We start from the raw sequence: 72,089 nt of genomic DNA, 5'->3' as shown, positions 1-72,089 counted from the left end.
GCCCTTTGACGTATTTTCATTCCGTTTGATTGGATGAAACTGAGGGATGCTAATTGGTCCTTGAGCATTCTTTCCGAAGGAGAGATAAAAATTATCTCGACAGGGAAACGGTCAAATAGATGGGTTCATGTCGAAATTAAAAAATGGAGATGAATTCTTAATGAAAAGTAAGATCACAAGGTAAGGCGGTGAATGGCACGGAGTGGGAAGAGGGCGACTCAGTGGAAAAAATTCTTATTTGCAGTAAATGACAAATTTTGACAAAACTGATTATGAAGTTATCTCAGTTTTTATTTTTGCGTTTAAAGATCAATTTTAAAAATATTTCTCAGAAGGGTATACGTTACTCGCTGGTAGGGCAGCGCTAATTCCTTTGTTCACAACGAATATTTGGAGCAGTGACTACGCATACGTGGCTTGTGAGAATCGGGAATCTAGGAGAGGGACTGAAAACATGGAAGATTGAAATCTTCCGACTCCGCAGACATCGTTTTCTTACCGAAAAGGAAAACGTAAAAAGTAGAAATTTCTTCCACAGAATTTTGAAATGTGTGAGTCTCCTATAGGCTCGATGATGTATGACCCAATTGTCACCATTCGCTCTTTTGAATCGGCCCTATCAGATCGATGGCCCTTTTAGTTTCGCCTGCTTCGAGTGGGAATGCATGCATTTATCCGCTCTCGGGGTGATTTCTAGCAGCAAAAAAAATACGTGACCAACTTTAAGAAATAATTGCCCGTTCATTCTTTGGAATGCGTTCGAAACGGTCGTTTGCCGTATTGTTTTGAAGGATGCGCCTCTTCCTTGATTACGCGAGTAGTGGGTGTCTCTCTCTCGGAATTCAAAGGCGCATTCCCTCAATCATTCGAAAGAAGTGACTGCAATGTAAAATGGACGTGATTCAGCTTGTCTCGGGGAGAGAGACTCGATCAGGGGAAATTAAATAGGATGTAAAAAGGGCGCGCTTACGTGATCACCTCAATATTTAAGGCGCGGATCGGATGCTGCACCCGGAGGCCCGAGAGGAGAAAACATTTTCCGATCGCTGCGACGGAAATGCTTCCATTTCTCGAATGAGTATTCGCCCGTTTTCAAGAAATGCAATTTTTCATTCTGATTTCCAATATCTCTCTTTGTCTGGGCTTATCCTAGAAAAGACCTCGTGGGGTGAAATTCACCTGAATATTTCAATAGACGACTGGATATCAATGTGAACGCCAATTTGGAATAGCGGGCAGATGTTTTCTAGCAGTGGATGCTTCATATACTTGCAGGTATATAGATAATATGACATTATTTAGCCAATAAATCTTGTAATCCAAATTTTAATATGCATTTCTACCTTCCCTCATGACATATTGTAGGTATTAACAAGTTTTTGTCATTGCATCGCATCAACGTTAATTGTTTATTGTTATACATATACGTACAACAACGTATTTCGTTATATTTTCCGATTTCTTAAAAGTGAAATTTCTATTTTATGAATATAATTTTAGATACTCGTCCCATATAAAAATAATTCATTTAAGTTTTTTTCAATTTTTTGGATACTTTATGTTTGGCTATAAAGATAACATTGAGGGCCTATGCTAACTGTCAATCTTCCTCTAAGTAGTTCTTGTACCCTGTGACTCTAATTAAAATATTCGGATGCTATTTGGCGTGGAATTGTGTTCGTAGCATGCAATCATCGTGCTTTCAGTTGGTGCCTGCGAATGCGAGAGCATCTCAATTTCAATACATTCGCATATAGCAGACACTAGCAACCATGACTGTGGAGAAACTAGCAAATCTAAAGGATTGGTGACAGAGATGAGGAGCTGAATTATTTTGAAATAGCATTCAACTATTTTCCCCCCTGTGGGCCGGCGCTCAGTCTATGCTTCTCTTAATTCTGAGGAACCCATTTCAAAAGTGCCGCCGAGAAACATTGGAGTGGCTATTGCGAAATTATATCCTGGACATGCAAATAGCGTCAGTATCGGGGATATTGAGAGGTAAACGTATTGTGCAAGTCGGAGATTCAACCCTTGGCTCCACCTCCTTGGCGCAAAGAGGTCTGGCGCCGAGTGCCTCCACATCGCATGGGTATAAACATAAAATAGGTATCGGGTATCCGCAGGGTCGATTAAGATAATATCGAAATTCATATATGTTTTCTCCAATTGATAAGCATGTCATTACGTTGATAGCACGACACGCTTCTAGCGGGCACTGAACACATTTGGGGGGCATTGAAATTCTCGCTCCCTAAGCCACTGCTCGTTTTGGGCGTCCGCGTATGCGGAATATCCCTCGGTTTCGATTCTGGCGGTCCATCTCCATAAGCATCAACGACATATCGAATCCCTAAAGTTTGGAGCGGAGCGGATAGATCACTGGAAAAATTAAGGAATTATTACAGATAACGTAGGCAATATTCGAAGCTATTTATTTGAAAACCTTGGCGAACATAAAGAAGTCCCTTGCACGAATGAAGAGCCCGTGAGTGGTGTATTCTTTATTCCAGGAAGGAAAAATATCTCCAAAATAAAAAAAATAAAAAAGCGGCTCTTTGAACTCCAAGAAATTCCTGGTAAAATGCTGAAACACCTTGCGAAAGTCATCGCACCTTATTTATTAACTTCTTTAAAAGTTGACGGAAGAAGTTTCGGTGCCTCACGACTGGAAACCCACTCAAATAGTTCATCCAACGCAGCGGTGCGGAGGATCTTGACTAAACGATTCATTTAAAATCGATATCCTGGTTAATGCTACGATTGGTACCATTGTCTCGACATTAGGACATACTCTGCCGTAACTAGCACAGTTTTTTCACATACAGATCACGCGAAACACTACCGCGTCTTCATATTTATGACATCCAGAACTCATGAGGGAAAAATAAGCAGCTGTATTTTTAGATACCATGAGGCCTTCATTTTAAAGTTACTCGTGAAGATTGATGCACAAATTAAGATGATGAATGAGTATAGACCAACAGGACTTGAGGCTTCGTATCGAAGCGTTTAGGAAAGTAATCGAGACGCATCGAGTTCATCAATGACAGATGCAAGTTCAGGAGTGCGTCATGGAAGTGATGTTCGGGCCCTCCTGTACTTGATATACTACCTTGATCAAAAAGTTCCCGGAATAACCACCGTGTGGCGCTCCCATCGTTCCGATTTGAGTTCTGTTTTTTTTGTTAAATTGGTACATCTGTTGTTGATATTCCCTTTAAATCTTAGTGTCATAACTTGACATTTGCAAAAGTTACGTAGCCAAGAGTACATCTATCTCTGTGTGTGTTGGCGATTTTTTACAATTTCAGAAATGGATTTAAATTTGCAACAACGAACTTGTATTAAATTTTGCGTAAAAAACGGATTTAGTGGCGCACGGACGTTGGAAATGTTGGAAAAGTGTTTCGGCAACGATTCTCTAAAAAAAACGGTCGTTTACCAGTGGCACGAGCGGTTCAGAAGTGGTCGTGAGTCAATCGAAGATGATGAACGCAGTGGCAGACCATCGACATCGAAAGTCGGTGAAAAAATTGATAAAGTAAAAGAAATGTTGGTCAATAACCGCAAATTAACCATCAGAGAAATAGCGGAGGACTTGAACATTGCCTATGGATCCGCCCAAGACATTGTGGTTAATGATTTGGGTTTCCGTCGTGTAGCAGCAAAGTTGGTGCCGAAAGACCTCAATTTCATGCAAAAAAGAGACCGTGTTGACGTCGCAAAAGACATGATTTGCGAGGCTGAATCCGATCCCACATTCATCAAAAGGATCATTACTGGAGACGAGACGTGGGTTTATGAGTACGACACGCAATCCAGACATCAGGCAAGTGAATGGCGTTCACCAAATGAGCCGAGACCAAAAAAACCACGTCGTTTTCAGTCAAAAAAGAAGGCAATGCTGACGGTTTTCATGGATTACAACGGTGTAGTGCATCATGAATTTTTGCCAGAAGGCCAGACAGTAAACAAAGAGTATTATTTGGGCGTTATGAGACGTTTGCGTGAAGCAATTCGCCGAAAGAGACCAGAAATGTGGGCAGAAAACTCGTGGATTTTGCACCATGATAACGCACCGTCGCACAGTGCTATCATTATTCGTAATTTTTTGACGAAAAATGCAACAAATACCATCCAACAGCCACCGAATTCACCTGATTTGGCTCCCTGTGACTTCTTTCTGTTCAATCGAGTTAAAAAACCATTACGGGGAACGCGTTTTAGCAGCCGAGAGGAAGTAATGGAAAAATCGCAGGAAGCACTGATGGACATACCGAAAACCGAATATAAAAAATGTTTCGAGGATTGGATCAAGCGCAGGCATAAGTGTGTTGCAGTCGATGGGGATTACTTTGAAGGGGACAATATAGATTTAGATGAATAAACTTGTATTTTTAATTTTCTGAATAAATTCTGGGAAATTTTTGATCAAGGTAGTACATTCATTGCCTAAGTTCCTACATTAGCTGTTACCATAGATTAATTGGTACATAAAGGTTTTCAGATCGGTAAGGACACGGGCAGAGTGCGAGCATCTCTCATGTGATTTAGAGCACATATCGGAGAGTTATAAGGAAATGGGGGAGAGCAAGACATGTAGAGAAATTGCGTGGGCGGCACAGAAGTTTTGGACTCCCTAAAATCACCGATTTATCGCCGTTCGGAGTCATTGTGCCCATTTTACTCGGAGGAGAGAAACAAGCGTCGGCTGAAGCCCCTGATTGGCGCCCGCCGTAAATAATGGCCCTCCAGATGATGGCTGAGGACCTTATCTTTTAAAATCATCGCTTCCACAAGCATCAAATGTGTTGGCTGGACAGGATCAGTGATGTTAGTGACCATGGAAACCTTCAAATAGCTGATGCATTAAAAGTTGAAATTGGAGGATGAGAGAATTAAAGGGTACATCGAATTAAATAAATGTATAAAACACAATTAAATTAATGGCGTAATAGCTAAGGAAGTATTAATAAACAAAATGGTTCAAAAAATAAGGAAGATTACGCGACTATTTTCTGTGAAGTGAACCAAAGGGAAAGAGCAGCTATCTTGAATGCTCATGCATGGAAAAATAAAATGAAAAATTATTAATACACTGAGGAACTAATAGTGACGATGAGATGGACTTTAGAGAGAGCAATTGTATTATGGCATATTCCCGTGCACCGCAACTTTAACGTGGTGGAAGGGCTTGTGCGTTCTAATGACCACTTGAGGGGTCAATGACGATATCTTCTGGTAGGATCGTTCATGCCATTTGGGTCAAAGGGTTGGATGTAGAGAAGACGTAGTCCGCGCAGCGTCTGCTCCTCATCGAGGTGGCTGGACAGTCGTGAGAACCCAGTGAGGTGGGAATTGGTGACATCTTCAATTAATTATCCAAAAAGGTTATGATAGGCACAGATATTCATATGACTCCTGAGAACCACAGGGCTCAGCCGAGGGAGCCGTGTATCGTGGCGGGCAGAGTGGAGAGAGTTATTTCACGAAATCCTTGCAAAACAAGATGGATAGCAGCAGCATGAAAGAAAACCAAGATGAGAACCAATCCAATTATTATAGGGACTTGCAATGTTATGACGATGGGGAGGACAACAAAGTCAATTAATATAAAGCCGGAAGCAGTAAGAAAATATAGATATTTTAGGTCTATGGGAGGTGATGTGGAAGGATAGCGGAGATAACTGGAGCGTTAGTTATTGAGTAATATGCAGAAGAAAATAAGAGACCTATCTGAAGTTGGCAGGAGTAATTACTAAATATGTCGGAAGAGTAAAAAAACAAATATCCGGCGAGTGACTTAATGTTATAAAGGTTTTATTAATATATTCTTTCTGAAAAATAAATATTGGTTGATATACGTAAATGGAGAGCGTTTACTATGAATACGTATACGTATTACGTGCAATGATATTACATTTTGTATCCCAGAAGGGAATGTTTCATATTCATGGAGGATTGAATTAGATTTGACAGTGAAAGGGGGTTTGAATGTGACGGTAGGCGAAGATAGAAATGGCGATGAGGTGGGAGACTACGGTTTGGAAACGAGGAATGACAGCGGGACTTTGAACACAACAAGAGGTGTAGGTATATGTGCTTGTAGAATGCCTGGAGATTCTGCGAGACATAATTTAGACTTTATTATGATTAGTCAGAGATTTTGCAGCAGCTTGATCATTCCATTTCCATGGGAATAGAAATCGAGAAGTGACAGCGTTAGCGAGCAAAATCGGTGCCTTCTACAGGATGATGACAGTGCTATCTGGTAATAAGTACGTAATGTCGGTTCAGATTATCAAAGATAAGGCAGTCTTATGTTCACTCAATCGAGAAATAATGCAATGGTATTCATGAATATTATTTAATTATAAAAGATGCAAGAGGCATGGAATAAATTTATAGATAATCTCATTGTTCATAAAATTAGGCCAATGAGTTTAGATATAGGAATAAAATATGACGTAGATGAGGTTAGCTTAGGTCAATGGCTATAGAGAACATGCCGGCACTAATATTTAATGAATTAAGTAGAAGTGTAAGGAAAAGTTGAAGTGGGTAAATTCGCACAAGTATGGGGAAGACATTTTGCAGGAAGATTTCGTCAGATCAGTGTTCACATCCCAATGAAAGAAAAGTCATCCGTATTTTGGGACGACTGAACAATAATTTAAAGTTCACGCACAGTTGAGGTGGTACTACGACCAGCATTACAAGGATGAAGAGGAGGGATGTTGCTTATTCAGGAATGGTCAGTTTGAGTTCGAGAAGGGAAATAAGAGTTTTGCTATTGCACAAATGAGAGTGATAAGACAAGGGAAGATCAAAGAGTACAATTTCCGGTAGAATTATTCAATTTATGACAGGAATTGGGAGTTAATGGGAGGGATAGGCGACTTATCTTCAACTTACGATTGTCTCAGACTGCCCAGATAAGTGTCATGGAGTCAGCGGGGCAGTTTTAAGAAGAGAAGTAAGCCAGGGTTGTCTATAAGCACCCTTAATGTATACGGTGTGTGTGGGGGGGAAAACAGAGGAGCAATGGGAAGAGCTAGAGATGGGAATTAATGTCGGTGGGGAATTAAAAATATCAGGTTTTTGGATGAACAATTCATCTTTTTAGCAAGTTTTTGACATCTGAAAGGTCAATGTAATAGTAATAATAGATGGATCATAACTGAATTATGCAAAGAAGCTTTTAGAATGGATAGGGTAGTGACAAGTACCTTCAGGAAGGACATTAAGATATAATTAGTAAAAACTTGTATGTGACGCGTGGTTTTGTTCGGCGCGGAGAGTTGCTCATTGAAGCAAAGTGAGTGAGTGGTGTGGGGTGGGCTTTTGAAATGTGGGCGCGGTGAAAAATGGAATTGATGAAATGGGTCGAAAGGAAAACAAACGTAGAAATACGGATTAATGTGAGTGAGGCCTATCGGGAGAAATCCAATGAAGGCGGGAAAGGTCAATATTATTGTTGTTATTGAATAAGGATTACTGAAGACTGTGATAGAGGAGAGGTCGTTAGACAAGCGATACATAAAAATAGCAAAGGATTTCTTTTAAAAAATCCATAAGCATTCGCAGATTGCTATTTGTCTAAGTTAAGTGATAAACTATAATATTACAAATAAAATGCCAGCAACACAAGGTTAAGACATCAGGGTGGGTATAGGAAGCGATACCTTTAGCGTAAATTACATTTTAATCTAAATAATAATATCATTGATAAAATCGGCATCAGATAAATCAATGCACCTAAAGTAGGCATTAATGATTCATGCCTCTAACCGGAAGATAGGTTCCGATGCATTTGTCGAAACATGCTCAGATTCAATGCCCAGTACGCGGCTAGCGACTGCGAAGTGAATGAAGAATGGGCGAATGCATGAAATACTTAAAAGAAAGCAGCAAAGGAGGCGATCGGACTAAAAGTGAGAGCTAAGAGAAAGAATTGTTCAAAATTAAGGAAGGGATGTGAAAATGTAAAAATAAAAATTCAGGAACACCCGTATTAATTAAACCCAGCCCAATCAAACAATTGAATTAACAAAACTTAAACAGCCAAAAAATCAGTTCGGAGAGTTTTCCAAGGTGAATGGGACAGAGGTATTCACCGCTTCGAGACCACTGTTCACAAGGACATCAAAATATTGTCTATTATTTAATGAATCTCGTTAAAAAACATAAGAGACGGCACTCATTTACTCGTACATTGGTGTGGTTCAAGTACAGTTTTAAAGGAAGGATGCAAAAATATTAACCTGGAACAAAAGCTTATTAAAAAAACAGAATACTTATGAAATCTATGCAAAACAATGAAAAAAGGAAAGCCTGTTCCCCGGAGGAATCAATTGAGGAATGATTAAATAATGCGAACGCATAAGTCAAGATTTCAAATTGTTCTTAATTCGTCGTAGCAATCTTGTAGCATGCCCAATTAATAGTAAGTGACTAAACCAGTTCGTACATTAAAAAAGAGAAATTAGAGAAATTATTGAGGTAACTATTAATATCATTCAACAAAAGTTAACAAATATTAACGTAAAATATTGAAGGTATGGTGCATAATGAAAAACAGACATTTACATGTACGCATAAAAGATCATATTTTATTTCAAGAATTATAAAATAAACAGAAAAGAGTAAACAGGGAAAATTCTAGGAGTAAGAGAAGAATAGTTTAGCGCAAAATGTAACAAATGTATTCAAAGGTCATTGAATCGGAAACGGGACTCTTCCTGCCAACTCTGGACTCTCTTATTCACCGAAGATAATGTCATCGTTTAAAAGCCAGAGGAGAATCTACAGATATCATTTGAACATACTACCTTGATCAAAAAGTTTCCGGAATAACCACCGTGTGGCGCTCCCATCGTTCCGATTTGAGTTCTGTTTTTTTTGTTAAATTGGTACATCTGTTGTTGATATTCCCTTTAAATCTTAGTGTCATAACTTGACATTTGCAAAAGTTACGTAGCCAAGAGTACATCTATCTCTGTGTGTGTTGGCGATTTTTTACAATTTCAGAAATGGATTTAAATTTGCAACAACGAACTTGTATTAAATTTTGCGTAAAAAACGGATTTAGTGGCGCACGGACGTTGGAAATGTTGGAAAAGTGTTTCGGCAACGATTCTCTAAAAAAAACGGTCGTTTACCAGTGGCACGAGCGGTTCAGAAGTGGTCGTGAGTCAATCGAAGATGATGAACGCAGTGGCAGACCATCGACATCGAAAGTCGGTGAAAAAATTGATAAAGTAAAAGAAATGTTGGTCAATAACCGCAAATTAACCATCAGAGAAATAGCGGAGGACTTGAACATTGCCTATGGATCCGCCCAAGACATTGTGGTTAATGATTTGGGTTTCCGTCGTGTAGCAGCAAAGTTGGTGCCGAAAGACCTCAATTTCATGCAAAAAAGAGACCGTGTTGACGTCGCAAAAGACATGATTTGCGAGGCTGAATCCGATCCCACATTCATCAAAAGGATCATTACTGGAGACGAGACGTGGGTTTATGAGTACGACACGCAATCCAGACATCAGGCAAGTGAATGGCGTTCACCAAATGAGCCGAGACCAAAAAAACCACGTCGTTTTCAGTCAAAAAAGAAGGCAATGCTGACGGTTTTCATGGATTACAACGGTGTAGTGCATCATGAATTTTTGCCAGAAGGCCAGACAGTAAACAAAGAGTATTATTTGGGCGTTATGAGACGTTTGCGTGAAGCAATTCGCCGAAAGAGACCAGAAATGTGGGCAGAAAACTCGTGGATTTTGCACCATGATAACGCACCGTCGCACAGTGCTATCATTATTCGTAATTTTTTGACGAAAAATGCAACAAATACCATCCAACAGCCACCGAATTCACCTGATTTGGCTCCCTGTGACTTCTTTCTGTTCAATCGAGTTAAAAAACCATTACGGGGAACGCGTTTTAGCAGCCGAGAGGAAGTAATGGAAAAATCGCAGGAAGCACTGATGGACATACCGAAAACCGAATATAAAAAATGTTTCGAGGATTGGATCAAGCGCTGGCATAAGTGTGTTGCAGTCGATGGGGATTACTTTGAAGGGGACAAAATAGATTTAGATGAATAAACTTGTATTTTTAATTTTCTGAATAAATTCTGGGAAATTTTTGATCAAGGTAGTATTCATTAACTCTATAAATCTATTATATTACTCTGTTACTAAAAAACAAGGGCAATGGACTTTGCAGTTTGTGAACAAGTGAGAACTGAAATGCGATAAATAAGCCATCACCGTGAAGAACAGGTCGCAAAATGTCACATTTTAGGGATGACGGAGAGACATCGAAATATAAAATTATGCCATTCCTAAATTGTTTGCGGGACAATTGAAAGAACAGTGATAGGTAAACATATGAGAAGAGATTATGACAATTTTAAAATGCTATGGTGTTTGCAAGCCTATCCTCCTGAGTACGTGGCTCTGAATGCTAAACACCGAAACTAAATGGCAAAAGTAGGGCGCGTGCAGCGGAAATAGGGTGTCTTAGATCAGTTTACTAAGGAAAAAATAAATGTAGAAGATGTAGACGGGAAAATAATCTAAAGTGGGATGGTTCATGGGATGCCCTTGTAAAGCGAGCGAGCTGATGGAAGTAGGGAGATTTCCAAGAGAAACTCATCACTTGAACGCAACGGTTATGGAAATCTGGAAACCCCTAGGAGTAGTCACAAAACGTTTGATTCCGAAACCGGCTGAAAACCCAACCCATGATATGAGATGATGACGACGATGACCGAAGTAATGGAAGAAAAGAGAACAGGAATAAGGCGTACATCCAGAAGAAATTACAGATTTTTAGGTATGATGTGGGAAACTATTCCATTACAACAGAGACGAAGGCTATTACAATTTTCCACAAAATAAAACTATGAATTCACCATCAGTTTCCAGACACTACATCATTTTCAAGTGAAAGCCAAGTTTTGAAATTCCTTAGCCTTTCTCTCTTCCTCTACAAAACCTCAACCCCCACCAACATCCACAATTTAAACCCCTTTTTTTCTGTCCCCAGAATTTCGGGTTTTTCCCACTCGCCTATATCTATTTAATATTTGGAAACCATGGTTTATTCACGTGATAAGTACATATATATATATATATATATATATATATATATATATATATATATATATATATATATATATATATATATATATATATATATATATAGTATATATATACATATACATATACATGTATAACGATTGAACGGAAAAAGTCACACGAGCGGCACAATAATGGGCTGACACAATATAACACAAATAGAATAGAATAGCAACATTTAAAAGGACACTCAAACGGATAATTGTTCGAGCTTTCGGCCCTCTCAGAGGCCTTCTTCAAGAGAGACTGAAAATATGCTGTTGCTTTGGAGAGGGGAAAGAGGTATAGGCGGGGAGGGGAGATGTGGAGGGAATGCTGGGAGGGAAATTAAAGGTGGCGGTTAAGGGTGGGAATTTTGAAAGAACGGAAGGCTAATATGTAGGCGGATTCACGAGTTCTCACCTCTGTGTTGGTGGCTGAATCAGGTAGGGATTCTAGGATGCTTAGAGCAAAACACAGGTCGAATGAAAGGTTGTGGGAATTGGCGTGTGAAGGGATAGGAAGAGAAGAGAGTGAGGCAGAATTGCAGGAGTACCGGTGATTATTCATTCGAATGGATCAGCGGGTAACGCATTCGCCTATGTAAAAGGAAGTGCAATGTTTCTCGAACGCAAAGCTCCTGCAAAAGAACTGCAAAGCTCGAACAATTTACCGTGTGAGTGTCCTTTAAAATGTTGATATTCTATTCTATTTTTGTTTTACTGTGTTAGCCCATTATTATATATAAATATATATATATATATATACATATACATATTAATATATATATAAACACACACACACACACACACACATATATATATATATATATATATATATATATATATATATATATATATATGCTTTCATAGACGTAACACGGAAGTGCCGAATAGTACAATACACAGTAACACACAATATAGAAACACAAAAAAAGAGAACACTCACACGTATTTTCTTGATATTTCGACGGAAACAATCCGTCTTCCTCTGAAGATATAGAAGTAATGACTGCTGGAATTGCTGAGGTGAGGGGTGCGAGAGAAAGGGAAGGGGGCCAGGGGAAGGGGAGAACGGGAGGCGAAGGAGGGGTGGAAGGAATGGCTGGGGAGAGGAAAGGGAGAGGGAAGGGGTGGAAGTAACAATTTTAGGCCACTCCCATCAGTGAACGACATTGAGGCCCGGATGCTGATAGGCCATACAGATGTAAATGAATGCCATTTCAAGAGTTTTTAATTCTATAGGGTTATCGGATGTGGGAAGGGACGCTAGGACGGAAACATTGTAACACTGGTTTTAGGGGGTATTATGATGGGAAGCATGTTTAGGGATGGGGAGACCCGCGGACGGGGAGGAGGGATTGCACGAGGCGCGGTGGTTATTAATGCTAAGGTTAAGTGGTGTGGAACATTGGCCTATGTAAAAGGACGGGCAGAGTTTACAGGTAAGAAGATAAACAACATTCTTAGAAGTGCAAGAGGAATAGGGGTAGGGCGGGAGAGAGTTGAATGGTGGGATGGAGTGGGGTGGAGTGGTGAAAATAGGGCAGGTTTTGCATCTTGCTCGATGACATGGAGTGGGTATGGTTGTGGGGGTGTGAGGGGATTTTGAGAGTGGCCTGGTGGATTTGAGGATATCTGCTAGGTTGGCGGGACGTTTGAAGGTGACAGAGGGGCAATTGGGGAGATGGTTGGAGGAAGTGTTGTGATTTTTGAGGATGGGGAATAGGTCTTTGTGGATGAATTTGAGAGACTGAATGCCTGGGAAGTAGGTAGTACAGATTATATATATATATATATATATATATATATATATATATATATATATATATATATATATATATATATATATATAGACCTGTTTAGTGGCAGCTTCATTTGAAAATGATGCAGTGCAGCGAAACTGGTCGTGAATGCATGATTATTTAATGGAAAATTATAGTAGCCTTCATCACTACTATTAAGAAGTTTAATCTATCTATCCCATTAATAAAATGGGATGGATAGATTTTCTGAAGCAATTGAGAACAGGTGAAATGCTTGGGTGTTACTCTGGCATGAAGCACATCTTGCGGCGCGCTAATCAGAAAAATATGCTGATAGATCATAAACGAGTTTTGTTTCACTGGGCGGATTGTAGGGAAATATTATGAAAACATTAAAAGACAGGAGTTACTCCACTTGAGATTTATCATACGCGGCAAGTATTCGGGATTCACGGGGAAACCTTTCATCAGATAATTGGAAAACTGTCAGAGAAAATCAGCTAATTTATTTAAAAATTGTCCGGGAATGGTAATGATCACGATGGGTATGCTGAATGGGTGGTGTTGCGAGTAAACTGATGACTGCGAGGAGGGAAGGCTTTTCATTCGAGGACGGCGGCAGGGAGGGAATCACTTCTAATCATATTGGTGCATTCAACCACCGAGGGGAAATGAAAGAGATGGAGACACCGTAGTCGGCAGATCGAAGTACCCGTGCTCGTCTGGCGTTGAATAGAAGCTAATAGGCGTAAGAGCTCAATTCAATCAATATTGTTTCGCGTGATACGCAATCATAACAAAATGAAAAACCCGAAAATTAAACCCAAAAAAATATACTTTGAGACCAAATGGAAAAGATTTGGTCAGACAGACCAATTTTTAATATAATTCTTATAGCTGTTGATGTGAATTGTAGCTTTTAATGAATGATAGCTATTGATAAGACTTTATCAACTTTTTATTTTATTATGTTTGCCTGGTGTTTTAACACTCCGTTATACGTCCATATCAGCGGAGGGGCGATGGGCAGATGTGGTCTCATTGGCCAATACAAGTCAGCCCTCATTAGACTGTCACATTCGGTCCATGGATCGTTAGCCCTCTTGGCAACTAAGCCGTATGAATGACTGGAAATGCGCCGAGCAAAGGAAGCGGGTGAAGATGAGCATGCCAATTACCGACTTTTTAAATCGAACGTGCCTCTGCTGTTCTGATTTTCTTTTCGTTAAATGATATGAAATGTTCCAGAAGAATGGCTATCCAAGGTATGATCATGATTCTAATGATTATCTGGTTATAAAATGTCCCAAAAAAGAATTCTTTCAACGAAACGCCTTAGGAATTCCGTTGTTGGGAGAAGGACCAGAACGGTGGGACATATTTCTATATCTACATCGTCTCAATACTTCGCAATCAGCCGCAAGGGCGTGTGGCGGATGGTGTTAGGTCACCAGCCATGAAATCATGTTACTTCTGCACAAATATTAGTGTAATCATGCCGTGGAACAAAGTTGATCACTCGAAAGGAAATACGGACATGCAACAATATTCAATAGCAGAATATGTATATTCAAATCATGAAGTGGAACTGTGAAAAAGATTGGTCAATCAAATAAAAAATAGCATGCAGGAAAGAAAAATGTGGAGACATTGTGGTTGGAGGTTTTCGTGGAGATTTGTCTCTTCGCAAAAACTGTATTCATGATTCCCTGCTACATTCACATTTCAAAAGGCTTAACATTTCGTTTTACTTTCGGATAACGTCGTTTAGAGCTGATGGTCAAGACTTGCGGTGCCAATGCGCGGGAAATAACTCAAATGGACCACCAAGGAAGCAGTGTTCCAGCAGAATAGTTTTAGATATGGATTGCGGGTATCCCAGTATAAGTGACTGGCACGCCGAGAGAAATGAGGATTGTTCAGCCATGTCAAAACAACCATCATTCTGGCAACGGACTTGAGGAGAGGGGGATTATGGCTTAAAAAGGCCAAGTGTAGCATTAATTCGTCCGCAAATTACTCGAAAGTCACGAAGAGAATACTCTTTGTTATTTTTCCACAGGGAATGAACCCCAGTGCTGCCCTCCCTGAGTTTGTCTCCCACGGGAGGTGATTTTTGGTGATTTTTTAGAGATACAGGGTGGACTTGTTGCCAGGGGTGAGGGGGGGGGTGGCGATTAAGGGATCGAGAGGCTTAGGGAAGGGGGAGGGGGTAAGTCCGTGGGAATCGGAGGCCTGCGGGTTAGGCCGGTTGTTTACTCACAAAGGGCCGAGCGAGAGGTGAGGGCTCGGCAGAAAAGGACCGGAATCAATCCAAGGGGTGTTTATCGAATGAGAGGCACAGAGGGTCACCACGGACCCTTCAGCGAATTAAGGGCAAGAAAAGAAAGCGACGTGCTCAAGGGCCGGTCAATGATCAGCCATTAGGGTGGCACAATAAGATGCCGAGACTCGATTACACGTAAGAAATAAATCTTTTGACTTGCTCTTAACGCGGACTTCAACCTCTGGCAGCTGACGACGTTTTGTGACGGCGCCCTCCCCCCGCGAAGTTTATTTGGTAATCCTGTTTTTTTTATAGTTTTACGTTTGAAATTAAATTCATTAAAGATTAAATAAAATAAAAATAAATATTTGTTTTTGTTTGCCCCTCTTTGGTCTTGTTTGTGGATACAAAAAGTGCTTTTTTCCCTTTGGCGAATGTTATCTCGTGCTGATGGTTCGTGGTGTCTACTTCTTCGTCAAAATTACTAAGGTTTGATATTTCATTTTTTCCGAAGAGGATTTAATGCACATTTTTGAAATGTGACATTCAATCATCTTCTAACACAATAATTATATGATCGTTATGTTGCAAAATACATGATGTAGTGTTCATTCGTTACTCTTCGTGCAGAGTTCGACTCCAGACTCAGATTGGGGACAGAACCTGGCTGGATGTTTGCGAACGAATGGCGATTCTGGATGCAGTTTTCTTGATTCAAATAGTCCGCATAAATGATGTGTAATAGTGGGTAGGCTGAGTAAATTAACTCGACCCTTTGCGCCAAAAGTGGAGATTCATTGGATCGAATTAAATAGTTATTATTTGGAATTCAATGAATATATTTTGAGGCGGTGCCTGTCGCAAATCTAAAGGACGCATTGTATCTTTATAAGGTTCCAGTATAGCCCTGATGGCGCTCACCCTAAGTGACCGTGTATCCTGCCGACCCCGTCTTTTGGTGCATGGGCATGAAAGTAAGTGGGAGCACCAAGACTGGCAGCGCAAATTCATGCGAAATATTTGTCTTCATGTGAACTGATGAAGGCAGAGTAGTAAGGAGGCGAAGGGAGCCTTCGCAGAAATAAAAATTAAATGAGGCTACTCCAACAACTGCCGGCTCCTACCCGTCAATCAATCTCGCTAGAGTAACTCCGTGAGAAATGTTTATTACTCTCGGGAGCCCAGATCTATGAGCCATTAAAATACGCGAGCCATTACACCTCGTTGAGAAAGAAGTCCATCGGTAGAGCTAAGTCAAATCTGATTGAGAAACTATGTCTTTACTACGAAATGGATCAATGCTAGTGTGTACAATATTATTGCAGAAATATATATTTCTATTGCGGCAAATGTTCAACTTGCCATATGCGTGTCAATACTTATCGAAGTTATATTAACCGTCATTCCGTAGCAATTACACTAATCGCCTATGGCCGAGTAAATGATTATAACGGTTGGTGACCTAACACCCCCCGCCCCACGCCCTTGCGGAGGCTTGCGGGGTATTATGTAGATGTAGATGTAGATGTAAAACCTATAACTAGAGCTCGCTCATCATCAAATCTCGTATTATGAATTCCTTACCTCAAATTACTCCCGCCTGGACCCCTTCATTATCCTTTCTTCCACCACACACACACACACACACACACACATATATATATATATATATATATATATATATATATATATATATATATATATATCCCTCCCCGGACTACAACCTTGACGTAGTGGATGGGCTTGTGCGTTCCGATGACCCCTAGAGCTGTGCTGGCGGGAGTAATAAAAATTGATCCTGGTAGGGTCACCCATGCCAGATACGTCGAAGGTTAAAAGCCAGACGAAAGGTAGTCCACGCAGCGTCTGTTCCTCAGTGAGGCGGCTGCAATGGCGTCCGACCCCAGTGGGGCGGCCAGTAAGTGATGGTATCACGTTAGAAACACTATTGAGGAAGGCAACGGGAAACTACCTCAATTATCATTCCCAAAAAAATATGATGGGCAATACAGAGATTTTGAGTCCTGGCAACTACAAAGCTCGGCCAAATCGGCCGTGTGTCGTGCCCGGCAGCGGGGGAGGCAAGGCTTCCGCGATCGTCATCCCACGAAACCCTTGCGGGGGAAAACCAGCAGCAGCAGGACAAAAGACGCAGGGGAAGAAGACCACATTACTTAGAACAGGAACTTGGAATGTTAGGACAATGATGAGGACAGGGAAATTGGAGAATGTTAAGCGTGAGATGAAAACGGGAAAAATAAATATTTTAGGTCTATGCGAGGTGAGATGTAAAGATAGCGGGGATTACTGGAGTGATAAGTATAGAATAATATACAGCGGCGGGGACGAGAGCCAACGAGGGGTTGCCATAGTATTAAATGAAGAGGTAGGAAGAAGCGTAGTCAACATAGAGCAGATAACAGACAGGATACTACTAGTGTAGATAAAAGCAGAACCGACGAACTTAGTTATTATTCAGGTATACCTGTACATACCATCGAGCAACCATAAGGAAGAAGAGGTCGATAGGCTATACGATCAGTTAGAGGACATAATCGCATGTGTTCCTGCTGGGAAACATTTGATAGTGATGGGGGATTGGAATGCGATGGTAGGCGAAGGAAGAGATGGTGATGAGGTGGGGGACTACGGTTTAGGCACGAGGAATGACCGTGGGGAGAAAGTAGTTGATTCTGCAGAAGACAGGGTCTAGTCATCACCAACACTTGGTTTAGACACCACAAAAGGCGCAGGTATACATGGAAAATGCCAGGTGACTCAGAAAGGTATAAGCTAGACATGGTTATATCCTGGTTAGACACAGGTTTAGGAACAGTGTGATAAGTTCGCACAGATTCGTGGGAGCGGATGCGGACTCTGACCAAAATTTAGTGGTTATGAAATGTAGCGTCCGTTTCAAAAAGATAAGGCAGGGACGGCGAGTTAGAAAATGGAATGTAGAAGCATTAAATGGTTTGAAAAGGAAGGAATACAAACAGGCGGTAGAGAAAGTCATGGAGGATGGTAAAGGGCTTAGTGCTGTCGAAGAAAAATGGGAAATGATCAAGAAGGGGTTGTCTAAAGCCACAAAAGACACTATTTGAACCGTTAACGCTAAAAGGACTAGGAAACCATGGATCACGGATGAGATGATTACAAAGATGGATGAGCGACGAAAATGGAAGAATGTAAATACAGAATTAGGCAAAATGAAGTACAAAGAATTAAACAATAAATCGAGGCGGGCGACAAATAAAACAAAAGAAGCATGCTGGAAGACGCAGTGTGAGGATATGGAAAGTATGCAGAGGAAGGGTGAAATCGGTGCGCTGTACACAAAGTTAAATCTTTCTCGGGAAGTAAGAAAGGAAGGTCAATGATAGCGGTTAGAGATAAGGCGGGTAAGGTAATAGTTGACGCAGGAAAGATCCAAGAGAGATGGAAGTAGGATATAGAAGAACTGTATAGTAAAGAACTTAGGCCAACAAAGTTAGACGTTGAGAAAGAAAATGACGTAGAGGAAGACAGCTTAGGTCCAGGCATACTAGACAATGAGATAGAAAGGGCATTAGAGAGATGAAACTAAATAAGGCCGTGGGGGTTGGATAACATTCTCGCGGAACTATTGAAATGTTTAGGAAAATGTGGAAGGAAGAGGCTCTATGGGCGGATTCGTAGTATCTATGAGAAAGGAATTTTGCCGGAAGATTTTGTGAACCCAGTTTTAGTTCCTATTCCGAAAAAAGTAAAGGCGACATCATGTGAGGACTACAGGACGATAAGTGTGATATTACACGCAGCTAAAGTTGTTCTCAGAATCATAAACAAAAGGATAGAGAGTAGGGCAAATGATTACTTAGGGGATGATCAGTTTCGGTTTAGGAAGGGAAGAGGTACGCGAGATGCCATTGCAGTAATGAGATTATTAATCAAGAGGAATATAGAACACAACCAGGATGTATTTGGCTTTTTTGTAGATTTCGAAAAAGCGTTTGATAGATTGAACTGGGAAAAACTAATGAGTATATTGCAGAAAATAGGAATAGATTGGAGGGAAAGGAGGCTAATCCGCAACCTGTACATGTCTCAGACTGCTCAGGTGCGGGTGGGAAACGGGGAGTCAGGATGGGCAGTGTTAGGAAGGGGTGTGAGGCAGGGTTGACCATTATCACCGTTGCTGTTCAACCTGTATGCAGAGGAAATGATCAAAGAGGCGTGGGAAGAAGTGGAGGTAGGAATGAGTGATAAGTGGGCGGGGAATTTGTAAAATCAGTTAGGTTTGCTAATGACCAAGCTTTAGTTTGTCAGTCAGCCAACGGTTTGCCAGCATTGCTGAGTGAATTGGAAATTCAGTGAGACAGGTATGGGATGAGTATCAATATTAATAAAACAAAGGTTATGCGATTTGAAGGATCTCAGGTTTTCCCGGCGTATGGTATTCAAGAAGTTCTCTCGGGTTTCCCACCGGGTCAGGTTGCAGTACACCGACGTTTCGAAGGCTGACTCTGCCATCGTCTTCAGGGTGAAGTCGATGAAGTCCTCTTCACCCTGAAGACGATGGCAGAGTCAGCCTTCGAAACGACGGTGTACTGCAACCTGACCCGGTGGGAAACCCGAGAGAACTTCTTGAAAGTTATGCGATTTTCTAGAAAGAAAAAGGCTAAGCTAAACATTAAAATAGGAGGGCAAAAACTAGAGCAGGTAGAACAGTTTACGCATCTCGGTAGTATTTTGGACCAATGCGGTCAATGTAGTAGGGACGTAAGGAGAAGAATTGCGCTAGGCAAAGAGGCTTTAACAAGGAGGAGGGAGTTTATGAGAGGGACTTGGAGTAAGGATAAAAAGAAAAGACTGGTAAAAACTTTGATATTGAGCGTAGCTATGTACGGTGCGGAAACGTGTTCATTGAAGCAGGAGGATAGACGTAGATTGGAGGCTTTTGAAATGTGGTTTTGGAGAAGAATGAAGAAGTTGAAATGGACAGAGAAGAAAACAGACGAAGAAGTACTTGGTATGCTGGGCGAGGAGAGGGGTTTGTTGGGAGAAATCCTATGGTGGCAAGAAAAGTGGATGAAGGGGAAATTGGCCGGCAGTGTGATGTTGGAGACTGTGATAGAGGGTAGAATGTTGGGCAAGAGAGGAAAGGGAAGGAACAGGATAGGGATGTTGGACGTGATGAAGGGAGGAAGAAAGTACTCAGAGATGAAGAGGGACTTGATGTAGAGTAGGATGATGGATTTTTTGGAGTCACAAAATGTTGTTTTAGTAGCCTTGTCCGTCCAAAAAACCTGCCTTAACTAGTAGATTATCTAATAATTAATAATAGTTAATAATAATATAATATAAAAAATAAATACTGATATGTGTCTCCTAAGCTTCTGATTTGCCTGTTTCATTTGTCCGTTCGCATTATTTGAGGTCTCCTCCTCTTCCGGTGGGAAATACTCAATCACCTTTCCCTCAGGAAGCCCACGGTGACCGGAAGCTCCCCAAGCACTCGCCTCCGGCACCCGCAATGAATCCCACGCACCATTAAGCACTGGCGTGTGGCGTAGCCCGCGGAGACGGCGCCTAATAGGCTGCCGGAGGTGACGGGGGATCACCTGGCACAAAAACAAGAGGGGCGGGATGAGGGAGGGAGGGATGGAGATACAAGGCATGTCCTCCGGAAAAAACCAGAGGCGGGGGTGGGGCGAGCGAGTGGGACTCTCCAGAATTGAGAGGTGTCAAGAGCACGCATTTTTCATCGCTATTAATCTTTCGAGAAGAGAGTCCAGAGCGAAGGACGCCGAGTGGGCGTGACCCCCTCGGGAGGGAGCCTGTATGGCCACCCCCCTGCCACTTCCAACCCTCCGTTCCATCCCCTCGTTTGCTCCAACGCACCCGCACGCCCTCCCAGCCGCACTCCCTTCATCCTCCCTCCGCTAAGAACCCTCCGCACTCCTCGCGTATCTGCTGGAATCTTAGATTTGCGATGAGGTCTCCATGCGGTACAAGTACAACAGTGAATTTACGCATATATATATATATATATATATACATATATATATATATATATATATATATCTATGTTTTTATTTATATATACGATATATTTATATATATATATATATATGTTTTTATTTATATATATATTTATATATATATATAAACATATATATATATATATATATATATATATATATATGAATGTATGTATAAACATATGTATATATATATATATATTTTTTTACTTATTATTTTCATGAACATGTATGGAAAAGGGATGGAAGCACCCCCGAGGCATGAAAGACAAATACAGGAATTCTCCAAATTCGCCAAAGAAATGTGTGATTGTCTATTATGTGTTTCCCTATCCCTTTTCCTTATATCCAAATCTATGTGAATGAATATTTATTCGCCGTTTGGTGGATTTTCGTGTTGGAAAAAATATATGGTAATGTATATGTATAAATATATATATATATATATATATATATATATATATATATATATATATATATATATATATATATATATATTTATACATGAAGAATACATGAAAATTTATATATATATATATATATATATATATATATATATATATATATATATATATTTATACACTCATTTGACTTCTATATCTTCAGAGGAAGACGGATTGTTTCCGTCGAAATATCAAGAAATAACGTGTGAGTGTTCTTCTTTTTTTGTGTTTCTATATTGTGTGTTACTGTGTATTGTACTATATATATATATATATATATATAGTATATATATATATATATATATATATATATATATATATATATATATATATATATATATATATATATATATATGAATGTATGGGGGCTAACGTACTGGCTTCCCACCCTGAGGGCGCGGGTTCAAATCCCGGCGGTGTTGAATATTTTTCAGAGGTATCTCGATCCCTACTTGAGGTGCTTTGTGGAGGGCACTTTGAGTGAGTACGGCGTCCGTCGGATGGGACGTTAAGCTGCGGACCCCTTGGCGCCTTTCGTAAAGAGTAGGCTAATGCCGACGCCGGGTTTCTCTCCACCCTTCATCCTTTCCTGTCCATCCCCTATGGCGCAAATGACCTTAGCTGTCGGTCGCCTCCCCTAAAAACTACTACTACTACTATGAATGTATGTATAAACATATGTATATATATACATATATTTTTACTTATTATTTTCGTGGACATGTATGGAAAAGGGATGGAAGCACCCCAGAGGCATGAAAGACAAATACAGGAATTCTCCAAATTCGCCAAAGAAATGTGTGATTGTCTATTATGTGTTTCCCTATCCCTTTTCCTTATATCCAAATCTATGTGAATGAATATTTATTCGCCGTTTGGTGGATTTTCGTGTTGGAAAAAATATATGGTAATGTATATGTGTGTATATATATATATATATATATATATATATATACACACACGAGGGTCATCCGGAAAGTAGTACCCGTTCGTGCCGCATGAAGTGCTGACGACGCGAGTAGCCGCTGGACGAGGTCAGATAGCTTCAGTGGCTTGTTTGCCTTCTCTGAGCCAAGTTGCGTGACGCTAGCATTGCCTGTGTTGTTTCTGTGATTGTTTACAATGTTTAAAAAAATTGAGAACGCCGCCAGTTGTGAAGTGAGGGCAGTGATTAAATTCCTCAATGCAAGAAACGTTCGCCCATGTGATATTCATCGCCAATTAAAGGAGGTGTATGGAGACAATGTAATGGACGAGTCGTCTGTTCGGCGGTGGTGTCGCAACTTCAACATGGGGAGGGGGAACACACACGACGATGAGCGTTCGGAGAGACCGGCTGTCATTACAGACCAACTGGTGAGCTCAGTTGACGAATTCGTGAGGAACGATCGGCGCGTCACAATTGATGACATCTGTGAGCATTTTCCCAATGTTTCTCGAACAATTGTTCATGAAATTGTTAAACACTATCTGCATTATGCAAAAATTTGTGCAAGATGGGTCCCTCGCGTATCTCAATGAGCTGGCGGCGAAGGACTATGCAGCAGGAATACAGAAACTTGTCACACGTTATGACAAATGCCTTAATTTGCTTGGAGATTATGTTGAGAAGTAGTTTAAAGTATCCTCTTTCAAATAAAATTTTTATGTTTGTTAATATTTACTTTTGTGTCTTTATTTCACGAACGGGTACTACTTTCCGGATGACCCTCGTGTGTGTGTGTGTGTGTGTGTGTGTGTATATATATATATATACATACATATACATATACATACATATATACATATATATATGTATATATATAATGTAAATATATATATATATATAAATATATACATGCATACATACACACACACACACTTTCAGGGCATTCTAAATGACGACTAACCAGCGAAAGATAACACTTCCCTTTGACCCTCTCTTCGTATTTACCCAGTAATCTTCTGATAAATCGTATTTTTTGTTATTATTTCCGCATACTCGTATGTAATATAGAGCTAGAGAGTTAAAGAATGAGTTATTGAAGTTAATAAACCTGTCCTCAGGATATTCAGTATTTTTAAACATACGGATGAATTCATTATTTTGTTAAAAGTCTTCATGGAAGGATTCACCGGGAGGAAAAGATGGGCGGTTTGTGGAAAGAGTAAAAATGAATGGTTTGGCGGAGGGGGGCGGGCGAGGGGAGTTAGGGGCAATGCAGTGAGAGGCGAAGGGAGGGGTGGGAGAGACCGATTCAGAAGCAGAAATACTCGCGCGTCGGCAGGCGGTTCCTGCAGAAGAAACGGCTTGGTAATAATGGACACCCCGTTCAAACGCCACCACAGGCGTTGGCTAGGGAGAAGCAGTTATGAACAAAACAGGCTATTCCATACCCATATTGATATTTCCAATCAGTCCCATTAATTCACGCAGCTTTTTAGACGGAGGAAGATTTGGATCGTAGTTTAGTTGTCATGAAAATAAATTTCAAATTCATTAGCATTTGCAGTTGTTGGAGAGTGCCAAAGGGTTATCTGGTAGGTTTGATGAATGTATGAAGAAAGGAGTACCCAGAAAATCTTAGATTTTAAAATGTATGAACGAAATGAAAAAAGGAAGGCAAAAGGCCGGCGAAGCTAAAGAAGGGGACGAAAGAAAACAGCAAACGAAACGAATTAATGGAGAAGAGAAGTGAAGAGGCCGGGGTCGCGGGAGCCATGCTTACGAGGAGCAGAGAATGGAAGAACATCAACATGGAAATGGGGAGAAGAGGATACGAAGAATAAATAATAGACGCGAGCGTTAAACTAATGGATCCTAAGAAGCTGTGGGAAAAGATCCGAGCGAGGAAAGATTTGGGATGCAGGGAGAGGTAGAAAGAAGCACTACTTCACCACGCACCGCCAGGGTGCGTGGTGATGGCGCCCGGCCGCGTGGGCCAAGTTAACGGAAACGTAGCAGTGCCCTACTGCAGGGCACTGCTACGTCGCCTATCCCCCTGCAGGATGCAGGGGAATAGGCGACTTATTTGGTGTTCACAAATGACCCTGAGGGCACTGGTGAGGAGGGCATCAGTTATTGAATCGGGATGGGATATAAATGGCAGGGGAGTCCAACCCGGTGCCCGAATTTACCGGTACATTTCAACACATGTACCCATGTACATGCCGAGAAAACGTTAATGGTAGCATGAGGAGGGTTTGATTGCAGCTGGAAATAAATGCGGGCAACCAGGTGATTGAGTTGGCAGATGATTAGGTAATAGAGAGTCATAGAGCTAAGAGGGTGCAATTATTATTCATTGCTTTCCAGGTATAACGTGGCAATGATCTTTCACAGAATACGAAAGTTATGAGGTTCTCGTAAATTGTGCAATGTATATTAGGAATGAAATTCTCAATGAGTGAACTATCAGCATTCTATGTAGTTTGCTAGTACTTTGGAGGACAAAGATATAAGGGGTGGTGGTTTTAGGAGAATAATCGACATATTCGATATTTTCAGGCTTAACTTTGTAGGCCTCCAATTATCACTTAAATAAAAATATCAACTCATCTTTCTACTCAATTTTAGTCGATACAACTATTTTCGACGCAACGACTGACCTGAGGATGACGCGGACGCATCGAAACTAGCTGTGCCGGATAAAATGGAGTGGACAGATACGTTGGTATTTTTACTTGAGTGAGAAGAATTGAGTTGGAGGCATTTGCATCAGCGAGAGAATCGTTGATGGAAACCTGAGCATAATAATAATTGGAGAATGGATTAATGATTACTTTAATGTGGATGTGAGACCACGCTATCGATATACAACCTTGTCTTTGAGGCAAGAGTATCGAGCTTAGATTTCATTATTTTGCGATGAGAATGTGGTAGAGAATGAATAAACTAAGTTGGACGGGGAGAAAGAAAAATATGATATTTCAAACGGGATGGGCCGGGAAAATACGAAAATGGCAAAGAAAGTGGATGGACAAAATATTGAATGATAGGAGGGTGTTTAAGATATGGCAAAAGTGTGAATTTTCGATGAGCGGGAAAGCGGAAGAATGAGAGGAGGTTTTCCAGACAGCATGAGGACAGTTGGGAATCGCGAAGAAATGAAGAAATAAATTTTACAGGAACAACAAGGAGTATTCATGGTGCGTAAATAGTAGTATCGATATTAGATATCGCATGGGAAAAATAGTATCGTCGATATTAGTCCTTAGGGACTAATGGACTTAGGGACTTCGTCATGCTAACTTTTATACGTAAAATACCTTGAATTCAAGGTAGTCGAAGGTAATCCAAACTTCATTGTGCTGCGGTTATCGATGATGTATTTTCTGAATACGCTCTATGCACAGACGTTTTTTTTCTTACATTTCTTGTATCTCCAACGTCATTGTCACACTGTCATTGGTGGCATTAATAACCCATTTGTAGAACAACAGCAATATTATTGAACATTCAGTGGGACATGAAGTCCCACTGAATATTCAAAAATATTTTTAAAAAATATTCAAGGTGGTAGTGGCTAATTATTGATTCTTGTATTCCGGCGAAAGATTATTCCAAAGGCTTACTGCAGTTCAAAAAATACTTGTGTATTAAGTAAAGAAGGAATCACTGGATGAGTTTCCCTCGGCAGTTGTGAGTTTGTAGCATAATTTTCAGTAAAAATCATTCGTCATTCAAAACCTCTGCCATTGATTTTTAAACTGTGGAATTTCCTTTGAATAGAAATGACGGACTTAAACAGGAGATATGTATGAATTTCTCAAGATGAGCTGCATCTGGAGAGTGGCAGGGCTTTCTTGCCCTCGAATAACTGTAAGCATATCGAAGATGATCTCTAAAGTGAACGCAAGAAATAGGTTCAATTATTCTTTCCATAAACGATGAATCATCTATTTTTCCAGTGTACAAATTCATCTAGCATCGGTCGGGTTGGCTCTCGTGGTGAAACAACGGACTGCAGCTGCGATAATATTCAACGGTGACCCTCGACGCATTTGCCGCCACCGCTATGGTGCCGTTAGTCCCGCCCTCCGAGTGCCAATCGGCGGCTATCAGTGGTTATGCGGGTGCTGACTTGATTTATGCAAGTGAATGTAATGTAGAATGAATCGTAAATGGACCTTCCAATCCTCGCTTTCCGCCGTTTCCTGCCCGACTCATTGTCATTGCGACAGAATTATTCGCCGGGATGAAATTCGGAATGAGCCCTCTGTTCCCAAGATCCGCGGGCCAGAGACCGCGAGCCGCCCCAAGTGAGCGAGCGAGTGACCGAGCCATCTCCGGTCAGCGATCGAATACCGATGAAACCTGATCGTGGCGACCCCATCGCTCTGCGGCGAGCAAAGGCGAGGGTTAATCACGAAAGTTACCCCTTTTCCGGAAATCCTCCATTTCTCTGATCGTCTGCATGAATAATCTTGTCCTATTCAATTCTGAGACGATGCCATTTGTTCAAAGTGGAAGCCGAAGGAAACATCGAATGCGGCGCCGTTCAATTGCTCTCCATTTCAGAGTCTTTCGACCGCGAAATTGGAAGTGAAACTGGAGCTGGCGGATCGGGGGAGTCGGAGGAGAGGCTGCGTTGGAGTGCGGGAGAAGATGGGATCGGGCGGCGGGAAGAAACGCGTCGGAATGAATAAGAGATAATGGCTCCGTCGTTCGCGACTGATGCGGGGGCCACGATCACGGAACGGCCCTCCAGACCAGACCTCCGTTTCTCCGCGTGACAATCCATCTTCTCTGACGACGCCAATTCCTCAGAAACAAAGGCATTGTGTAAACAAAATAAGGACAGACAAGCCCTACAGGATTTTGGGCGGCATTGTGAGTTTTAGTAATGTTTCCGATTAATTTGTAAAGTAATATGACTATCTTGACGCGAAATAAAAGTGTTTTTTCTAAAACACACAGCTGTGAATTACTTTGCATGAAATTATTTTCTGGCACACTGAGACTTATGAAGCCATTGCGCACTTTTTTTTGCTGCCATTTAAGTTAATACAAGTACATTAGATTAATCTTTTAAAGTCTGTATTAGAAGTTCATGGCATTGTTTGGAGAAAGGAGGGTAGGAGAATATTTTTGCCTTGGTGGTGTTATGATGGAGCGATGCGCAAGAGGGAGGAATTCGGGATATCCAGAGTTGCCGGGGAAGGGGGTGGGAGGGGGAGGGTGAGGGAGGGGGAGGGAGGGCAGGGGGATTTTGGATCACGCTAAAAGTATGACATACCAGGAATTGAAGAAGACAGTGACGCAAGGGTAAATGTTTCGGAATCTTGATAGCTTTTCCCTCAAAGTATGCTTTTAGGGGTTCCAAAAAAGCCAGGGCAGGGACCACCTTTCAAAAATCTAACGAGGATTCGGTAAGACTCCGAAATAAACTCTTTTAAAAACCTAAAATATTCAATCGTAAAGACGGCCTCTCCCGACATCCCGCACGGCGCCACGTGCAACCCCCTCCGAGGGGCGCCTCTTATGACCCCTCCCCCAAACCCCGGCCCCCTACCCCAGGCACCCCCTATGGTCCCAACGGGGGTCGCGGGTTACACACTTAAATCCTCGAGTCTTCTCATTTCCTTTCCGCCCTTCCAAAACATACACGCACACCCCATCCTCTCCTCGCCCCCCGGCCCCCATTTATATTTTTTATATCCTCTGCCGCCCCGTCCAATCCCCGTCATCCAACCCGCCCCCCTTCCCCTCCACAAAACACTCCCAGCCCACTCGCTTTTTTTGCCCTCCCCCCCCCCCCCCCGCTCTCTCTCTCTCACCTTCCTCAGTGAAATGGACCCCCTGCCACCCTCTCCTCCCATTCCAATAAATCCCGCTCAAGATGACGCCAGCCGTACCCACCATCCCCCTCTGTCCCCTCCCCCCCCTCGCCGTGTTTTATGTGTTCTCAGGGATCCGATTTTCACATTTCCCAGTCGGCGTCTGTGTCTGTGACACGATGGGGGGCGGGGAATATGATTAACCGCCCCCCCCATCCCCCGCCCCACGCCTTTTTCATCTAATTAGCTATGAATGTTTCCCTCACCGCCCTCCCTCTCCCGCAATGCCTCCTTTTATTTGTTTCCGACTACATGGACACCAAAATCAAATACTGTGACTGCGCTGCATGAAACTGGGTCACTCAGTGTCCGTGCACGCGAGCACACAGGGCCCGAGCAGCGCTCTCCCTGCTGGTGCGGGCCTGCGCCATTCCGATTTATTCTGCGCGGACGTCCGTCTTGTGTAACACGTTCTCCCGCAAAAAATTGAACTTGTGAAATCTGAAGAGGATTTTTACGGACACAACTGTCGTAATATTTGATCATAACATTTAGAATTCATCTCATCTCAAAATTCGATTTTTCTTCGTCACTTGTTGTTTTCAATATACTTTTCAGATATTGGTCAATAAATATTTCTGCACGTGTCCCATCTATCGCACTTAAGACGCATTTTGTTGTATAATTAAATCCCCACTACTTCAAGAAGAACGCCACCAGCGTTTGACATGGTTGCTTATACCGGATGGGACCGCTTTCGAAGTTCACGACCACACCTTGCATAAACTAAACGCTGTAATTTGTTGTGTTCGGGTGGATGTTATATTCAAATAAACTTCTTCGTGAAATAATTTAAGTGATGAATGAAATGAGTAATTTATTGTTATAAGATCTCACATTAGTTATCGTATTAATATTTGCAATTTCGTTGGGTCTACTCTGATATTTAATGACATCATGGCAACCCACGTTCCCGTGCTCACACTCTCCGATCGATTAACACCCTTGCGTCTATGATAATTGAACATTGACCGTGCCGAATGAAGATGATATACTTTCATGTCCCATTCATTAAGCCATCTCTTGACGCAATTTGATATCCCTCTCCACTTCCCGATTGATTTATTGATTACTCTGATTGATGAAAAACCGTTGCCACCCCATGGATTTTAAAACTCTTTGCTCAGCGAAGAATTTTCAGTCGAGATTAGAGGTGGCTTTTTCTTTGAGTCTTCTTATCCATGCATTGAAATTTGTTTCGCAGCAACCCTCCATTGCTCTCTCTCTCTCTCTCCATTTCTTGTGCTGGCCCCATCAGTTCAATGTCACTCCGGCGACTCCTTTGTATTTGATTGCTGCATTGACCTGCCTCTGCACTTCCACGCTCACTCCCCCGATCCAAATCGCAAGTGTCGCTATGTCTTGTTGCGTATGCCGTCCATTCGTCCCTTCATATCTCTATCGCTTTTCACGGTTTCTTCTCTCTCTTCAACTTTGCTCTTACAGGGTTCGTCCGGAAAATAAATGTACTGAGCTCAGGAAAAAAAATTTATCACACTTTTACATATCTTAAGCTAATATTCCTCAAAATAGGACCCTTGTGAGTCGATACACTTGTTCCAGCGGCGTTCCCATTCCTGGAACGCTCCCGCGAAGGCATCATCGGGAACCTCTCGAAGACACGTCGTCACGGCCTCTTTGACGGCGTCCAAAGTCCCGTATCGCGTTCCTTTCAAACTCCTCTTTATCTTCGGGAACAGAAAGAAGTCCGGTGGTGCCAAGTCCGGGCTGTAGGGCGGGTGTGGCAGCGTTGCCACGCCGTGCTTGGCCAAGAAGTCCGACACGACAAGCGCGGTGTGAGACGGCGCATTGTCGTGATGCAGCCGCCAGATGTTTTTGATCGCTGGCCGGACGCGGGCGACTCGTTTTCGAATCCTGTCGAGAACTTGGACGTAAAATGCAGCATTATCAGTTTGTCGTTCAGGTACAAATTCGTAGTGGACGACTCCCCTTTTGTCAAAAAAGACAATGAGCATCGCCTTGATCCGAGATTTGCTCATGCGAGCTTTCTTTTGACGGGGTGATGATGGGGTGTGCCACTCCGCACTTTGTCTCTTCGACTCCGGGTCGTACTCAAAGATCCACGTCTCGTCACCCGAAACAACGTTCTCTAAAAAATGTGGATCATTTTTGCAGTGATCCGCAAGTTCTGTCGCGATTTCCAAACGATTGAGTCTTTGATCATCACTGAGCACTTTCGGCACCAACTTTGCACAAATTTTTCGCATCTGTAATTGGTGCCTAATAATCTCGTGAACTATTGTTTTTGGCACATTGTACTGCTCTGCTATCATCCGAACACTAAGATGACGATCAGAGTTCAGTACATCGCGAACTTTTCGCACATTTTCGTCGGTGAGTGTCGTTGATGGGCGTCCAGGCCGTGGTTCGTCGTCGACCTCTTCTCTGCCCTCCACGAACATCTTGTGCCACCGAAAGATCATGTTTCCGGACATGGCTGACTCCCCGTAAGCCTGGTTAATCATACCGACAGTATCGGTAGACGATTTCCCAAGCTTTACCTCAAATTTGATGGAATAACGCTGCTCCAAAAACTTCGGCATCGCGTTCCGTGACGTGAGTCGAGCGTGGAGGTTCGCGTTAACAGAGCTCCTCACTACACCACAGCTCAGAGCCGACTGCCTTTTTCAGCGTCGCTTGCCAACATACCTCCCTCCAATCGCAGCCCGTCAGAGCGGTGCTGGGTGCGTCTGGAGCGGCGGGAAAAAATCAGTACACTTATTTTCCGGAGGAACCCTGTATATAGAAGCACTGTATGGTCAAAAACTTAGGCCAGCGAGGTTAGATATAAAAAGAAAATATGACGTAGATGAAGATAACTTAGGTCCAAATATACTCGACGATTATATGGACTGACATGTAGAATATATGAGACAGAAATCTAGCCGGAAGACTAAGTCAGATCTGAGTTAATAGCTACCCAAAAAAGGTAAAGGCTACATCATGTGAGGACTACAGGACGATAAGTTTGATATCCCACGCAGCTAAAGTTGTCCTCAGGATCATAAACAAAAGTGTAGAGAGTAGGGCAATTTGATTACTTAGGGGATGATCAGTTTGAGTTTAGGAAGGGGAGAGATGCGCGTGATACCATTGCAGTAATGAGATCACTAATCGAGAGGAATATGGAATGCAATCGGGACGTATTTGCCTGTTTCATAGATTTCGAAAAAGCGTTTGGTAGAGTGCAATGGGAAAAAACTAATGAGTATATTGCAGAAAATAGGAATAGATGGGAGGGAAAGGAGGCTGATCCGCAACCTCCGCAACATACCTCCCTCCAATCGCAGCCCGTCAGAGCGGTGCTAGGCGCGCCTGGAGCGGCGGGAAAAAATCAGTACACTTATTTTCCGGACGAACCCTGTAACCTCCCCGTTCGTCGGCTTTTCACTCCTCCCAATCTCCACCATTTGCCTCCAGCTCCACATCTCTGAAGCCTCGACCCGTTCATTCCGGGCGGTTGCCCACACTCCAGTTCCATGCAGAAGGACACTCGACGCTTAAGTTTCGATTATGTGGTGGGAAAGGCTACTCGGGTCTTCCACCGCGTCAATTCCTCCATCGATCACGCCAGCGTCAGCCCTGAGGTTGGCTGGGAGGCCCTTTTTACCTTCATCCCCCCTGCTCGGTGCTCCCTGACTTCCGAATGTGGCCGTAGGCCCTGAGGAACGCGGGAGCGGCCCCCTCGCCCGCCCCCGCTTTCTCTCGGCCTCCCACTCCTTACGCCGCCCCTCTGCCTCTCGCGCACACTCTGCGAATCACTCTCCTCATATGTTCGCCCCCATCCCTCACAAGACCCTGAAAAGTCCTCTCCATTTGGCATTGTCGTGGGGTCCCTCTTTGTTGATAAAGACGCTGCAGGTGCCCTGACCTCTTTCAAGTTCCTTTTCCGTAACCGTTCTCAACTCCGTCACTGAATTTTGAGTTCCTTTGCTTTATCCGAATCCAAACTGTGCATTTTTGATGAGAGATTCCGTCTCTGACCTCCATCCTTCTCTGTATGATCCCACATCATATTTGCGAAGCATATCACACCTGTCTGAGTTAGTGTCAACCATGCCCACACCTACACTCAGCCCCTATCTGTTGATTGAAAATAGCGGTTAACTTTTCGTAGTCAGCGTTCTTTTTCCCAGTTTCATATATTTTCCTAAGTAGCTGGTGTATGGTATGTCTTACGCGCAACCTGCTCCACCGTTTTCATAAGTTTTACTATGTTCTATCAGCCCTGAGAGCCAGCCCATCCTTCAGGCTCTTCAGACCCTTTCACCGATGAGTTTGGAGTTTCCCAAAGTCTTCTGGTTCACCGACTCCTTCAGCTCCTAAACTATATGGCCTTTTAAATATTTCCATCACATGGCATTTCCAAGTAATCTCTCAGGGCCGGCCTCCCCGGCTCACTCTCATATTCGCCTTTATCTGCGCCAATCTTTTTCGTCCAAAAAACCCTTGATCATTTTGCATCCTGTCTCCAATTGTGCACAACCCGCCAACTCTTTCACTTCCCTAACTCCAAGGACGCCTCCCTTCCAGCCATGGATTCCTTGCTTATCTCTTTGCTATGTGGCTGGCACAAGTCAGGACCATCAGACTTTTTCATGTTTTTCGATCTTCTTCTTTTTATCTCCTCAACTAGTACCTCAGTTGCAATAATTATGCTTCGACTTTCGACTTCGAAAAATTCGACTTTTTTAAACTTGATCAGAAAATATCTGCTTAGAAAACAATCAAATCAGCCTATAATTGTTCTTTTTTAACCGATTACCTTTTTTAAACTGTTTCACTACTGCCTTTTTAGCTCAGCTTGATAAAACCACATATATCTTTATTTATAGAAGTACAAAATAAATGGGTACTAAATCATGAATGAGGTGATTGAGGAGTTTGGTTGTATATTCGTCGTAACTAATAATTTATGTTTTCAAATAAATGCACATTTTGCAGGTACACAGAGTGGACCTTATCTGAAGAGTCGAAAAATACGATACGTGTTGACAAAAATTCAGCAACACCAGAATGGCTATACTTATTTCTGTCGTAAGAGCTCACAGTATTCATTCTATGCGTCTTCTTATACAGTCGGATCATTTAAACGCTATCTTATGTTTACGGGCAAATTGTTTGGCGTCTGTCGGGCATCTGACTAGACGTTTCCATGAATATGTTCCATTGTACTTTAGCATAACCATTAACTTGAAGACGTCCGTACAATTTGGCAAAGGCGTAGGAAGAAGCGTATAAAGTTCATCATTGCAGAGCACAGAACTCTACAGGATGCTGGGTTGAGTCGTAGGGAGTACTATGATTGAACAAAATAATTGGCGAATGTGTCCGACAGCTAAACAGTCTCTCTGGTGTTTTCACGTTAAAAACACTGATGAGAAAGGCAAAAGGAAACCAGCTCAGTTAAATTTACCACGCTACTATGATGAATATACATCAGAGTATGAGTCCTGGCATGTAAGAGACCCAGTCCAATGAGCCGTGTGGAAATTAATTACATGGTTTAATAAAATGGTAACAGGAGGAAAGGTCTCCGCGGTCGTCATCCAACGAAATTCTCGTCAAGCAAGAAGCGGAAGATGGAGAGAGGATACATAGATATTTTGGGGCTGTGCGAGGTGAGGTGGGAGGATACCGGGGATTAATGGAGTGAATGCTATAATGTAATACACAGTCAGTGCAGGGTGGAAATGATGTTGAATAAAAAGCTATAAATAAGCACAGTCAACATTAATCAAGCGGCGTATAGACTTTTACTAGAAGATACAAAAGCAAAACCGACGAACTTGTTAATTGTTCATGTATACATGTCTCCAAGCGATCATAAGGAGGAATACGTCGATGGGATATACGATCAGTTAGAGGACATAATCGCGTGTGCTCCTGCAGGGAAACATTTGATAGTGATGGGGGATTGGAATGCGACGGTAGACGAAGGAAGAGATAGTGATAAGGTGGGGGACTATGGCTTTGGAACGGGGAATGACCGCGGGGAGAGACACGTTCTGATCATCACCAACACTTGGTTTAGAGACCACAATTGACCTAGATATACATGAAAAATGCCCGATGATTAAGAAAGATTTCAGTTAAATTATATTATAGTTAGGCACAGATTTAGGAACAGCGTCACAAATTCGCAGTTTCCCAGCCCATTTTGAGCTGAATTCAGCTCATAATTAGTGATAATTAAATATTTTCAGACCCAAGAGAATGAAAAAGAAAATACGACTGAGAAAGGAGATGAAGAAGCCTTAGCAATGGAATTTAGAAGCCATAGCCTTGAATAAATTAAGGATTAGAAAGACGCAGTGGAGAAAATTATGCATGAAAACAGGGAGGCGAAGACAGTACCAGAAGAAAATGACAATAAAGCAATTTAAGGTGCAGAAAACACAGCTGTATACATATAAAGAAAAAAAGTAGAAGAAAACTGTCTGCTGTGAACGGGATTGTTGGAATGATCACGGGAGAAGAAATTGGAAGAATGTAAATAGGAGTCAGAGAAAGGAATTCCAAAGAGTTGAGTAATAAACTGAGATTGCAAACTAATAATACGTCTGGCCAAGAAAGCATGGTGGAGACGAAATGGCAGTGTAGAGTAAACAAAATAAGGGTGAAATTGGTATGCTGAACAGGAAAGTGAAACAAGAATCAGTTTTTAAGTATGAAAAATCCGTACCCACTCTCAAAGATGCGTATAATATGGCAGGAATATTCATTAATTAAACCAGGAAAGATTGAAGAGAGAAGGAAAAAAAGAGGATTCATGTATAAAAGATATCCAGGCAGCAAGTTAGAGTATAAAGAGAGGAATCAAATAAGACCGTGGACGTAGTTAGCATTCTCGTGGAACTACATAAAGGTTTACGAAAACTTGGAAGGAAGGGTTCAAGGATCTCTATGACATGAATAATCAAGAGCGTTTCCGAGGGAGGAATTTCGCCGGAAGATTTCTTTAGACCAGTGCAAGTTCCGATCTCGGAAATACAGCCGGGCGTGAGGAGTACGAAACAAAGAACTTGATTTCGAACAGAGGTCCAAAGGTGGTCTTTGGGATTCATGGGCAAATGGTAACTTATGGGATGTCTGCTTTGATTCAGAAAGTGGAGAGACACGTTTGATGACATAGCAGTAATGATATCATTTATACAGAGGTGAAATATTTTTGTTGTTTCGTAGATTGTGAGTAATCGTTCGATGGAATATACCAATTGGGTAGAATGAAGGAATGTATTGCGGGAAAAGGTAGATAGGAAGGACAAGCGTCCCATTGGCAATCTGTAGGTCTATCTCAGACTGCGCGGGTGCGATTAGCAGATGGACAGTCGGGACGATTAGTGTCAGGAGGAGCGCTAAGACAGGGTCGTCCATCATCGCACGTCTCTTCAACGCATATACTGGTTGTTTAATCTAAAGTGAAAGAGTTATGAGAAGAACTAGAGATAGGAATGAAGATGTGTGCGAATTTCATATTATCAGTTAGGGTTCCGGCATGATGAAGCTTTTACTAGTAAGTCAGGCATGGAGTTACCTAAGTATTGTTGAGTTAGATGAGAAAATCAATGTAATGGGTATGAGCCGAGAATCAATTGACTCAAAGCAATGATTATCGTATGAGGGTTTCGCCAAAGGGGAAAACTAACGTAAAAATAAGATACTTCAAGCCAGAGCATGTGGAACAGTTCACCTATTTCAGGGGTGTAAAGAATCAAGATTAGTAGGGGCATAAGGAGAAGAATTTCTTTAACCAAGGAGGCTTTCAATAACAATTTCCTATCAGTCGGCGCAGCAAATTAGGCCGTTCTCTAACGCGGTTTTGAGCCTTGCTCTTCTATTTTTCATGTGATATCAGACAGAACTCTGTCCCTCTCTTCCTTGATAAAGGTGGTCACGACCACCGAAAATTCGAAAAATAGTGTCTCTTTTTTGTGTGTATCTGGGTTTTGGTCTGTGTGCTACATTTTTATATACATATGTGTACATGTATATATATATACACACACATATATATATATATATATATATATATATATATATATATATATATATATAACGATTGTCCGGAAAAACTCATACGAGCGGCACAATAATGGGCTGACACAACATAACACAAATAGAAAAGAATAGACACATATAAAAGAACACTTACACGGTAAATTGTTCGAGCTTTCGGCCCTCTTAGGGGCCTTCTTCAAGAGAGACTCTCAAGACTTCAAGAGAGTCTCTCTTGAAGAAGGCCCCTAAGAGGGCCGAAAGCTCGAACAATTTACCGTGTAAGTGTTCTTTTATATGTGTCTATTCTTTTCTATTTGTGTTATGTTGTGTCAGCCCATTATATATATATATATATATATATATATATACATATATATATATATATACACACACATATATATATATATGTATACATGCACATATATATATATATAATATTTTATATATATGCATACATTTCTTTAAAGGTAGATATAGATTTTATTAAGAGAAAAGTTTAAGTTTAATGTGAAATTTCAGCGTGTAAACGCGACCTCTTAGCCAGCCGATGGCAGCAGTCTATTCAATGTAAATTGGAGGTTTTGATGTTTACATATATGAGATATTAAAATTTCTTTTCTCATACCGTAAAATATCCTCCAGTGAACATTACCGTTATTAAAATTATGAGTCCATTCAATCATGCGATGATTTCTCCATTGCGTGCTTTCGTTCGATAATATCGAATTACATTGTAAATGGATGGGTTGGTCTTATCATAATATGCAGACATTGGAAGGTCTCTGTCCTTTATGTTCATATGGAAGGGCCTCCTGCATGTTTTTGTTGAATTGTCTCAATTGAAAGCAGCAAGATGGACGAGGTGGGGATCTGAATTCCCCAACATGAATGAATAAAATAATGAAGTTTATTTTATTTCATTTCGCACGGATCATGCGGCCCCGGACAGGCCGGTCCGTCCGCCGGCAATCTCTTCTTGTCGCACCTGACACCTGCCATCTACATATTTCTCCCTCTTTTTAATCCTCGAGAGATAACGTCCCCCCCTTGCTTCGGCTCCACTCTCTCCCGCCGTGCACGACCCCAGGGCCATGCGTCTCGGGAGCGCCGACACGTCGTGACTTCATCGCATCGCATTTCGGTGTTGAAAGACGATGGCAATAGACGACACGGCTCACTTGACCGATCGGAGGGAGGGGGAGGATGAAGGGTGAAGGGGGGGAGGGGGTTACTGCATCCTCAGTGCCGCCATCTGCCGCCGAGGCGACCAGGCGGGCGAAGATGCTCCCCCCCCCCCAGGGGTCTGCAGGGGACGGATTGAGTGCTGTAAATGCTGGTGGGCCAACTGGGAAGGGTCCTCGCGACCCCCTCCGAAATTTCACTGCCTTTGGTGGTCCCTGCGAAGGGGAACCTGCCCCCTGGCCTCCTCTGTGCCCCCGTTGGACTACCCCCGTTGCCCCCGGGGCAGACTACCTTTGCGAAGGGGTGAGGCGAGGGGCATGCAGATGGCGCCACCGGGGGAAGGGGGTTGATAATGGAGACGAGGGACCAGAGCGCTGCGTCTGCAGTTGACGACGCACGACAGCGTGAGCCGTCGCATCGGGAGAGGGGAGCGGGGTCCACCCGGGCACACCTCTCTCCCCTGACTCGTCTGCTCGACTCGGGAAAAGGTGTTATGGACAATGTAGCATTGCCACGACACCGTTGGAAGAATTAGGATGGGAGCCACTAATTGACCATCGGATCGAACACAGGTTAAATTTATCTAATTAGATTCTTTTCCATTTATTTGAGAGGACCCAGATCGACCAATCAGCACCACGCCCTGACGCACCGCCAGCGGCGCCCTTAACCTCGGCTCTAGGCGCTCAAAGCCCCTGCTATAGAGAGCCTTAGAGGGCGGAATGTGGCGTGGTTCCCCCTTGGGGGGAACCACATCTGCGGTCCAAGGTAAATTCGCTGCGTCAATTTTAGGCAGGTTAATAATCTGAAGATATTAAAGGTACTATATGTACGTAAAACCAGTGAGGTAGGTAGTTAAACTGACGTTTTTCCCACGAATAGGGATCAAGGTAGGTAAGGCAGCAATTCCGTAGGAGATCATTAGAAATGGCTGTTTGTCTATTTTTGCCATATTCTGCATGTCATTTTTTTATTGAATAGACCCATCTTTTTTAGAGTTCTACGGCATGATTTGAGTATACCTATCCTGTTGAAGAATATTGTTGCACGTGACTACTTTCTTTCGTGGTATTAACGTTTATTCGAGAGAATGATCAAACTAACATGTGTGTAATTGAGGTGAAATGATTGGGATTGTGCATGCATGGCTGGCGCCCTGTCACCCCCCGCCACACTCCTTGCGGCAGCTTGTAGGGTATTGCGTAGATGTAGATGTGGATTCCGATTTGATGTGTCTTCGGTTACATTAGATATCTCTGAGTGTTTATGAGGCAACGAGGCACTACTAAGAAAAGGAAAATCTTTGCAAACACGAACGGGTTCATTGCACCCTATGGTGTCTGACAAAGATGCTTCCGATTTTTGGGTTACATCATTCGCCGAAATATGCCAATGTACACATGTACACGTAATGGGTAGCGCCATGCATGCATATCGGGGTGGAGACTCGAGCAATGAGTGAGTGGAAGAATTGCGACGGCTTTGAAAAAGATTTGCAAAGAGAGACTTGCAAGGAGATTTGAAAAATATAACAAACGGAGAAGTAAACGTTGTCGTGAAAGATAGCCAATGTATCGTAGAAAAAAGACAGTTCGGAGGCAGAAGAGAGTGCCAAACGATTGGAACTCAGCGGATGGAACGGGAAAGGGGAAGCAGGTGAGAAGGAAGAGCAAAATGGGCATTTGAGGGCGAAATTAAGTGAAAGCGGACGGCTTAGTGGAGAGGAATCCTTGGATATGTTAAAAAATGTAACGGACGGAAGAGGCAGTACCTTCTGTGCATAAGGGGGGGGGGGAAGCTAACCAAAGAAACCAAAACGCGCACTTCAAAGAACGTTGCATCGAGATGGGGAATGTTGGAGTGTGTGATAGCAGAAGGAGCGGGGAGTCCGAGGGCGAGTTCCCACGCGGCGCCAGTCAAAGCGAATGGACCCCCATCACTCCTCACATTAATTACAATCCAGGTCGTGAGAAGAGATGTCTGGAAGTCACTCGTCATTCAACAAGCAGTGCACATTGCAAGGGAGAGTCCCCGCGATTGAAAGCCCCGAGGGAGCATCCTTAGTAGGTCAAGGTCATTCAACTCAGGTTCTCCTTAACTCCTCAGACCTGAGATGATGCGCTGATATTTTGGCCAAATTCACAGTTTTAGCAGCGAACGTCTTTTGGGAATCTTGCTGATGCCATGAATGCCAAGATGTTGCATTGAAAGACCAAATGTATTATGTATTCTCCCTTCTAATCATCGCCGGCAGAACCCTCTTCCTACAATATTCCTGCATGCATTTCATTTTCGTCATAAACGTTCTCCAAATATCCTTTCCATCTCTTTGCTTTGCCTTAATCTCCTGCAGGAATTTCGTCATCATAATCGCAAATGGAATTTATACTCTCTGCACGATCATCGAATCGTGTCTCGCAGTTCTGCCGGCAGCGTGTGATTTTCCCGAGGCTGAGTCACGATGCGTTTCTTTTCACGGAGCCTTCATCCCTTCTTCTTTCATATTTCTTGCTTTTCTGCTGATTTCATTTTTCATATTCTGTAGCATAACTCCGTCTTACCTCACTTCGTCAGTTTTTTTGCATTTTCTTCTGTTTTCCATTCGGTAAAGTATTTTTTCATCGGTCCATGGTTTCATTTTCATGAGTTTTCTTCGCTCTAAAGGTTTTTGTTTCATAGTTTTCCTCTTGCCTGCTAACATTCCACTCTTCATTAGCTTCCATTCTTCTCCAATCAGTACTATTTTTCTTTATTCTCCCGTTTTCTTTTCCATTGTCTCGCTGTAAATCCAGCAGCAGCTATTTTTTTCATTTAACTTTCATACAGTCTTCTTTTTTCTCATCTTTAGCATGTTCAATTGCGAAGTCCACTTCGTTATCGCTGAATTGGGCTGTCATCTTACAGTGGGTAGTTCTTCCATCCGTTTATGCGATTCCAAAACATCTCCACCTCACGAGTATGCCGTCTATCTTTCTGCTGCCCCTGGGATCATCTCCAAGGATTATTGTGAAATAGTGCGTCAGTCAGCACCACTTTGGAATACTCGCAGAATTCCTAAAGCATTTGTTTCTTCGCTGACGTAATCTATTATACTGATGTTTTAATTCTTGCACTTCTCTAACGATTGACATTTAGTCTTCCAGTAAAATTAGATTCCTACCTCCGGTGCAGTAGTCGTGAATGCAGCGATAGAGCCATGCATCTCCCCCGACTTGCCATCGGCATAGTTTGTTATTAGCAAGTAAACTCGTGCTATAACGGCGCCTGCAGGCATCGGTGATAATCTTTTATTTCAGGAAGGAGGAAACTATTTACTCTCATTGCAGCTCCATTTACCTCATCGTATTTTACACACTTCAGCATATCCGCTCATCGTGCCTGTGTTAATTACTATGTAGCTGCGTTCTAAAAGTCTCCCTCTTCGGGATATTTCATAACCGTCCTGAGGTGTCTGTCCCCATTTTGAGTATCTCTGTCATTACCTTCCCCTTAGTGGTTGACCGGTAGAGGAGACTCCATTGTCTCAATCTCGCCCCAAAACAGAGACTCCCCCTCTCCCACCCTCCCACATCCCCCGGAGCGGTTGAGCATCCCAAGTTGCGGTCGAGATCGATTGGCTCATTTGGTCTCCCGAGTGGTCCCTGCCCAGAGATCCGAAAGCGGAACTGGCTTACCCCCGGGATACTTGTTTGGAGAATGTTCCATCACGGCTGCTATTTAATTCAATGAAAGAAGAAGAGAGCGCCTTGTGATGGTTATTCGGTGGTATCTCGTTGTCTCCCGCACTTCAGTGCTGAAGGCGTTCAAGCAATTGCTAGCACGCCTGAAGTGTCGTCACTCTACGGATCTCCACCTTCATTCGAGTGAAGGAGGGCTTCTGCACCCTCCCCTGGCCAATTGGATGCCTCCTGTCTCACTCCAGCCATACGCCTAGCCGCGGCAATCACTGTCTTAGACTTTCGTAGAATTCTAGCCACGTTTGTCCAAATATGTCATTCTTCGTCTTCCATGTACCGCCGATAGTTATGCACGACTGCTTATCCATCGAGTGCACTTGAGTATTTCTCAGTTGACTTCTTCTTACCCATTATTTTATTCCACCGCATATGATTCTGTCTTGGATTGTGTCATTTTCTGCCGAAAGTTATATCCGCCCAACATTCAAGCATTTCTATCGTTCTTTTTGGATGAATATCCGGATATTATTGCAAAGCCTATCGTTATCATCCGGAATACGGATAACCGATGATTTCTCGCTTTGAATATGCCATCAGAATAACCGTAGCCTTAGCTTGATTCCTTTATGTGCTTCCGTCCCATTCCTCAAGAATTCGCTACGCGAAGATTTCAGAAAGGTTTCTGTATGGCGGAGCATTAACTTTTACGCGGTTATTTTCTATGATTTAATGGCGGAGACATTTGATCATATTTCTTAATTTTCTCTTCAACTGCATTATTTTTTTCAAGAACTTTACATAATAATGACCAAATGTTAACACTTTTTCGCTAGATATTAATTCAAACCTCGACCGGTTTCGTTGTCACACATCACCTTCCCATCGCTACACATCATCGACGCGCAAATTGTTGTCTCATGGGGAGGCGTTACCATTTGACCATTACTATGCTCGAATTCGACCACACCACGCCTGAGAGAACAAAATCATTGCAGGCATTGTGGGTGCCCCCTGGTGCATCCCGAAACGTATCACCCAAAAGGAACTGCAGGCACTCACAACGAAATCGACCATTATCACATCCCTAATAAGCCATTCAAACTCCATCAAAACTTCCAAAAGACCTGCCACAGCCTCCCTTTGGTCCACCTCGCTCCCTCACCAACATCTCTCTCTATCCTAGCAACACTCCAAGAAGAAATGGCTCATCAAACTTCCCTTCACTGCCGTGGACCCGGCACTGATCCTTCCTTCATTCCCAAAAATCCAATGGAAGAATGTGGCACCCACAGATACCCCATCTGGATCCGGCACGGGACCCCTCAACCGTCGTCACCCCCGTTCCCCGGCTGATCACAATGCCCACCTCGGCTCAATCCCAACCCATGTCCACCATACCATCACTTCCAATCTCTTGTACCAAACCCTACTCCTCATGGAGCAGAAACTGAAGAAAAGACATGAATGCTTATTGAATGAAAAAATAATAATAAAATATTAAAAAAGAATGCTAAAAAGATTGATAAATAAAATTAATATGTAAATAATAACTACATATTTTTATAATAACCCATCATCAAAGCGATGCTCTTTTACTGAAAACCCTTCCCGGTAATACAATACACACAAAATAAAAAAGTGCCCATTCCTCAGAATTCATTACCACAGACACACACACGCACACACACACATAACATCCTGGCTCTAAAAAACACTTAGCTCCGGTGGAAAATGATTGGTTTTTAACATTAACTCGAGCATCACGTCTAAAACTAAGCATTTTGTTCAGCACATTACTCAAGAATTTCTATTTAGAATTCCAAATTAATATTTTTGATTTTGGATTGCCGTCTGTGGATTAATCATCGGCGGCAATCGTTATATTTCAGAACATGGTTGAAATTCCATTCATCCCCTCTCTTCCATTACGAAACATTCGCGTGAAATTTAAAAGGAAATCACTCGCTGGAAATCCTTCCGCGAAACGCGAGCAAAGCAGCCGATGTGACGCCTTTTTGGCGGGCAGGGCCGGAGGGAGGAGATCCCATGCGTTTGCGAGATGCGTGCAATGTGTGTGTGTGGCGGTGACCTTATGACCGCGGGGGCCCGTCATCATTCGCTATGCTGCGTGATTGTGATCGGGGATAGTTGGGCCTGTGAGCCCAGGCTGCGTGCTGTCGATGACAGAGCAAAGCTTCCGCACACGCGCGGGTGAATGCGGGCCTCGGGAGAGGGGCGGGAGCCGAGATCTGACGGCGTGTTAGTCCGGAAGGAAGGCGGCAGGAAACGCACGAGGCAGTCATCGAAATAAATCGGGCGAAATGCGCTCGTTCATTTGAAATTCATCCTCAAAGCGTGCAAAGCAGTGCCATCCCCCCTCCATCCTTGTCCTCTATTGTGTGTGCGCGACTTCGATGCCTTGCCCTGGGAAAGTAATTGCGTATCAATTTTCTTGTGAAAGGCCATTTTTTTATTTCACGCGATGGTCACCACGCCACACCGTGTTTTATTTTTTCTTCTCGTCGCCATATTTTTAGTGATTTTTAGTACCTGACATGTTAGCACGTCCAATGAAATTCACTCCTCTACGTGAAAACATCCCTGCGATGTTGGCGGCTAACATTCATCATCATCATTAAAAACCGCGCTATCCAAGACAAATGTATGCTAGAAACGCTGCGCTGGGAACCTCTACAAACTAGAAGGAAAGTAAGCAGACTTTGTGGAATGTGCCGAATTCTGAAGGGGGAGAAGGCTTGGGCAGATCTTAGAAATGAGGCGGGGAACCCAAATTTTATAGGCAGAAATGATCACAAACTTAAGGTAAAATGCCCGGCACAGAGAACAAATAAAAAAATTTTCTTTTCTAAATAGAACAATTGTTGATTGGAACACCTTACCTGCAAAAATACTTTTAAGAATAGATGTAAGGTATATATGTAATAATTTGATTGATGTGTGGTGTATTGTATTATATGTAATAGCTTAATTTTTTTTTGATTTATCTTTTTTTTTTCTTGCTGATTAATGGTTGTAAATGGGATGGGGATTCGCTTGTTTTGTTAAAGAGATTTGTGTTTTGAAGTCTGGTTTTATGTATTATCTTTTGCAATTATTGGGGACTTGTGTGCCACCTGACAATGTCTATTAGCACATGTGTATTTTTAATAATTATTATAACAAAACAAATCCGATTCATTAATTTTATGCCACTATTTTGCCCATACGTAAACTTTAAGAAAAATTCATGCAATAAATCTGACATTTCTCCGCAAAACCTCCTTGGTCTTGCATCCATGATGCCTTCTTCCTTATGGTGGAGTTTCTAAAACAGTCGAAGGTATTACTCGTTACATATTAATGGCACGTTTTTTGTGTCTTTAACCACTATTACGCACCGCGCATCGAGTGAAGGTTCCTCATGCAGCCTATACTATTTCTTCATTCAGTTCTTCATATAGTCCAGCAATAGTATTCTATTTGCCGTCATTCCGTCGAAGAAACCAAATCACGTGGTATCCTGATCCCTACGACGAAGGTGCTTTGTAGAGAGTATTTCAAGTGGCACACGCAGTCCGTCGGATGGGACGCTGAAATGTGTGACCCCTTGTCGCTTTCCGTCAATGCAGTAGGCTTATCTCTTCATGTGTTTCTTTCCTCCCTTCTTCCGTTCCCCGAGCATCTAACCCCTGCCGAATCACCCTCGTCAATCCCCATTGGCATTAAACCGGCAGTCGCCTCCACCTCGCTCCACTCCCGCCACGAGCGCCCTCCCTTCATCTTCCCTCCCTCCCGCTCTTCTACGTACATAGTTCCCCACCCACACTCTCTGCCGTTCAAATTTCGAGTGCGAGTCACTTGCTTCCTTCCCCCTCCACAACTTTGTCAATTCTCTTCCACTCGGCCTGACTCAAGTCTTCGTTTCCTCTCCAACAAGGGTCTCTCCGTCCCTGGCCCTCATTTTGCCTTCAAGGCCTGGTTTCCGATCCATACCGTACCTTGCCAAACTCACCGTTAAATGTATCCGTATCCTTCCGAAAGGGAATATATCCCCTTAGATATGTTTTCCAAATGCGAACGTTATATTTGCTCATCACCCAGAGGGTGCGAATCCGACCTGTCAGGTTTCGTATGCATATTATCATATTAGAATAAGCGTCCAAATATTAGCCGATATTAGCCGTGCTTGACGGAACATGGCCTGGAACGCTATCTCAATTTCATAACGGTCCCTGGCTTTCCCTAGACGAGTGAGACTGAATTGGGGCCTTCCCTCAAGTCTCCAAAGCCTTGGAAGTGCGTGTGCTACGCATGTTGGCATTCGATGCTCCTCCGTTTCGCTATCGAGAGCGTTTAATAATCACTCACCTTATTTAATTTCACTGCGTAATGAATGGATGAAAAATAGGCAATAGGATACAAAACAATAAACTCGCTTAGAAATACGGTCTAACGATTGGAATTCCTTCGTTAACGTTTAGGGTCGAGATATCTGGAGATGCGCCCGACTGTGGAGAGGGGAAGGGAGGGGAGCGGGCGCCACCGCCGACACTTGTTCTTCGAAAGGAATTGACTGCAATTGAAGCCAAGGGAACAGAGAAATAAGTACTTTCGCTGTAAGTTAAGTAACTGATTGAGAGTAAGTGACTGTAGTTTGGTTCAAATAATACCATCTACAAAGTGGGGGTAGTGAGGATTCCAGGAATGACAGACTACTCGTTATTATTTTAATTTCAACATACTACACGATTTTCATACCATTTTTAGCAAAATAATGTTCTTAATCGACAATAGAAACACATTTTGCATTAATCAGAGCCTTTTTAGGAAAAGCAGATGGAATAAAACACAATTGAATTCTTTTCGTTCATGATGGCCTAATGTCAGGGGGAGGGGATGGAGCACTTCTAAATTTCCAGAAATCCTTCGAAAACATCCCCCACCGCAAGTCAATAGGAAACTGAGGCATTGTATATTTTTAAGGTATTAATGAGAAAGGAATTTGAAACTCCTTATTTAACCACAAAAAAGTAAACTTCGCTGGGTTGAGTTCATTCAGACATATATTAAGAAGTGCTGAAAAAATATTCTGTCGGGCCTCTGACTTTTCTTTACACGCAAGTGCATTGTGAATCCAAGTTCTCCCGTTACATCACGTGAGTAGCTGACATTGGCTGTGAAGCGAGTCGGGACGCAGTTAAAAATAGGTAAGACACAAGGATGATGACTAGGAGCCGAGCAGAAGGGTTCAATAGTCGATCGGTAAATTTCGGAGTGGAGCATATTGACTTGCGGACTGACCTCTCTTCGTGATTGGACCCTCACAGTTGTCCGGAAATTTAGTTATGTGAGGAATGCTTCGCAGGCGGAAGGCAGGGATGAATGGTAGGACACACGAACACACGACGATACTTTATCGTAGTTCATATCCAGGGTTTTTTTCCGGGGAAATGAATAATCCAATGGTCTACATCTACTTGTAACACATAAAGTCACTTGAGTGTTGTTTCATTCTTATTTTTTGCTCGTATTGTATCTATTTATTTTTTATTTTTCCACATTTACGTCTATTTTTTATGCCTTTTGTCGGTTACGAAGGGTTTCTCATTGACGTGGAGAAATTCATAATTTTTGAGAGATTAGTTGAGGAAAAAAAATGAGGTGATAGGAAGAGTCAAAATCCGAAAATGCGGAGTTTGAATCCGTCAGCTGTTTGAGAAGTTGATGGGCGTTCTAAGTGACTCACAATGTGTTTTTTGACAATAAACGACTCTCCTTGATGATATAAAAAGTATCAGGAACAATGTTTTCCTGGCGTGTGCATGAAGTGCTGAATTCAAACCATCGGTCAACTGTGCACATGATCGCAGATCGTGTATTGGCATTGCTAAGATGACAGTGCACACACCATTATATCATTGAAAATATGGCGATGCGAAAGATCTGCGCTAAACTCGTCCTCTCGAAGGTCTTTGGACGGACGACCAAAAGAGCTGAGTCGAGTGTGTCTGCTTGCGAAGACCATCTGCAACGACATCGCGACGATTCCCCAACCCCATTACAGTCCCGACTTGGCACCAGCAGAATGCGTTTCCTATTTCCTATGAAAGTGAAATCCTCCCTCCATCAAAGGACGCCACCATCATGGAACCCTAAGTGCCACCAAAGAAGCTTGCACGCGTACCCTTAAGGACCTTTCGTCTACCAGGGGTCCTTCGAGTCGTGAAAAAACCGGTGACAAAAGTGTGTCGACGCTCTAGGGATGTACTTTGAAGGATTTTGAAGCATTGCAGCAATATCCGAAGTTAATCTATTTTAATATCGATACTTTTCCCGATATTTTTAATTTAAGCCGAACTAAATGACGCTCAGTCACCTCTGGGGAGAGATAATGAGAAATATATTATTTGAAAACAGTTCATTCACAAAACACTTGATTGGAAAATTTAGATTTGAATGGAAAGATGAGAGATTCCCTCTAAGGGTCTTGAGGAGGCGTAACAATCCGGCAATAACCTCTGTCCACTGTGTGCGGCTGGACGTGGGGTAGGTCTGAGGACGGACGTTGTGTGGAGTGTATGAAGTTTCGGGAGAGTGTATGAAGTACGGGCGAGGGAGGGGAAGTGGCGCGACTCTCACCCCCTGTGACTTTTGCCTCCGACTCCCCCCCCCATCCTCCCCACCTCCTGCTCCCGGCGTGGCGGAAGCGCTCGATTTATGATTGGAGCGGTACAAAAAGCGCCCTCGGGAGTGTGGAAAAAGTGCAGCAAAAAAGGGAGGCGACACACACCGATGTCGCCGATTAACCGCTTTCCCCTTGCCACCACCACGCGGCAGCACCAGGCGAATGAATCCCCCGCGCGACCCAGCAGCGACAAAGGGCTGGATTCCGCTCATTTGCATGTTAATCGCCCCTCTCAATTAACTCCGGGCGGCGTGAGGGCGGTGTATCTCGCCGGAATCGACACGAGTGCTTCCCTTCACGAGCTTGTCAACCCACCCCCGCCCACCTCCTCCCCCCCACCGCAACCAAACCCCCTGCTCACCCACCCCCGGGGCCTAACGGACTCTGCGCGATTCTCGCGAACCACACCTATGCAGTTAAGGAATGGTTATCGGGGAAAAGTCATTCAAATGGCAGTCTAGTTTTTATCCAATTCAGAATCTGATTGGTAAAATCAAGGTTGAGAAAAATAGAACTCGCGATCAAAATAATCGCCAATTAGTGAGTGGGTTTTTTACGCTACCAATCCGAATGTTATTCCTGATTTGCTACAGAATTTACTAGAGGTTGACACCGGTGAAATGATCATTGCAATCCACCGTGAGATTGAACTCCAATTTTCCGCACTCCCGGTCTCCTTAATTTTACAAGTTATTCGGATTATATTTCGATGGACTTGCATTCGAAATTTTCGCTCAATTTCGATGAACCTTGGTCACTCGTTCGCCCTTGTGCGTTCGTGCTTTGGCTCGAGCCGATTAGCACGCAATTCAAAAGTAACTCCATCAGCGCGAGAGACTCATTGTCGCATGTGCTGTAGGGAGCAGGTATCTCAGCACATCTACCTGGGCTCGTTGATGTTTCATGCTGCTTTTAGCGCCGCATCGGAAGCTTTGACCAAAGAGTCGCCCATCATGACACCCTTAAAAATGCTTGCAAATATTCCCAGCGGCTGGCATTTTATGCAAGCTCAATTATATACAAGCACAAAAGAATAGATTCAAGAGTTTATGAAGAAGGCTTTCAAAGATGGTCAGAAAATAGAGTTTAGGAAGTATTATTACTGGTGTCTGTTTTAAGGTTTCATTACTCAAGTGCTACAGATTGTTATTAATTCCCTTGGGGATGCAGAAGAAGAGGGGCGTTGACCCAATAGTGTAGTTCTGTAGTAATGGCACCTAACACTACCGCAAGCCCCTCTCCATTCCATTCTCCCTTCGTTTCGTGCCACGTGCCACTTCTATTCCAACCCTTTCCTCGCTTCGTGCACATTCGCGCCACAGTCCTTAGCAATCTACCGCTGAAGGAAAATGCTTCAATGCTTCCTCTTTCCTTGCCTTCGATTTTCTTCCTATGAGCCGCGTTTTCTCCCACACCGAGCCTAGCTCGTGCTACGTCGTTTTTGTTCCAATTCTTTAAATTTCGATCATTCCATCTTTCTCCTCACCCGTGTCTCAAGATCCGTCAACCTATGCCTTCAACTTTGCCCCAACCACCAAGTTACCCCATCTTGCATTACTGCGCTCAAAGATTCCATCGCTTCCATCCTTCTTCACTCCCACATTGAAAAAGTCTCCAATCCGCGCCTATCATCATGTCTCGATAAACATGTTTCCGTGCCATACATAACTCGCTCCATATCAATGTTTTAATGAGCATTTTCTTAAAATCTTTATTCCAAGTTGTTGTCATCAAATCCCATCCTTGATGAAATTGCTTTGGCAAAAGGAACTCTTCTCTTTGTAGCTCTGCTACTTTGAACATTTATTCCCAAAATGTTTCCCTACTATTTTATCATTTAGCTTAGCCTTTTTCTTTCTGGAAAATCGCATAAGCTTTGTTTTATTAATATTGATTCTCATCCCGTATCTATCGCATTGATTTTCCAATTAACTCAGCAATGCTTGCAACCCCTTGGCTGACTGACAAACTAAAGCTTGCTCATCAACAAAACTAACTGTTTTTACGTATTCTCCTCCTACTTTCATTCCTACCTCCAGCTCTTCCCATGCCTCTTTAATCATTTCCTCTGCATACAGGTTGAACAGCAACGGTGATGACCCTGCCTTACACCTCTTCCTAGCATTACCCATCCGGACTATTCGTTCCACACTCGCACCTGAGCAATCTAAGACATGTACAGGTTGCTGCTAAGTCCCCTATCCCTCCAATCTTTTCATAATTTCCGCAATAAACTCATTAGTTTTCCTTATTCACCCTATCAAACGCCTTTTCAATATCTACGTAACAGGCAAATACGTCCTGATTGTATTCTATGCCCCTCTCTATTGGTGACCTTATTACTACTACTGCAATACGAGTGTCTCTGTCCTTCCAGAACATAACATTTTCATCCACTAAGTAATCACACGCCCTGTTCTCCATCCCCTATTGTTTTGGAGAGCTACCTGTACATCAACTGAGTGTAAAATCAAACTTATAATTCTACAGTTCTATCACATGGCTCTTTTAACATATGGTTATGAACAAGAGCTAACTTTGATCTGGCAAAGTCCTCTGGTCAAATTCCTCTCTCATTATTGTTTTAAATATTCCATCAAAAATCTTCCTCCCGTCTTTTTCTTCGCCTATTAGTAGTACTGCGGGAGTTTTGTTCACCACCATTCCATGGACTTATTCCATTTGAAACCCATCTTGCCATTCTACGTTACCATCGACTAAGCCTCATTAAACCTAAAACTAAGCTATTCTCGTTTATGCCGATTTCTCTCTCTATGTCTATTCTTGCTGTCTAATTTATTCACATTGCATCCTACACTATACCTCTATATATTGCCTTCATCTCTCTTGAATCATTTCTGTTACAACTATTACCTTATCCGACTCATCTCTAACAGTTACCGCAGATTTTCCCTTCTTACTTCCCGATTGTGATTTAACTTTGCTGCATAGTGCACCAATTTCACCCTTCTTCTGCAAACTGTCAATAACCTCGCACTGCGTCTGCGGCTTCTATTGTTTTATTTGTTAACCGTTTCAATTTTTTTTAATCTTTGTACTTTCTTCTACCTAACTCTGAGTTTACATTCTTTCATTTTATTCTCTGATCTATCTATGCAATCATCTCATCCGTGATCCATGCTTCCCTTGTCCATTCCATATTAAGAGTACATGGAGTTTCGATTGCAGCTTTAGATTTCCCTTTTTCGTCATGATCCCATTTTTCTTCGATAGCACTCAATTCTTCTCCCTAACTTCTGATTTTCTCTACATCCTGCTATTAATACTTCCATGTCAATCCAGTTAGTGCTTCTTTCATCTGCTTCCAGGAAACTGCGAATTGATCACGGTGTTCCTAGATCTGTGCCCAACCATAATACGTGTAATCTAAACGATACCTTTCCGAGTCACTTGGCATTTTTCATGTTTACCGCCACCTTTTGTAGTGCCTAAACGAAATGTTGGTGAAGATTAACCCCTGCCTCCTGCAGAACTCAACTGCTTTCTCCCCGCGGTCATTCCTAATGCCCCCCTCATCACCATCTCTTCCTTCACCTACCGTCGCATTCCAATCCCCCATCACTATCAAATGTTTCCCTGCAGCAACACACGCGATTATGTACTCTAATTGATCGTATATCCTATCGACCTCTTCCTCCTACCTCCTAAAATGTCCTCACTGACTCAGAAAGTAAGCAATTCACGCCCCTTGCTTGGTGGAATTTACATATGAACAATGACCAAGTTCGTCGGTTCTGCTTCTACCTCTACTATTAAGTTTCTTTCCATTGATTGCTCTATTTTCACTGCGCTTCTTCCTACCTCTTTATTTAATATCGTGGCAACCCCTCGTTGTCTCTCCTCCCCTCCGCCGTATGTTACTCTATAACTATCACTCCAGTAATCCCATCCATCCTTCCGTTTTAACTTTCTCAGCCATAAATCATCTATATTTCATCACTCCAGCTCTCACTTTATATTTTCTAATTTTCCCCTCTTTGGAATCGCCTTAGCATTCCATGTTCCTATTCTATCTCCATGTTCTTATTCGTCGCGGTCTCTTTTGGTCTCACCTTTTGCAGGGTTTCCGTGAGATGACGACCGCGGGAGCCTTGCCTCTCCCTCTGCCGGGCACGACGCACGCCCGATTCCTTTAATGGGCACGACACATTGTTGCTATTGCGTCCATCACATCAGTTTTCGGATAATAAATTGAGGCATTCCCTACCTGTCTGTGACTTTAGGGGCGATTACCATGAGTTGCACGTCCATGAAGAATATAGAAAGAGAATAGTAGATGGTAGAATTTCCCCTTCTCACTTATCAATTCTGCATTACCTGTCTTTTTATGGAGGAGGCCTGTCGTATCGGTGGTTTTGGTTCATTTTTATTCCATTTTTTTGCATAGCAAATATGGCATCCATGGCATCCATCAGGTGAATTAGCCCTTGTTTTGAATTAAGTCTTTCTCCAGCTTGAATACAAATTTCAACGTTATTTGATAGTTTTTTACTGAATATTTTCCCTTTTCCCTTCCTCTCCCATATCCTCCCTTACCACTCACTCTTCATTCCCACCTGGTGTTTGCACCCCCTGCCACACACCTTTTTGGTGGATCCCTAGGTGATTACGTCGATGTCGAATCCTTTCCTGCATCTATCTTCCATTAGCATCGTTTTATCTCCATTTCATCCTAGTGTTAAACTTTCCACGATGACCCACTTCAATCTAGCGCATTCGCTCTTTGCATTCCTCCCACCCACCACCTTCCCCTCCCCTCCCCCCGCCACCTCGCCACTCACTTCTTCCTTCGCCTCCCCGTCCAGCACCCCCCCTGGGGTTCCCTCTCACCCCGCACCTAATTATAGGCTCTGCAGCGGCACCCTCCGCGGCCACTGCCATCTCTTGGCTGACTGCCGAAATTAAGGCCACTCATTCGTAACGATTAACGACTGGCGCGCCCCCCTCCTAACGGCAAGGCCTGATCTAATTGTTTACTCGTCCACTAGGTAACCGTGGCCACCCACGCACGGACTGCTCCCTGTTGTTTCCGGTTCCGCTTGTTAGCCCCGTTCCAAATCACCGGGGGCGAGTCAGGGGTTGGGGAGGAAGGGCGTTGGTCCGAGGAACGAGCCGCCGACCGGCACGCCACCTGCCAATAAGGGCCCGAGTGACAGCCCTCTGTCAATTACCCTCCACCCCGGGGATACATCACTCGCGAAGGCATTATGAGGTCACCCGGGCGAGGGAAACCCCCAGCCCTCTTCCCCTCCGCCCTTCGGAGGGCGCGGGCTGCGTTCCCTCGGGCGAGGCCTCGATCCCGAAGCAGTCCTCCATTCGGCGTCCATCCTCTCACTCCACTACGATAGACTCCTCGTTTTACACTCTTTTAATCGTTTTGACGACCAGCTTCCCTTGTTTGAAGCCTCAGAATCTTTGGTCGACTTCATTTGGGCGAGATTGAGACTTTATAGTCTCTCATTCCACCTAACCCCTAGATATATGCCCTGAAGACGATTGCAAAATGGCTGTCGAAGCATGGGTTGGATGGAGTGGGATGTGTTTAGGAACAGGGTGGTTGGTGGAGGCGACGCATTTGGTGGAGTGACGGCGATTATTCGCTCGGATGAAGGGAGGGTGGTCATTTTGACAAGTTCGCCAATTGGAAATGAGTGATGGAAGAGCCACGATGGATGAAGGATTTGGTGGATGAAGTCTCTGGAAGTGAAAGTGCAGTTTGGCTTGGAGGTCTTCTCGCATGCAGAAAATGGTTCCGTACGTCGGAGAAGAGGGCAGCACTCGCAAGGTGGCGGTGTCGAAAGGAGCGGATGCCGGTGGTGCGGAGAGTCCCGTCAATATCAGGATGTCTCCTTAGTTCAGGGGTCGTTTGGTGGTGGGCCAGGGGCATTTAATGAAGAGGCAAGAGGTGGACACTTGATTATTAGGGAGGAGATGTGGTAATTTTCACATCTTCGTTTTCATAGCTATGAATACTATATAAATGTAATTCCGAATGTGCGAATCATGAAAGGCAAATTTTCTCTTTTCCATTTCATCGCATCTCAATTAGTGAAGTATTTAGTTAGAAAACAGCACACCTTGGCAGTAATTATAAAACAATAATGGAGAAATTAGAGGACTCAAAATTACAGTTATTCGTGAGCGCGAAAGTGCGAGAAAACTTTTAAAAGTGAGGAATGGAGAAGGATGGATTGGTGCATGACGAGGATGGATAAGATGTTGCCTCTGGTGAAACAAATCGTCCTAAATTTCGTGAAATCTTCAGTTATATTTTCTACCCTCAGTTAAGATACCTGGAATTCAATGATGTCTTACCCTTGAAATCCTACTGAGAACGCTTGCAATGCCCCCGAAAACTAAATCCGGTTTTCTAAGCTCCCGTTCTCTTACACCCAAACTATGGCTGTTCGTATTTATGCAATGTAGGCAGTGATTATGTGAACACTTATTTTTTATTAAACGCGAATACTCATCTCAGAGAAGACCCCTCTCAGGAGAGAATGGGAAGGTGCGAGGCGCAGCAGCAGAAGAAGGCCGGGCCCTCCGAGGGTGTGTTCCGATGCAATTTGTCCCGAGTCAGGCGGCCCCCGCGATGGAAATGATTGTGGGAATTCGACGCGCCCCTTCCCCAGGGCCTTGCGCACCCCCCTCCCTCGTCTCTTCCCACCGTACCAGCCGAGGGAAGAAGGGCGCTCGCGGTGGAAAACCGACCCTTCTGCATGGATATCCAATTTCGGTTGCCCACGCTGCAACCGCCCCTTCACTTTTGTACCCATCTCACCGCAGAATAGTCTCTCTCCAACCTTCGGAAGGGGAGGGGGGCAGGGGGTTGGGCAGGAGGGGGATGGGGAGGCCCCTCCTAATTGGAGCCTTGTACAGCGGGAGCGCTCCACATCTGACATGCAAAACAAACCGCGGAGAGCATCGGTTAATTATCGAGAGGTAAAAACGATATGTAATCCGGGCGCCACTGACTCTTGAATTGTAAGAGGGGCCCCTCCCTTCTTTTCCATTCCATGACGTGTCTGCCACTCCGATGTAACAATGCCCCCCCCCCCCCTGGCGCTCACTTTGCACGGAGTGGCGCCACGTACACCACCGCCGGTGCCACCACTGCCCGCCCGTGAGGCGTCCGCTATTTCCTTTGTCCTGGCGAAGGGCAGGGGAAGCTGATCATCGCCCTTCGGCGGCCCTCTGCTTAAGGGGTGGCGATTCCACAGATAAATGCGCCTCCGCCCCTCAAGTGTGTTCCGCATGTGCGCACTTGCACGGTGCATGCTTGCACTTAACCGGGTGTTTCGGGAGGAAGGAGCGAGTGGCACTTGGGGAGGTGCACGAGAGAGTGGGGTTTTGTGCGCCATGTCCGGGACACCCTCCATCACGGGCGCATGGGGACGCAGCCATTTCTTTGACCACATTTTGCAATGCTCACAACGGGCTAAAATTTGGTAAAGCACCACTTCTTGATGCGGAAGAATGCACCGCATATCTCTAGACATATGAATAGTTATAAAAATATCAATTTGTTTTTTTTCTATTTAATTTATAAACACGGCACAGTTTTCAAGAAAAAATAAATTATTTTACTGGCGTGCCTTAAAAATACCTCGCTCATTATTTCTCTTCCCACTTTTATCATTCATGTATCAAGAGGCACTTATTTACATGGCTAGAGCGAAGGGAATCAGGAGGAAACAGTCACCTACCCCCTTCCTCCCCCCCCCATCTCCCCATCCGCCATTCTAATTCTGCACCAGTCCGTTTCCCTCTTGTAATTTTAAAGACATATGCACGTGTTTATAAAATGGCCAGAGGGAGACGAACATTGAAAATAGAAATGAAAAAGACGAATGCACCGCATGGCAGTCATATGTATCTATATTTGACACGTTCATCACCAACATACTCCGTCGCCAACATTCCTGCGGTGAACTCCGCCGAAGGGTGCATTGGAGCACCACGCGCCAAATCGTGATTGCATCTGCGTTAGAGAGAACGAGAGCGTCCCATTGAGGCGGACGCAGGCGTCGATTGGGGCAGAGGAGACGGAGAGATGAAGAAACCCATGGTGGACCCATTTGTGAGAAATATATTCGCGCGTCAAAGTATCGAGGGTCATCACGCAGCCCTTCGCGTGGGGACAGAAGAATTGTGGAAGACATCGTGATTAATTAATTAAGCCTTTGAATTGTGCGATGCGGTGTTTTGTTTCTTTGAGGAAGGCAATAGTTTCCGACGCTTTTCCATTCTCAAGACATCCTTTCCATCGTCAGAGCGACTACATATGCATTTCCAAGCGAATACTTTAAGTAGTTCCTAAATGCGTGCGTGCATTACGTTTTTATTTCAAAGGTTCACGTCAAGTAGGCCATACTGAGGGCGAAGGAAAATGTCATCAAAGCTTAATCAACTCTCCTCGACTCGTAGTCTTAGCAAAATTCGAATTATTTAAGGAGCATTTACAGTCATTCCTATTGTTTATTGTAACTAATGATCGTTGGAAATAAACTAAATAGCCGTCGTCAAACCCTGAAGTAAGTGTGTGTTTTCGTGCCTCAGTCTGGACTTTCATGCTAGCAATTGAATAAAACGAGGAAAAATTTGCATAAATACTTTTTCGCATCTAATTTTATGATGAAAAGCGCATTTTAAAAGCAACTAACATTATGATATTTAAAGTACGAAATATTGTCAGCATTGTTTTCCTGGGTTTCGAAATGTCTCGTCGAATAAAAGTCCCCCTTCATGCAACGGGCGAGCGCAAAGATTCTGATTTCATGGTTTCCGAACGATTAGGTCATCTCACAAAGGTCACTTCCTTCCCATAAGAGGTTCTCATTGCCTCCTGCGACCAAGGCCTTTAATTTTGGGAATATTCAGGGAGCTTTTCGAAAGGTAGGTCCCAATCCGGCCTTCAACTCAGTCACCCAAAGGTGAGCATTTATTATTTCTCCCCCAAGGCTGAGTCAGGTTTTTCACAAGAAAGATGAGAGCGAGTGCGAAAAATCTGCGATTGCAACTTAGCTCACGTACCTTGGGCGAAACCTCTTATGAGAACGCCCTGGACGAAATCAGTTATTATATATATATATATATATATATATATATATATATATATATATATATATAATAAATAAAAGCTCCTCTCTTGGCTGCTAATGACAAAGGACGTGTCTCTCACTTTAACCTGTCCCTCCCATCTGCACCCGCCCTTGACTAACGATCGCCTACTGTATGTAGTTGCTGTGACCGACTGCTTCCTGTATTTTGGCTACAGCAATAAGTTCTATATATCACGTTTATGCTCCAATATTGTGCAGCGCTCAGTGGACTCCTCTATCTCTAAGTCAGTAATGACTCTCCTAGACTTTACCAAAGCCTTCGACTCTATTGACAAAGATATTCTCTTAGCAAAACTTCAAAACCTGAATTTTTCTTCCTCGTCTTTACTGTGGATTCGCTCATACCTAAGTAACCGATTCCAAAGTGTCACTACACCTAATTCATCCTCTAACTGGCTTCAAATACACAGGGGTGTTCCACAAGGATCCATTCTTGGACCTTTGCTTTTTTCCCTGTATATAAACGATATTAGTAAATGCATTTTAAATTGCAATCATCACCTTTATGCCGATGATTTACAAATATATAACCATTCCCGCCTTCAAGACCTACCTACAATTATAAACGAAATTAATGCAGATCTGGCTGCTTTGTCACTATGGGGAATAAAAAATTTATTGAAAATAAACCCAATCAAAAGTCAGTCCATCATAATTGGATACCATAAAATACATTCTAAAATAAGTATTGATAAACTACCACCACTAAAATTGCAAGGATCTATCATACCATACCTAAGGACAGTAAATAATTTAGGCTTAACCATAAATGAAACATTATCTTGGACTGATCATGCAATTGCTATCTGCAGAAAAATTAACTCATCCCTGCATTCACTGAAAAGGTTAAAGCACATTGCTCCCCCCTCCTTAAAGATGCTTCTTGTGTCCACTCTTCTCATACCCCACTTTGATTACTGTGATGTAGTATACCAAGACCTTTCAGGCGAACTAAAAACCAAACTCCAGAAGACCCATAATTCCTGTGTGCGGTTCATATGTGATCTTAGGAAGTACGATCATATTTCCGACTCATTTAATAGAATATCCTGGTTAAAGCTAGAAGGCCGCAGGCATTTACATATTCTTTCACTTCTCTACGGAATACTTTCAAAGCACACCCCTAATTATCTATACAAAAACTTCCTCTTCATCAACTCAATCCACAACAGAAATACCAGGGGTAATAACAAACTTCTTGTCCCACACCATCGCACGGAAATCTATACAAATCTTTTCATGTTACAGCATGCCGTCTGTGGAACTCTCTCCCAGATGACATAAAAAACTCTTCATCAACAACAACATTTAGAAGAGCACTTCACAAGTTCATTTTCCTCAGGTACTTAACTTAACCAGTATCCCTCCGTCATTCCACTCAGCTGTTATACAGATCACTGTGTCTACTTTGTTTTTTACCCTGCTCTTTGTTTTGTCATCTCAAGCGGTAGGAGTTTGCGTAATTATTTTTAGAAACATCACGCTTCTCATTACTCCGCATGTGTTGTCAATGTATTTAATTTCTCCATTTCAATTTCAGTAACTTAATAATATGTATACTCTGTAAAAATGATTGTTACAATGTACATGTATCTTTCCTCTAATTAATAGGGTATTCGCAGGTTTTTCACACCCCCCTTCTCTTCGTGGGTGTTTTTCCTGCGTGGGTTTTTACTAGTTGAGCAATGCCACGCTCTCCCTAGCTTTTCCCACAAACCTCATTCTTTGCTCAGACTTTCCTCATTTTATTGTACTGTTGACTTCACTGTCATTTAATTTGAGTATATGTAGGTGTATTCTTAATTTATATATGTATATGTATATGTATGTATGTATGGGTGTGTATGTGCGTACTTATGTTTGTATTTATGTATGTGTATGAATGCATGTATGTATGTTTATGTGTGTATATGTATGTGTGTGTGGATATGTATGTATATGTGTAGGTATGTGTATGCATATAGGTATGTATGTGTGTGTATGTGTATGTATGTGTATGTGTGTGTCTATATATATGTATATACTGTTTTCTTTTCGATGTGCAAATCTGTGCTAATGAATTGATGTCTGTCTATATGTATTTATGTGTACATATGAATGTAACCCCATCCAGAGGGCCCGGGTTCAAATCCCGGCGGTGTTGAATATTTTTCAGAGGTATCTCGATCCCTGCTTGAGGTGCTTTGTGGAGGGCACTTTGAGTGAGTACGCCGTCCGTCGGATGGGACGTTAAGCCGCGGACCCCTTGGCGCCTTTCGTAAAGAGTAGGCTAATGCCGACGCCGGGTTTCTCTCCACCCTTCATCCTTTCCTATCCATCCCCTATGGCGCAAATGACCTCAGCTGTCGGTCGCCTCCCCTCAAAACTACTACTATGAATGTAACTATAAGTTTAATGGCTAATATAATATGTATATGACGATGGGTTAAATGGAAGAAGGGACCATTTGGTCTCAATTTCGCCCAAATAAAGACCACTATCTATCTATCTATCTCCTGCCCGACCACGCGCTTTGCGACGCGATTTGTCGCAATGTTTTATCGCATTGAAACCATTATTATTATCCTGAAATTGTCCGATATAAAGATTTGCCCTCTGGCTGTGCCTTCGACTTCTTCAAATTTGCCAAGAACGCAATGGAAGCAATGGAATTCAAATGGAACTCGCCTATAAAATAGTACTGAGAAAGAAACTAAGATGTGTCTAATCCCGCGTCTATCTCTTTAATTAATAATTTATTTATGATTAATTATTTATTTAAATAATAATTTATTTATTTCATTTATTTACACATTACCCTGCAAAATACCGCTTGGGTGTGTGGCAGGAGGTGAATACATACCAGACTAATTTTTACCCCAATATGACCCTACCGCTGTCGAGCAATGTTATTCCGATCCCTTACCGTTCGTGGAAATAATAACCTCTTAACTCTATTTTTTACACTTAATCTCTCTAATTTTACTGACATGATCTCTACTGCAATAGCAAGATGTGGTTAATAATACGTTTTCAACGTCATTGCTAAAGAGACGCCCTTCCAATTGATGCAAGAGATTTAATCTGGAATTCAAATATTGCGCCGCGAGTGATTCCCAGCCTAGCTCCTCTAATTATTTGAATACGCTGCTGCTAAGTTTATCGTAACAACGTTTTACAAATCTAGCTCCTCTACGCTGTGGGGGATCCAATTTGACAATAAATCCAATTTCGTGAGGTTCACATGCAAGAGATTAAGACTTCAAGAAATTAAGTGCAGTGTGTATAAGTATTTAAAGAGCATTTCTGTGTAGTGAGCATGAATTTGTAGTGTGTATGAGTGTGCAGCGTACAAGACTGTGAGGTTATTACTTATACTTTTGAAGTGTAGTGTGTAAAAAAGATTAAGAGTAGACCAGATAGATTCAAGATGTCATTTTTCCCGCAAACGATAACGGATCAGAAGAATCCGCCCTAGGTGGGAAAGCATTTAGTGGCCAAAGTATCCTGACGTGTAAACACCCCCTACCAAACACCCTACCAATGGCCTGCAGAGTACTAAGTAATCATTTAATAATATAATATTTGCAGTGAATTCTAAGTTAGGCCTAACCAAAGCATTTCTTTTTCGACCTTTTTGTCACATTTCCTCATATATTCTGATTATTTGTTAGCTTGTTCACATATTCCCCGTCTGCGTGTCACCCAGGAGAGGTCGTGAGTAAGGGTTATAAGTATTAATTTGAGTGAACACATTCCATTTCAGTGTCCCCGATGAAGTAGGCGTTCAGGAGAGAACTACTTCCATGCCGAACATTCATCGCCACACATCTCTTTAGTTTAATTCTCATCGGCAAGTCTCGCTCCAGCCATTTGCATATCATTTAGGCCAAGTGGTGAAGCCGCTCTGTCCTCAGCACTATCCATGCCTCTGACAATCACTGCCTCGTCGGCAAATAAACCCTTCATTTGCAGTAACATTAAAGAAAATCATTTTTCTCTCGCCGCACGCCCTCCTTATGGAACGTTATCAGATGCGTGTTGCGTCCTTGAAATGCATCGGTGATGACGACTCGTGATGAATTGCGTGGATACAGCTGTAGCACATTCAACTTATGAATCCACCCGCCCTCTTCGGCTTGGGGTCAACACACGCACGCACAATGATATTGTTTGCGCAATAAAGACACTCTGCAATGAGGACAGCAACAAAAAACATTTATTCATATAAAGCGGCAGATAGGGAAACCAGCAGGAAATTTCAACTATGCAAATGTATTGCTGATTGCGTGTTCGCTCCCCCCCTCCCTTCAATCCCCCTTCCCCGCACCATTTCTGCACCCGTCCATTTGCAGTTCTTCGCCCCCTTTCTTTCTATACTGCCTCATGTATTTGCTGCCAAATACCCCTACATCCTAGGGTTTTGCTCGTTGAGGGTCCTGAGCAAGTTTTCATGCAATAAAATGATAATGCAATAGCACTCCGTTGTAGCTGGTTAAAATAATACTTTCATTGTTTCTGATTATAACAGTGTGCATTGCATTGATAAGCAGAGAAACATTTTGAACATTTTGTTCTTTCTACCACTTTTAATCACTGCTGGAATCACTGCGCCATTCTCTTCGGGCCGCGGAGGAAGGGGACGAGATCGTCGATAGCGAGGTTTTATGGAAGGGTGTGGGAGGGAATGCTATCACTTGCACATGTCGAATAGGGGGGCGCCCCCTTTAAACTATACAGTGATCCCAATCTTTACCCTTTAACTCAGTGCTACTTTGTGTATTGATACCTTGCTCCGAGACCACGACCATGGGGAAAAAACCCGCGATCCCGTCCTCTTCCTCCGCGGCCCGAAGAGCTTTGCGGCGCACCGTGGGACACCCTCAACGAGACACCCCCTTCCATTCGGCCACGACGCGCTCTCCGGACTCCTAGGGTCTTTGCACCTTGTCTTCCGCAACCCTGTCCCCCCTCCCCCACTCACATAGTCACCCATGCTGCCTTCCACCTTCCCCCCTCTTCCCCTCTTTTCCTCCACCCTCCCTTACTTGCCTTTAATCATATATATACTGGACTCTGAGATTTAACTGTCACCTGATGATGATGCAGTAACATTGAAACCGGTCGTATTAAACTTTATTTTTGTGGAAAATTGCTATTTTTAATTAATCATGATATTCCACCATATCACGCCTGAAACGTCTCTTTTTATTAGTGTTTAATTAATTATTCTTAGCTTTTCCTTGCTTCATCTTGCCTTTATTTCAATACCCTTCTTGTACTATCAGCCCATACAGCACGCGTTGATAAGTATTCCCCGTTTATATATTGCTGTGCATGTACCAGTGGTCATTATCTCCTGGGGTTGAAATTCCGACCATATTTATTGTTTTACAAGTAGTTTTTTATGGGAGGTGACCGACAGCTGAGGTCATTCGCGCCATTAGGGATGGTTGGGAAAGGAAGGGTGGAGAGAAACCCGGCGTCGGCAATAGCCTACTCTTGTCGCAAGGAACCAGGAATAGTAGTACGCAGCATAACGTCCCATCCGACGGACCTCCTACTCATTCAAGCACCTCAGGTAGGGATACCACTGAAAAATATTTGTTGCTTCCAGGATTTGAACCCGAACCTCTCGGTGGGAAGCCTGTACGTTAGCCACCGCAACATTCCGATCCCCCTATATTTTTTTACAAGCAACAGTTAAGAAAAACTATTTTTTTTAATGTTTCATGCCTGATAATAAGGAGATAGCCAACAGCAAATATTTATTCATTCAATATGTAGTAAATGGCTAATATGAATTCACGGAGTACTGGCTATAATATCATTAACGTCATATCTTTTTTGGGGAGTACGAGGAACGCAAGGTATACCTTCCTTAAATTTAATTTGATATTCTCAAAACCTATAATTAATGCTGCAATGCCGTAAGTGAAATACATCGGGAATCTTTGCCTGAGGCCAGTTGGACGAAATACAGCGAAAATCGAAAAGCGGATGACGCCATCACTGATATTGTTTTCCTCGGACATTTAGGTACTAATTTCGCAGTTATACATTAGACTCACTAATAGTAGTACACCAAAGGAGAGGTTGCCCAACGAATGTCTTTGAAATAACGTCAATCTCCCGGGAATGCTCACATTATTGTCACTAGCTTTCTTAATGTTATATGCATGCCCTAATGTTTGTGGATAATCCGTTGCCAGAAATGTATAATCACGCGCAATCTCTCTAAAAAGCCGTTTACTTTAACCGACGCCCTTAGGTCCGAGGAGCATCTTTCTCAATGCACCGAGTCACGAGAGAGCGGACCGCAGCGTTCATTTGTTTTTGCCTTGCTTGTGCTGTGCTCAACATTCTCTTCCGATTACAAAATGCATCCGAGTGGCGACGATTGGAGTTTAATGTAAAACTCCCTCTACGCTACATTCCATCATTCATCATTTTCGTGTAACCTCACATTGAACTCTCACTGGATTTATTGTACAAATTCAATCACATGGCCAACTGGTATTCGTCGTGTATGACGTGATTTGATTAATCGAGTAATTTAATTTGATTATTGTAGATGAGAAGGTAGGAAGGAGGTATAAAGAGATGACGGGGGACGTGTTGACTGAAATTTTGGATTGTGTTTTCATAGGTGAGATAAGAGAAATATGTGGTTTTTGTGCCAATCCAAAACCTACCTTAACTGATAGATCACCTCTAAAAATAATACCTAATTGGACCCCTGATAACGTGGACTCATCATGAACTAAATATCCACAAGAATTTAAAATCTCAGCTCCATATTACATTGCTCTCTAATGCTGTTGAGAATTTTTAAGAAAATGGTTTCGCCATACATTTGATTTGGTCGAAGCCTATGGTCAAAGGAAGCCGGAGAAAGAGACAAAGGAAAAAGCATTCGATATTAGGAGAAAAGAGAGGAAATTGTTGCAGAAAATCCAGAAGAAGCGAAAAGTGTGAATTAATCGTAAAAGTTATGAGTTAGTGAGAAGCAAGTGGCTTTGATAGAAGCGATAATGGGGTTGAAGGTAGACATTTGGAATTTTGGACGGCTTGGGAGGCAGTAGGTAGCAAGCGTTAGAGGCAGAATAAGGCAAGAGATTACGGCGAAAGATATTGTTCAGTTCAAAAGTTTAAAGTTAAATACGATATGCAATAAAAACTATGAAATAAAAACTAAAACCATAAAAAAGTCTACCCCACGCTATCGATTCGTCTTTATTAAAGCATTAATATTCGATCAAACGCTACGGGGATAATGTAATCGCATCAACAAAAACTCCGAAGGCAGGACAAAAAAGACAAAGTTAAAAGGATTTTTGCATGAATGTATACGCCACTGTGGGTACAGGTTTTCATAGATGTGTTTCGTAGGTTGCATAAATGTGCATAGATTTTGCATGTGGTTTTGTTCTCTTTAACGGGTGGCGACCTAACACCCCCGCCACACGCCCTTGCGGCGGCTTGCCTTGTATTATGTAGATGTAGATGAATTTAATATCGTCCAAGGTATGTGTTTCTGGAAAAAGCTACTGTCACCATTTTTCTAAATACGCCTTATCCAACACTATCTATTAAGTAGAATAATATGTGAAGCACCAAATAGCTTTCCCTCGTCAATATTCTGAAGAAATGTGCTCACGAGATTCGTATTGTAAGTATCGCACAACGCAAGTAACGCACATATCAGTAACAATTTGTTACTGATATGTGCGTGAAGTGGTGAATTCAGACCGTGTCGGTTGTTAAGTGTGTGCATGATCACTGGTTGTATTATTGGCATTGATGAGATGACATTGCACACATCATTATATCACTGACAATTTGGCGATACGAAAGATCTGCGCTAAACTCGTCCCGAAGCCCTACTCCAAGGTAACCGACTACTTAACGAAAAACGTCATCGCGACGATTCCCCAACCCCCTTACACTCCTCATTTGGCACCAGCAGAATTTTTCCAATTCCCTGAAGTGATGTCCTCCCTCCCTCAAAGGACGCCACCATGGAGGACCCTAGGTGCCGTCAAAGAAGCTCGGTCTTGTAGTACCCTTGAAGAGTACCCTTATCCGGAATCCGCCTACCAGGGAGCCTTCGAGTCGTGGAAAAGCTTCCCTGGCAAAAGTGCGTCGGCGCTCTCAAGGGATGCACTGAATGCAGAATTTTAAGGCATTGAAGGAGCAATGTCTGAACAGCTCTATTTTTACCAAACTTTTCCCGATATATTTTGCACAAACCATGTATTATATGAGATCATCATTCGAGAATGGCTTCATTTCTCTCTTTCAATCGCACGAGATGCCGCGATTTGTTGTCGTATTCCATCCGTCGACTTTCCTTCGGCTGCACCGTGTTTTGGCGTTTGCCGCAAGTGCTCCTCCGGAGGGGCGGCCTCCGGAGTGGACCTCCGCCCGCACCCCGTGGGGCGAACTCTAGAGCACCCCGGATCCGCCCCCCTCCTCCGGGAGTTCCTTCCTCCCCCGAGGCAGGATGGAGCGGGAGAAACGGCGGCGTCGGAATCGTGGTGGAGGAGTGATTGGACGGCAGCGTCGGAAGCAAGCGTCCCACCGGGACGGGGGGGTGGGTCCCCCGTCCGGTTGGAAGGGGGGGGGGGTGCCGACGGGCGGAAAACACTCTCGGCAGGGGGGAGGGATGAGTTATGGAGCGAGCGAGCGGTCGCATTACAAACTTTGCTTATCCGCAAAATTCCTGAAAGTCAAAATGGAGAGAGCACTCCGGAAGCGACGCCGTTATGTAATACCTCGAGAGAACTCCTCCTTAAAGGACTTCCCTCCAGCTGTAATTGAAATCTGCATGCATTATAATGCGCTATACGCGAGCGTCTCTCGCTCTCTCGCATGTAGAAATTTGGAAAATTGGCGAGAAAAGCACCCTCCGTTCACATGAAATGCCATGAACACGGACTCCACTGGAACTATGGGTAAAATATATGAACAATGCTAGTTCCTGAATTTCATAAGCTAATAACGTCTGCTCCTTCAACTTAGTGCATACATCGTTTGTAGAAAAAATGTAGGCCACAGTTTCAATGATTAAAAAGATTTATTTACGTTATCGCGCGTTCAATGCCTCAATATTCTTCGAAGTACCTCTTCCATTTGAGCGTCAACATGATTTTGCCAACGCGGCTTTTCCACGACTCGAAGGCTCCCTTGTAGGCGGGAGGTCCTTAAGGGTACTTCTTTGACGGTACTTAGGGTGCCACGATGGTGTCCTTTCATTGTTGGTGGATTTCAGTTTTGGGAATAGGAAATAATCTGCTCGTGCCAAGTTGGGCTGAAAGGGGATTTGGAAATTCGGGATGGCGTTGTTTGTTAGGTAGTCAGTAGTTACCTTGGCGCAGAGCTTCGGGACGAGTTTAGTGCAGATCTTTCGCATTGCCAAGTGTTCAGTCATATAATGATGTGTGCACTTTTATCTTTATAATGTCAACAATACGATCACGTGAACACCTAACCGATGATTTGAATTCAGCACTTCACGCATAGATCAGGAAAAAATTTTTACCGATGCTTTGTATACAAAACTTGTATGTTAAAGATGAAATGATTCCGCAGGAGAATATTGAATTTCATTGCCGTACGGAGGGCATGTTACTCTGGACTAATGCTTCGCACATATTAATTTTTGTGTCAAAGAAAGTCATTTCCGACAACGGTGTAGTTAGTAACCCTAGGCTTATATTTTGGATACTGCACACAAATCAGTTATTGTAGCATAGCGGCGGGTGCTGCGGGCGGGTGTTGCGGGCGGGTGCTGCGGGCGGGTGACGTTGGCCTTGATGCTTGGTCGCACTCCCTCATCCTCATCAAAATGTTACCGCCTCGGCCGCACTTTAACCTAAGAATAATATATAGCGTCATTCATACCCATTCATTCACACACATTCATATTCATGCATTCTCGGTCATTCCAGCTGACATTTTCTTCTCATTTACATCCGTATAAAAATTATTTTCAATAGCCGTTTCAAATAGCATAAATAGATATAGTTTATCAATTGCGATAGATTGAATTATACGAAAATATTATTTAAACAATTTGGATCTTCGTCAATTACTTTTGAAATATACGGCTACTTACACTAGCACATTTTAAGCCATCTACTGAAAGTCAACGATGCCATTGTCATTCATTCATGTTTGAGTTGATACTAAGGCACTTCATTTGCCTCGCAGCCGACTGAGCTTGAAGCCGTCGGCTGATTCCGCCGGGCAGCAGTCGGTGGCATTGGTCCACTTTCGAGGTGTATGCAGAGACGGGCGGAGGAGTAAGCGCGACGAATAAACAATCGTGGACAATTAGCTGTTGTCTTCGGAAACTTTGAACAGAACTCCTTGGTTAAGGTGGTCTGAAATTATATCAATATATTAATTTTAGTACCCTGCAAGCCACCGCTAGGGTGTGCCACTGGGGGGAATGCACACCGGATTAATTTTGACCCGAACATGATCCTACCGCGGTCGGACAACGTTATTGTGATCCCCTATCGTGCGTAGACAAAATGACATCTCTCTGTTATACACTTAATCTCTCTAATGCTATTGACATGATCTCTCCTACCTTAGTGCGATTGGCGTAATAATACATTTTTAGCACACTGCTAAAAAGACGTCCTTCCAATTAATGCTAGAGATATAATCTGTAATATCTAACCTTCGCTCCGTGAGTTGTTCCCAGCCTTGCTTCTCTATTTTATTGAATGCGCCATTAAACGATTTTCCTCATAAATGAATAAAGATCAGAAAAACTGCAGAACAACCATGTTAGAAAAATATTTCTTCTAATTAGCTCAGTAAGTTGTCACTGGTTCATTTCACCAGCGCATTCTTCCTCTCCACCCTAGCAACTAGTTTCACGTGGCTCCTTAAATCAAGATACCGTAGTGCATGTAACTGTTCCATATATGGAATAATTGAGCATATCCATTGGCACTATCGTCAGGCGACAATCAACCTTGATGTCGTTTGGCGATTTTGATGTCGTGGCGCCGCCCTATGCCAAACACACGCACTAGCGCCGGCGATCAGAGTACACAGCAGACGTCAGCCTCAGCGGGTTGAACGGTTCAACTTAACCTTCTGGCAGGGAGCCACCTTGGCACTTGGTGCCACTCTGCCGATACACGTTGCCGCCTGCCGTTCTCCAAATGACCTCCAGCTATCCTTATCTAATGACATTCAAAATAAGGAGTGCACTTCATATTTCTCAGTATCAGTGGAATATTCAGGTTCGCAGTGCGACCATCTCAAGTCTCAGACCTTCTCATCCATAGCACTGCCTATCCGCCTCCCGGTCCATTCCGCCCCTTCGCTATCGGCCCTCCGTCGGTGGTCCCCGAGCGCCGCCCCCAATCGGCCAATCAATCAGCCGCCAGTCGTCACTCTCCACAATGCGCACCTTCGACGGCGCGTTTAACGTTTCTCCCGGCAGAAGGGGGTGAGTGACAGGTTGGAGAGGTTGGCGAAAACCAGAGGAGTCAGGGATATAAATTGGTGAGGCCCCTCCCGCCCAAACGACTTCACGCTCGCCGAGAATTCTTGAAGCACCATGCTACCCACTCCCTTCGACCAACAGATCAGCTTGGAATTAATCGTAAGAGAACTGAATTTGAAGGGTTAAGTACTCTAACGCTTCACCCTTTGGAAATTTTGAAATCTCTATCGAAAAGGACCGGTAAAATTTACGCAGAAAAGACCAATATTATTACTAAAAATTCGAGATATTATTTCCAATGGAATAATAAGAACGATGGAGGAAGAGTTCTCGGCTGTCCTTCGCAATGCAAGTCAGCGCCAACGCACAAAAGGCCGTGTATATAGGGTGAATGTGCAATCAAGCCCAAATTAATCGACGTTTGATTATGCATACATTATTAGGTAATCTACCGGTAAGGGTTTTGGGATGAACACAGCTGCTAAATAAATATCGTGTCACTCCTAACAAAACACTAAATCGAGCATTCTACTCTACATCAGGTCCCTCTTCATCTTTTTGTACTTTCTTCCTCCCTTCATTTCGTCCAACATCCCTATCCTGGTCATTCCCTTTCCTCGTTTGCCTAACATTCTCCCCTCTATTACAGTCTTCAACATCCCACTGCCGGTCAATACCCCCTTCAGCCACTTTTCCTGCCTCCATAGGATTTCTCCCAGCAAACCCCTCTCTTCGCCCACCATACCAAGTACTTCCTCATTTGTTTTCTTCTCTATCCATTTCACCTCCTCCATTCTTCTCCACACCCACATTTCAAAAGCCTCCAATCTACGTCTATCCTCCTGCTTCAATGTCCACGTTTCCGCGCTGCACATAGCTACGCTCCATATCAAAGCTTTTACGAGTTTTTTCTAATATCCTTACTCAACGTCCCTGTCGTCAACTCCGTCCTTCTTTGCGGAGCGCAATTCTTCTCCTTACGTCCCTCCTACTCTGACCGTGTTGGTCCAAAACACTACCGAGATACATATACTGTTCTACCTGCTCTAGTTTTCGCCCTCCTATTTTGATGTTTAGCTCAGCCTTTTTTCTTTCTAGAAAATCGCATAACCCTTGTTTTATTAATATTGATTCTCATCCCATACCTGTCGCACTGAATTTCCAATTCTCTCAGCAATGCTTGCAAAAATATCTCTTTTTTCCCCTTTTCAACTCTCGCTTAATATTCTCCAGTTTCCCTGTCCCCATCATTGTCCTAACATTCCACGTTCCTATTCTAACTAACTTGGTCTTCTTCTCCTGCGTCTTCTGTCCTGCTGCTACCGGTTTTCCCATGGAAGGGTATCGTAGGATGACGACCGCGGAAGCCCTCCCCCGCTGCCGGGCACGGCACACGGCCGATTGGGCCGAGTCCCGTAGTTGCCAGGACTCGAAATCTCGTTATTGTCCATCTTTTAAATCTTGGCAATGATAATTGAGGGGGTTCCCGTTGCTTTCCTCGGTGGTTCCCGTTGATTTAACGTGACACCATCACTTACTGGCCGCCCCACTGGGGTCAGACGCCATAGCAGCCGCCTCACTGAGGAACAGACGCTGCGTGGACTACCTTTTGTCTGGCTCCTAACCTTTGACCTATCTGGCATGGGTGACCCTTCCAGGAGGAATTATTATTACTCCCGCCAGCACAGCTCTAGGGGTCATCGGAACGCACAGGCCCTTCCACCACGTCAAGGTTGTAGCCCGGGGAGGGATATATATATATATATATATATATATATATATATATATATATATATATACACATATATATATATACACATATATATATACATACATATATATATATATATACTATATATATACACACACATTGAAACATGAAATCCCACGAAACGGCGAATAAATACTCATATATACAGAAACAGATATAAGGAAAAGGGATAGAAACACACATAAAGGACGAACACAATAGAGGTGGGGAAGGCGGAATCGAACGGATCACAAGAGTAAAAATATTTCCTTGACCGGGACTCGAACCTCGGATCTTTCCACTTGCCGGGCGGATGCTCTTCACCACTTGAGCTATCGAGGAAATACACCACACACAAGAGGGAAATGACAGTGGGTTAGAATTCATACAACATCATATAGGAAAGGAACAGTGCGTTTCGATGCACGCATAGCCAGAAGAAAGAGATGAGCCAGTAGTCCCTAAATATTAATCCTAGAGCTACGAGGGCGAATCGAAAAGTAAGGTCTCCTATTTTTTTATGAAAAATCAAAATTACTCTCAACTTTGTGTACATCGTAGCATTAGCGTAGCGTAGGTTGAGCATTTTTGCCTCAGTGTGACTTTTGCCTTTGCCATGGTTGCCTCGACGATCAATCTTTTTTTGCGTCCTTTTTAATACCGGTGTCGTATCTTTCTCCCGACCGACTGCCGTGCCGTGCGACGAACCTCATGGATGTCTAAGGGGGAAACCACCCGGTAATTGACTTCAAAAGATTAGAAACAATCTTGTCTAAAATCAGGTGACATGCAGAAAGCGCATGCCAGCAGCGGAAATTGAGTATTATAAGATGAGCGTTCGCGGTTTGCGCCTCACTTCCTCTCCACGATCGCGCGTATTTTGATGTCTTGAGTTGAGATTGGAACTTAAATATTACTGGCGCGGTCTCATGATGAGCCTTTTACTAACTTATCTGCTGCTACTTTGAAAATGATCACAATGACGGTGGAAACTCCTGGTTTTCCTTCCCCTTCTTAATTTGTTAACTCAATGGTAGTGTTTTTTATTTGTTTCAAAACCGACTGCCTCGCGTTAGCACGTGTTTACCACGAAATGCCAACGAATGTTGGATCCATGAACCTGTTCGAATGAAGCCGCCCATGTTTTGTTGGCGAACTCCACTGCCGGTCGGTATCCGCTCGTCTTATCTAAACGATTCAGTTTCTCTGGGGACGGGATTGATTTGTGAGAGAAGCGAGTAATGACTCCCTCCCTGACGGAAGTTGTTGCGCGTCTTGTTCCAGTGCAGTTCCGTGGACTACGCGGCGCTGATAATTACGCCATATCACTTATGAAACAATGCATTAAAGTAGAAAATTCTGGATTATCTCCAAATTATTCATCACGCTCTTGAAAATGAAGCCCCCACCGCAAATTGCTCCTCGGGTTTTGGCTCTCCATGGCGTAATGCGTCGCACGTAGCCGGGATATCTTGAAGGCGGTGTAATTTAGCCCACTAACGGCTGTGCCCCGTGCCCCGTGGCGGCACTTCTGTCTTATTTACAGTCTCAACTGCTCCACGGAAAACTTAAGCGGTGAGACACCCGTGAAACTTCGCAACTTGCTCTGAAAGGGATGTGCAGCGGGTCTTCCAAAGATGCGCACATCGGGATGCCAAGAGAGAGAGGAAGAGGCATTGGGGACTTTTCTTCGGTCCTCCATTTTGCTTCATTTGCAAGATTTAGAAGTCCATGTC

This window comes from Hetaerina americana, unplaced genomic scaffold, assembly GCF_022747635.1.
Source record: "Hetaerina americana unplaced genomic scaffold, ioHetAmer1.1.p SCAF_41, whole genome shotgun sequence".
Lineage (NCBI taxonomy): Eukaryota > Metazoa > Arthropoda > Insecta > Odonata > Calopterygidae > Hetaerina > Hetaerina americana.
The sequence above is the reverse complement of the archived record's forward strand: the minus strand, read 5'-3'. Positions refer to the sequence as shown.